Source organism: Pteropus medius, unplaced genomic scaffold, assembly GCF_902729225.1.
Source record: "Pteropus medius unplaced genomic scaffold, Ma_sr-lr_union100, whole genome shotgun sequence".
NCBI lineage: Eukaryota > Metazoa > Chordata > Mammalia > Chiroptera > Pteropodidae > Pteropus > Pteropus medius.
In genome coordinates, this window is record NW_024342467.1 from 19,745,609 (window position 1) to 19,817,697 (window position 72,089).

Consider the following 72,089-nt stretch of genomic DNA (forward strand, 5'->3'; position numbering starts at 1 on the left):
GTACGAAATGGCCTTTCTCTGAGGTCTTTCTTCTAACTTAATTATGCACACGATTTTGCATTTTAGCACATAATTATCTATGGTGGTTGTGACATTAAGTCATAATCTCTTAAATTATCTTAGTAAATGCTCTCATCTGTGGCACGTTTCAGTCACCACATCTCTGTGAATGCCTCCACGTGCACATCTGCACAAGCCACCTCTAATTCCAGGCGTGTGTCCCAACCTGCCTGCTGGACCCTCCACCTGGAGGTCACACCGCAAACTCAGCTCACTCAGACCTGGCTAATCAGCCTTATTCCACCCCGCACCTGCCCCTAACCCTCATCCCAGCCGGAGGCAGGAGATACCATTCCCGTTATAAATCTTCCAGGTAGCAGCTGGCTTAATGAGGTGACGACTTTTATTCATCGGAGCTTTCTCATAAGGAAATCAGTGAGGATGACTAAACCACTACGTTCCAAATGGCTTCCATCCACTGCTCTCCAAGAGGCACGAGCAGCACCCAGGAGAATGGCTCAGAGCACCCGGAGGGTCCAGACTCGGCCGTGACTTCTGACTGACGACTTGTGGAGTGGGAGAAAAAAGGAGGCAGGGGACCACAGCACGATGGGAAGGAAGAGAGGGTCGAACTGGGTTTTCTCTGAATGCAACTTGGTAAGAGGGCCACGAAGAACCCAGCCGTTTAACTTCATTACTTCTTGTCACTTCGTTGAGCCTGTTTTCTCAATAGTGAAACAGTAATAACATCTGTCAGAGCCTCAAAGATGTATCAATTGTTTAATTCTATGTTTAATAAATATTTCTAGAACATTAGCTGTAGGGTCAGTACTAAGGATATCACAATAACTGGATAGAGTCTCTGCCTTGGACCACCAGAGATGTGCCCAAGAAAACAAAGAGGCAATTACAATACAGCATAAGAAGTGTTACTGAGATATGCACAAAATGCAATCGTGCTCATACAGTGCGTAGCAAACTTCAGGATGCTGTACAAATATTGGTTTTATTGTCACCAGAGTACTGGGCACTCCCGATGCTATTCAGATCTCTTTAACCCTCGCTTCTCCCCGCGCGGCCCAGTAAATAAATGAGGCAGGACCGCCTCCCATGCCCACAGCCTCTTCTAAGTCAAATTGGTGCTGGAGCCTCTGCTGAAGGAGCAGGACTCAGGGACTGACACTCGCCCACTCCCAGGTGACCAACGACGGAACCAGGTTGGCACTAATCCAGGGCAGCCAGTCATATGCTGCCTTATGACATGTGGAATTATCTGGCAAGAAAATTTGTATTGAGTCAGTCAGATTTCTTCTCTTGGGAATTTGGACTGGGAAATACAATAAAATTCTAAGGAACTCTGAATACAGTATAGACTTGAGTAAATAACGGTATGCCAGCCGTTAATGGCTAGGGAAACTGGATGCAGGGTATATGGGAACTCTTTACAAATGTTTTCTGTAAATCTGAAACTGTTCTAAAATTAAAAGTTCATTTTTTTAAAAAAAGGTAAAGAAGTTAAAGAAAAAGTTAAAAAAAAAAACATGAAACCACTGAGGCTATTTTTATCTATATGTTTTAGTTTCAGACAGTAATGATTACAGATGAGGGCTGAAGAAAAGCATCTCCCATGAGCATCGCTACCTAAGGCATGAGGTGCTATCTCATTGTCAAAAACTGTGGTCTTATGGGTGGACTCTCTGAGAATTTGTCCTGAAGTAGAGGCTCTCAAAAATTAAAATGGCCTTTGCCTAAAAAAATAGTGGTCTGTGCCCAACTCTGCACAGAGTGAGAAGACAATGCTTACCTCCAAGAACCACCCCTCCTCTGGTGTCCCCCACAGCACCCTGGGGTCACCTCTGCACGTGGTTATTCTTATTCTCTGTATTTTTCTTTATATTGAAATATACCCAAATACTGTCAAGGTGATGCTTTTATAATTTCTTTTCCTAGTGAACTTTAAATTTTTAAATTATTTCAGATGACAAAAAAAATGTTTCAAAAATAGTACAAAGAAATCCTGTAAACCCATTGCCATTGGCCGGCTACCCCAAACGTTAACACTTTCCGGAGCCATGGTACCACTCGGAAGCTATGCTGTTAACTAAGCGGCAGACTATATTCAGATGTCACCACCGATTGTCCCACGAATGTCCTCCGGCCAGGATCCCACGTTACATTTAGTTGCCATGTCTCCAATCTGGGGCAGTTCCTCTGTCTTTTTTTTTCATGGTCTTAACATGTTTTGAAGAGTCAAAGTAAAAGTTAAGTCCATTGTGTTTACGACAATCTCCCCAAAAACGGTTTTATTAAAGGCAGCTCTTCAGTTGTCAGCGTGTTGGGGAAGGGCCCTGATTTGGGTGCTAAGCCGAGATGATTCTGTGACTTTGAGCAGGTCCCCGGAAGAGACAGGAAGGAGACTGAAAATGGTTCGGTAGGTCCAGGACTGGACCTCACCAGGTTTACACACAAACCATGTTTTTAAATCTCAGGTCTCCTGAGCATCGGACTGCAGCACCCTGCTCCTCGATGCCCAGAAACCTCACTCCATTTGCAGGCGCTTCTGAGATAGGGGTGCCCCGTCGTGGGTGTGTGCCCATGTCCACTCACCTGGACTTCATGGAACCAGGAGTTCAAGCCTGGACCGCCTGAGAGAAGCTCAGGCTGTCCCGACTGCACGTCCTGGAGCTGACTGGGGGCCACCGTCTTCACCCTGCCTTCAAGGACCAGAAGCCCAGGCCAGCATCCTGCCCTCCAGGGCCCAGAGCAAGAAAGATATGTGGTGTTACAGTGCCATCTAGTGCTGAGGATAATAAAGTGCAACAATACTGTCTGCCTCTCCGGTCATAGCTATGCGGAGGGGTGGAGAGGGGGTAATTACAGATAATTTAGCAGAGGTTGGCAACCTTGAGGAAGCAACATACCAAGATTTGATCGGCTTGCTCTCATTTTGTAGTGAAGCAAGCCAATGGTTTATTGGGAAGAGACATTGGAGTCAGATGACCAGGAGAGAATCTCTTCTCTCTTCTTATTCAATGTGACTTGTTCTCTCTGAATGTCCCTGAAACCTATTTTCCTCATAATGAAATGAGGCTAATAATAGCTCCATTAAAGGTTGTTATAATTTACCTGGATGAGCGCTGGTTCACATGAGGCCTCCAGTCAACACCTGTTCCCTCTCATGCTCCTCTCTAAACCCTGGGCACACAGAATTTCCACGACAACCTAGTAGAGGTATGATAACGTTTATCCAAAAAGTCAGGCAAGCTGTAAAGTCCAGAGGCCACACTGCATGGCTTAGAGCAGAGACGCTGGTGGGGTGTGGCCTCGTTTGAATACCAGCTCTGCCAGTTGCTGGTTTTTGCATCTGTAAAATAGAAACGGTAATAAAGATACCTACCTACCTCCTAGGGTTGTCATGAAGATCAAATCAATGCATACCTGCAAGGCACTTAGAACTGTGAGGATTTGCTGAGTTTGATCTATTATTAACAGCATTTCTTAATGATGCTGACCCCAAAAAGCAGCTGCTGGGGGTGGGTAAGCTCAGAGCCAGCATTTACATTTTCTTTATAAAAAGAAAATGCTACATTTCTTGCCCTTTTGAGTGCTTCTGCTCCATCCCTTGTTTCCCCCTAAACATCTTGGCAGCATCATGCACACACACACACACACACACGCACACATGTACTCTGTCTTCAATACTCGAGTCTGGTGCCTCTAGACTGTTAGCTTCTTGGACCATCACCAGGATGAGGCGGGGCCCGGGCAGCCTGTGTGAGCTTCATGCACAGCGCAAATGCCCCAGCGAGCTGCACATTCATGGTAAATTGACCCTTTTTCTTGTCGGTCCCTAAATCATGCAATATCACAACTATTAACATTTACATTGTATTAGGTATTAGAAGTGATCTGGGGATGATTTAAAGTACGAGGGGGGTGGATATAGGTGGGTTATGTGCAAATACTAGGCAGTTTTGTTGTAAGGGGCGTGAGCTCCCATGGATTTTGGTATCCGGGGCGGTGGGGGCAGTTAGAGGGTCTTGGAACCAAACCCCTGCGGATATGAAGGGACAACTGCACTTAAAGTATGTTGTTTTTAAGTCTCACGGAATTAGGTTTTGTTCTTTTTCCACGTTGACAATATGTCTTTAAATTGTAACATTTAGTCCGTTTATGCTTAATGTAGATATTGATGCATTTGGGTCTTTGTACTTTGTTTTCTACATGTTCCCATATGTTCTATGTTCCTTTTAGCTCCTTTTTTCGCCTTCTTTTGGATTTTTTTTTGAGTTTCGTATTCTTCTTCTTTTAACTTTTTAGTTTTCCATTCTTTTATTCTTTTAGAAAATTATAGAAATTGAAATATGCATCCTGCTTTATTAATTTCTAATATAAATTAGCGCCTCCACCATTTCCAGTTCTAAGACAATTCAAAGACCTCAGAATAATCAATTCCATTTGCCTCCATTCACACTTTTCTGCTTTTTGTCATGAATTTTAGTTCTTTGCACATGTAAGACCCCACAGAGCATACAAGTATTTTATGTCAATATTTTTTTAGATTTATATCCATGTTTACCCTTTCCGTTGCTTTCCGATTACTTTCTGCACCTCCAAGCTGTGACCTGTGATCATTTCCCTTTTGCTCATTGGTATTTTTCCTTTAGTACTTTTGGTACTATCCAATTGTGACAAATTATTTTCATGTGCCTGAAAATGAATTTTTGAAGGATATTTTTGCTGTATATAGTCTTCCAGGTTGGCTGGGTTTTTTTGTTTTTTTTTTGTTTAAGCTCTTTGAAAATATCACCTATTAGACCTTTAAAAATGACTGACATTTTCCTGACTACTTTTACAACGTGTCTGTTTTTCAGCAGTTTCACCGTGAGGTAATCAGGTGTGTTTTTTTTTTACCCTACTTGGAGGTCAGTAGCATTTCTTATACCTGTGGCTCAATGTTGTTTTTCTTCATCAGCTTTGGAAAAGTCTTAGCCATTCTCTCTTTAAATATTGTCTCCCCTGTCCTCCCCCAGCATCAGTCTAGCTACCTTCGGAAGTTTCCGTTCGCTAATTCTCTCTTAAACCGTGGCTATCGAGGCTATCCACTGATTTCTTAATTTCGGCTATATGATGTTTCAATTCTAGAATTTTTTTTCGTTTCTAGTTCTCTGCTGAAATTTCTCCATCTTGTCATTTAACTCCTTGAACATTTAAATCATAGCTATTGTAAGGTCTCTGTCAGATAATGCTAAACTTATCTGAATTCTCTGAGGGTCTGTTTCTACTCACTTTCTCATTTTTAGTCAAATCTTCTATTTTTGTACTACTTATTTTTTATTTACAGACTTTGAAAAATTGTGATTTGAGAAATTGCATAATGTTATCTTTCTTCAGAGATTTATTTTTGCTTCTGGCTGCCCACTAGCTTTGGGCAAGTTGCCTCAGTTAGAGACAGACGATCTGAAGCTGGGCTTCAGTCCCTGTGAGAGGCCTGTTTTCAGTTTTCTTTGACTCAGCACATAACCCTTCGGGTCCCAACAGAAAGTGTGGGGTATTTAGAGGTCACTGCTACGTGGTGCACCCTGACCCAATTTTTGTTCCAAGTCTTCCAGAACCTCTGCTCAGCTTCTCAGCCACCGCACTTGAATTAGCCAGGGTAAAGGCAGCACCGAATGTAGACCTCATCCCTCTGCAACATCGACCCTGCTTTCTTGACAGCTCTCCGACTTTTCTCGTTTTCTCAGCAGAAAAATTGGTGCAAACAAGTTCATCACCCAAGCGGAACTCTCCACGTGCCTTATTTGAATAGTTAACTTCAGAGTTCAAGTTCTGAAGTAAAACAGACTTGAGTTCAAGTCTCGATTCTGTCCCTTACTAACGCTGCGTGACTTTCAGTGAGCTGTTTAACCATTTTGAGTCTTAGCGTCCTCATCTGGAAAATGGAAGTAACAGTAGCACCTACCTTGACTTGTCTTAAGGATTTTTTAAAGCACAGGAATAGCACTCAGCACAGACCCAGGAATGCAGCAAATGTTCAAGCGTCAGTAATAACATTTTTAAAGCACTATGATAGTTTTATTAAGTATATAACACACAACGGCAGCCTCTCCACCTACGCATCCTCTGTGCGGAGTGCTTAACTGATAAAGACCCTAGACAGATGTTAATTTTTCCAACTCTCCCGTGGCTTTGGAACTCTGGGATGGAATGGCTGACTGTGCCACATGAAATAGTTTCTGCAGGCGCTGGGATGTCCATTTGGGAAAGCAGATCCGTTGGAGTGAGAGTCAGCATTTCGCAGCAAGATCAAGGAAGTAAGCTTTGGCAAAGAGGCTCATGAACCTGGTCCCCTAGACAAGGGCTTAGAGGCTTTATCCCCCGGGAGGAAATCCGCGGTGACCACCGAGGCTTGCTCTGGAGAAGGGGGCGGATCCTTTGCGGCTCCCCCCACACTGGGGCCGAGGCCTCATCATGGGAAAAGCTTTCCACTACCTAAGACTCCTGGACAGCAGAGAAGCTCCAGGTGCTCTGAAACGGACCCCTAATTATCCCAGACTCTCTTTGTAAGAAAAACCTTATTTCAAAGATTTTAATGAAAGGCTTGCTTGGCTCCACAATACTTAAGTTCAAGAAACATCATCATTTATCTGTTTTTAAATGTTTTAAATGTTTTTAAATGCTACTGTATTGTACACTTCAAAATCTGTTAAGAGGTAGATCTCATGTTAAATGTTCTGACAATAAAAAATCAAAAAATGTATATTTTTAAATGTTTAAACATTGAAGCATCCAAAATACTGCGTATGTACAAGATACAAGATGCAGTAAACATGCTTTGTGCCCACCACGCAGCCGGTTCCTCTCACTTTCCCAGGCTGCAATTAGAGTGTGAGTCAGCCAGCCACATCGGGGCTCCAGAGAAGTTTCGGGACACGAGGACGGCATGTCCCAGGGCCTGGGACAGTCTTGCAGACACAAGGACACCATCCCATACACAACACGGCTTGGGGTCCGATTTACGCCACTTACAGAAGCTGACATATAAAGCAGCATCCCTTAGCCTTCTCACAGGGATGTAAAAGCTGCCCGTGGTACTATACAGTGAGACTCCACATGCGGCCTTTTCTCCCTTCATTTAAAAAGCCAAGTTTCAATAGTGCTGTGGAGTCAGCGCCAGAGAAACTAGTTAGTATAATGATGGGTGATGGCGTCGAATTATGCAGCCCTGGGAAGTGTTCACGACCCGCAAACCCATTCTGGCTGCTGCTCGTCACGACTCGGCCTGGAGACCAGCGTCGGGGCTTCTGTGCTGCTCTCGCGCCATCTGGACGCCATCTCCGAGCTGCCACTGCCCTCTAGGCCCCAGGTGGCCCCAGTACGGGCTCAGTTCCCCCTTTAATCGTCCAAAACACAGCTGACACTGGTTGTAGTTTTTGGCAAAGACTTACCGAAAGTGAGACTAAGTGAGGAAAACTAACAACATAGGCAAAGTAAGAGTTTGAAATCAGGTGACACCCTCCAGCGTTCTTGGAACCCTTAGCCACACCCCTTCACAAAGGGGCCTATGACTAGCACCTTCCTCCTTAGGCCCAACCTGCAGTTAGGATGCTGAGACCTGCCCGTTCCCTCCAGACTGGTGTCCCAACAAATGCCACTGCCCTCTATGAATTCTGCGGCTCCAATTCTCCTCTCTCCAACTCCCAACAGAAGAGACAAGCTCTTAATTATCTCTGCCTTCTTATTCTACCCATCTGCTCTGTTTTAGGGTCTGACCTAGGAAGTATTTCTTCCAGTTTCAATAGTTCATTTATTTAGCTCCAAGGTCAAAACCCAGATCCTCCCTCTGTATGCTCTGAAACAAGCCATACCTAATCCTGGACCCAAACGGTACAAACATCTGCACATAGCTCTCCCTGTTGAAGTCATCAGTCAGTTCTTTTTCCTATTCTAAACAATACAGGGAATATCTTAAAAGCTAAATCTCACTTACGCATGATATCCTTTCAAACTTTCACTAATTCAAAGGGTATACATTTTTCCTTTTTTTAAAATTTTATTTATTTTTTTAGGCGAGGCAACCGTTGGTTGACCTCACAGATTACAAGGGCCTTGTCAGCTTACAATCCCTTTTTTATTTTTTACGCCTACAGCACCTGGTCTTCCTAGGTGGTCTCCCACCCAAGCACTAACCAGGCCCGGCCTTGCTTAGCTTCCGAGACCAGACGGGATCGGGCTTGTTCGGGGTGGCATGGCCGTAGACTGCACTTTTCCGATCACTCACTCAGCATTGAACTAACTGCTAGGCATTCTTCTAGGTCTGAGGACATAGCAATGAGCGTAAGTATACGCTCCAATCTCACAGCCCTCACATCTGGTGAGAGACAAATAAGGACATAAACAGAAACCACAAAGGTGTCCAGTACAAAGAGCAGTGAACCAGGGGACGCTTCTCTCGAGAGCTGGCCCTGTGCTGACATCTGATCCTTGATTAGCACGTGTTAGTGAGAAGGAAACCACAGTGTCCCAGGTGACTGGAAGACGAGCCTAGAGGGACGGACGGGGGAGCGGGGCAAGGGCCCGACCTTTCAGGACTTCGTAGGCCAAGTTAAGGAGTCTGATCTTTATTCCAGGAATAGGGTGACACTGAATGACTCTGCACACATTTTGAAAATTTGATAACTTGCTGGAGAATCTATATACTACTTTACATTCACCTATAGCTTTATCAACACTGAGTATTATCTTACCAACTTGTTAAGTTTTAACTTGTACACGTTACATTTTTTTGGTTTATTGCCCATATTTACATCTGTTATGGACTTATTTTTGTTGAAATCCTAACCCCCAATGTGCTAGTACTAGCAGGTGGGGTCTCTGGGAGGTGCTTATTTAGGGCATGAGGGCGGAGCCTTCATGACTAGGATTGGTGCCCTTGTTAAGAAGAGATGGGAGAGACTCTGCTTCAGCTGTCTGCTCCCTGCCATCTGAGGATAGACAAGGCGGCAGCCATCCGCGAACCGGAAAGCAGGCCTTTACCAGACACCAAATCTGCTGGCACCTTGATCTTGGGCTTCCCAGCCTCAGAACTGTGAGAAATAAATGATGCTGTCTAAGCCCCGAGTCTGCAGTACTTTTTGACAGCAGCCCACGCTAAGAGAGTGTCCTTGCCCATTTCCTAGTGGAGTGTTTTTAACAAAATTTTTAAAGACATTATCTTTTTAAAAATCTTCTTCTTACTCGTTTGCCTTTGAATTATGTCAGAACATTATACACATAGCAACCTTTTCTTTTAGTGATCTGCCACAAAGATATTTTCTCACCCCAATACTATAAGTAGTCACCTATATTTTCTATTAGTATTCCCATGGTTCAATGATTCATATTCAATCATGACGTCCTGACTGACATCTATAAACAGAAACCAAATTTTACTTTTCAAACGGTAAACCAGTTATCTCTTTCTGTCACATTTGTCATCATAAGGAAACAACTTAAGAGAATAATTCATGGCTATTTTCTTAATCTCCTATTTTATTGTTATATAACCATGTAACACTGTACCGGTACCACACACACTTGTGTAATATATTTCGCGTGAGATAAAGTTTTTCCGTGGTAAGTTCTCCCATCCTCATTTGTTCAATTTTAATTAGCTACCCTTTAAGAAACTTACTCCTTCCTTACGAAATATTGAATTGGCTTTCACAAGGATTTTGTAAAAACGGTTGAGGTTTCAGGCTACCTGTGAACTAGGAGTTATCCATCTGGAATGGAAGGAGGTGAAAATGACCTTGAAAACTTCACTGACACTTTCCGACAGCTACCGAAATTTTTATATATTTTTGTACATATTGGGTATATTACTGAAGAGTTTAAACAAATATCCCATAAGACAGTTTACCATAATTGACCTTTTATTTTAAAAAATTACAGGGGATGATTTCCAGTATATCTTATTTTATAAAAGTACTGCCTATATCAAACATTTTATATCGCTGTTAATTCCATTGAAGAGCTGCCGTTTTTTAAGGTACTAATTCCAATTGATGGGATACATGCCCTTAAAATAGAAAGTTTTCATTATTTATTCAAATTTCAAAACCAAGATTATTGAGAAGTTTATTGCTTTATGGTTGGGCAAGATACTACTAGTACATTTTAGGTAAATAATAATCTTTAATAAAAACTATGAGGTCATTCTGTTTAAAACTTTCAGGATAATTCACAGAAAATAGATATATGTATTCAAACTACACACTGAAGGGCTGGGCTATTAGTTATAGACACTTATGTGTGAAGCAGCTCTTTAAAGAAATGAGATGCACAAATAGGTCTGGTGTAATATGCATAATTGAAATTAATAAAACCTGCAAGACCAATATTGTTATACTATAATCTGTTAGGATCTCAAAAAAAACACACATTTAGTAATCCATTTGTGCTTAAAATATTCATATGCATGAAAAGCGAAAAGGAAAAAAACCTCTGTACATGATGAAAGAAAGTAATAAATTTTTTTGAAATTGCACTGTTATTTAAAACACTTTCCTAAAACCGGACCCTCCTTTGCAGCTGGCACAGTTTTTTTTCATGTCTAATTGGCAACCTGGGGAGGCCCCTCTGGTATTAATGAAGTAAAGAAGGTGGTGACAAAAGACCAAGCTGACGCCATTAATCCAGGCCTTTGAATTGCACTGGCATCTTCGCCTGCATCTTCTCCACTCTCATCTTCAAGCCCATCATCCATAAGGCGCTCCTTTCAAACAAAACAAGAAACACACTCCTAAGTCATTAAACAGCTGGCATCAACTCATGACAGAGAAAGGGGGACTGTGAGAACATGGTAAGAACGCAGCATGTAGATGGTCACTAGAAATCTTCGTCAAGTCCAAAGTTGGGAAATCCCTCAGAGTTCAAGCTCAAAGGGGTAACTGCCAATTTAATTCCGTGAAGTCCACCATGTGCATAATTTTCTTTCTAGGTTATTTTAAGGAAGAATAATGTCAGTCTTTCGCATTTGATTCTAATGTATGACTGACAGTATTATACTCTCAGAGCCTCTGGATGAAACCACACGATTTATGTTAACTTTGCTTCATGTGTCATTCTACAAACACTATGCAACACCCTGAAACTCGTTTATCATTTTGGTCTCATACAGTGCTGAGGACACATCTATATTTAAATTATACAAAAACCTCATTAGCATACCATCTCTTCAAGTTCTAGGTTGTTTGCATTCTGCCCTTCATTGACTTCGGCGTTATTGTTGGGAGCCTGCTGCTGACCTGCTTCTTGCCTAAAAGGAAACCATCCTGCTTGGTGTCTGTTTGGTAAAATAAAGAGAAAAGAAAACAGTTTTTATTTGTAAAACTATAAAATATTAGTGTCCTACAAGAGAAAAATGATTAGAACTATAATAAAAAGAGCAAATCTCCCTTTCAGCCAAAAATCACACCTTTCAAAGCAATGAGAACAAAAGAGAAATCAATTTAAGTCTAAATGTCTATTATGGGCTTAACTGGCTCTATGCTAGATATTTAGACATATCAGGAGTCATAAAACCTTTTCTGATATTTTTCAAAATGAATTAAACTAGATATTTGTTTGACTGCTGGGGAAACAGAGGGCAAGGTGAAGTTAGTCTACTTATGAAGAAAAAATCCATCCCATACATACAGGACTTACTATTGATCATTGTAATTAAAAAGAACATCTTTATGCAAGAGAGCATCGCAAAATTTCTCAAGTCCTGAGTAACCGACAGAGCGAGTCCAGCTGAATTAACAATTTTTATAAATGACGGTAAAGGAAAAATTTGTTTCTAGGCAATTCCGATAAACATTTTTACTCAACATAACCTGCTCTGCTCCAGTGCCAGACCCAAGAAGCCCACCTGCGGCAGACCATATGCCAGATTCTGTACCAAACGGTTTTAGTCACTAAAAGCACCGAAAGTGAATGGGCATCACTCACAGATAAACCAGCAGCATGGCTCCCATGACCATGATAAACCGACTGAAAGAAGAATAGAAGTAGACGATGCTGAGGAGAATGGCGGCTCGCGAGAACGTGTACACCCAGTCCAGCCAGTCGCGATGGAGGTCCTCCTCATTCAGCACTGGGCCTCCCTGCGCGTTCATCTGCACATTCTCATTCATCGGTCGATTTTCTTGGGCCACCAGGTTCGGAGCCGGGGGGGGCTCTTCCCCAGGAACATGTGCCACATTTAGAGGCTGTGAAGAAGCGGGCTGAGCTGGGCTGGCATTTGATGTGGCCTGAGCTGAAACTGCAGCTTGACTGAAACGGTCACCAAAGTAAGTATTAAAAAGAAAAAAGAAAAAAAAAAAAACTTGATCACGATGTTATACTTGTCAAAGCTTCCTGGGTAAGCCACATGTATTTCTCATAAACGCAACCCGGAATAGCCCGGCTCCCACGGCTCCTGGGGGAGAGGGGCCGGCGCCGGGCAGGGGACCCCGGGGAGGGCGCCCTCGGCCCCTAAGTCCCAGGTGGCGGGAGCGTTTGAAAGACAGGAACAGCCATGTTAATCACTTTTCTCTCTTTCACTAAATTACTTTATAAGGTAATGACCAAATCTCTTTTCAAACCTTTTCACTAATGGCCCTTTTTGTCATTCGACGTGGAATAAAAATCTCCACACCCACCACCTCTCCCTCAGAGCCAGGTTCTGAAAGATTTGCCTAAAAATGTACATTAATCATGACCCTATGTGAACACTGTCAGTGATCAGTTATTTGTATTAGTATTTTTAAATATTAACTAGATTCCAGACTACAATCTCTCAACCCCAACCCTGACTTCCGGGAACTCCATCTGGGGACACTGACCACAGGTCCTTGTCAACTTTGGAAGAACTGTGGTCCTGATGTTTACTTATAATTGTACTGCTCGAAAATGAGAATTTTCCTGTATAATGCTACCAGTAAAATGATAATATATCTGGAATTTGCTTAAAATTATCCAGCACGGGGGCGAAAGTTATAGACCAAGATTGTCATGAATTAATAAATGCTGAAGCTGGGTGACGAGTACACAGGGTTAATTTCACTATTCTATCTTGTTCTATGTTGAAATTCTTCTACAATAAAAAGTTTAAAATTCAAGATAGCAAAATAAAATCAAAGAGTACTTTTCCAGGCTACAAAGCCTATTTAAGCCCGTATGCTAATACCTTGTATTCTGTACAGGGCATTTCAGCTTCCAAAACGCCTCCAACCTCATGGATATTCTGATGCATAGGTGAGTTATTTCACTAAATGTGGGAATATGAGGCTCAGAAGTTAAAGGACATACATGTGATCATACGGATTTAGTAGCAAGCCAGGATGAGCCCCACTTACTCTGCACAGTTCTTGTCAGGTTATAAATGAGACAAGGGGTGTGAAACTTCTAGTAGCGTACTGAGCACAAAGCAGTTACTCGCACGGTAACTACTACCACAGCAGCAGGTCAGGTGCAACAGCGTACCTGGGGTTGTGCAAGGGAACAATAGGACATCAAGTTCACAAAGCAGGTTAGCTTTACGGGGAAGGTCTAGTGGGAGAGTAGGATATAGACTTCACACTGTAGGCAAGAGAGTTACAGATATTTGGCGGATGGGGAATGACTGACTCATAAGCAAGTTAACCTGGCAACAGTACGATGAAACACAATACGAGCCTAAACGGAGAAAAATCAATTGCAATAAAGTGGGTCTAAACGGAGAAAAGACCTGAGCAAAATAACTGGAAGTGAGATACAGGGGAAGGACAGCAGCTAGGAACAACTCACTCATCTCGGTGACTTGGGTTCAGAAATAACAAAAGCCACAAGCAAAACTGATTAAGGTTAAGAGCTTGGAAATGGTTGAGCAGAGACAGCATCACCGAGAGGAAGTCAGGAAGGAGAATGCACTTTATGAGGACGGCAGAATCAAATTTTACACATACTGAATTTAGATATATTGAAAGGCAAATTTCCTTATGGAAATCTTTCAAAACTTAAGATACAGGATGAAGAACCAGAGATGGAGAATTGGGCATCGTCCATGGAGAGCTACCAACTAAGGCCACGGCAGGAAGAAATCCCCGAGGACTGGCCCAGGGCAGAACCCTGTCTTCCCTACGGGACTGAGCGTCAGAGGCACGCAGAAGTACACAAATATGTCTACCTGAACAAGGAATGCTAACATTTAGAGAAAGAAAAAACTGGGTTATTGAAGGACACAACGTGAGTGATCGGAAAGATACAAAGAATGAAGAGGGTGACGGAATCCCAGAAACAAGGAGGGCAGAACATTCCAGAGAAGCTCGAAATGTCAAATGAACACACAGGAGGTCCAGAAAAGCGAAGGCAAGAAACTACTCAGGGCCAAGACTGTTCCATGCTGACCGAAAGCAAGGCTTGCTAGATGCGGACAGTGCAGAAAGCACGTCAGCCACCACGGAGCCTGACACCAGCGAGCCTCCCTCGCACACGACTCTCTCTAGACCCTTTTTCATTCACCTTCCAATCTCTTCATGTAGATGTGCTGCCCTCCGGTGAAACTTTCCTAAGTTCTCTCCTCTTAAATAGATAAAATTACATTAAAGAAAACATCTGAATACTGCTAAATATAAGGAGAGGAGAGAGGTGGAGAGCAGGCGTAGTCGACGTGAGATCTTTTTCCTTTGGCCAAACAATTTAAAATGCAGTTATCTGCTGAGATGTTGGCGAATTTCTTTTCATAATAATTTTTGAAAGCTCATGAAACACATCAGTAAATGAAATCCCCAAATCGACTTACGTAGGCTAAAAAAGCTAACGAAGCAAATAACAGTGAGTCAAAACACGAAGTCGAATGCACTTACTATTGCATGTAGTACTGGTGCGCATACATCTGCTGCCACCACAGCATCTGCAGCGGGCTGAGCGCGGGGTACGCCGGGAACGCGGCCGCGACGGCGTGCCCGGGGAGCTGGTTGTCTACATTTCTGCCACGAAGAGATCAAGAATCGCCTTTTAATGCTCTGGCAATTGAAAGCATTTCTCTAAATTTTCATCTCTGAACAGGTCATAGTTGACAAAATGTATTAAACCTTACTGAAAAGAAAAATGCCTATTTTCAACATTCTTCAAATTCCTTAGAAGATGACCCTGATCCCAAGTATATAGAACAACTAACATTTCAGCCCGGTTTTAATGGGAAAATAAAAAAAATCATCCACAGAAATGTGTGGCAAGCCTGAACATCTGCTATCGTCTTATTTCAGCACAAAAGGTCAAAAATATTTTCAGTACACTTTAAGTACATTCTCCTTAAGAGCCAAACACTAAAATAAACTTTATGGCAAAATATTTTGAGGAATGGGAGAACTAGCCAGATGACATTTTACATTAGTAATAAAATATTATTAAAAACATAGCACCTACCAACTGTAAAAAAATGAACATTATAAAAAAATGGTGAAATATTTTGAAAAGAATCAAGATTAGCAGAAAATATGTATACATGCATTCTTTTAAGTCTACGTGGTATGCAACATGACATTAGTTTCAGGTGTACAGTACAGTGATTCCGCATTTTCATACCTTACAATGTGATTACCCCACTAAGTCCAGTAACCTTCTGTCACTGTGCAAACTCACCACAGTGTCACTGACTACAGTTCCCGTCACCTTTTTCACCCATTCCCCTCCACCCTCCCCTCTGGCAACCATCAATGTGATCTGTTTCTGAGTCTGCATTTGTTGTTTGTTTATTCATTTGTTTTGTTTTGTTTTGTTTTTTAAGATTCCACAAATAAATGAAATCATACAGTATTTGTCTTTCTCCGTCTTACTTATTTCACTTAGCATAATACCCTCTAGGTCCATTCATGTTGTCACAAATGGCAAGATTTTATCCTAATTATTGCTGAGTAATATTCCATTTATATATGCATTCTGAAAGTAGGTTAAACTACTATTCAGTAAATGTGTGGAAGGCCACATTTATCTTCCCTATGCCTCAGTTTCCCCATCTCTAAAATTGGGCTAATAACAGAATCTTTCTCATAGGATTGAGTCTGTACTCAGTACGTTAGTTATGTTTATTTTTACTCTCCCCAACCCCTAACTCTGAACATGACTCCAAAGTGTGTAATGTGAGATTTACAAAAAAGGCACATACATCAAGACAGCTACAGAGATAAACATAAAAATGAATGGAGAACTTGTGAATTTTCTTTTTTTCATATTACTTAATTTTATCTTTAGCTGATATTAGTTTGGTCTACTGTGGGTGAGACAAGAATTAATAAATTCATGAAAACTACTTATATTCTAAAGACTGTTAACATGTAATTGGCAATAACTGATTATAGAAACCTACTTCAGAAGAGCTTGGGAGGCACCAACTCCCCGACACATTCCCCAAACTTTCCTCACCCGTGGGGGAGCGATGGGAGCCGCCATCCTCAGAGACCCTCTATCTCCTGAGCGCAGCCCGCCCCACTTCCCAAGCCTTAAAGAAAAGCAGAGAAGCCTCCATGCGAGTTCCCCCAGCTCTTAATAAACAAGTCCTGAATAAGAAGAGGAAAAGAACCTCAACCTGGCTATTCCTAAAAGGGTTATCAATCAGTGATCAAACCTGGAGAAAAAGCCACACCGCTGGAGCAGAGAACAACTGTAAAATATTTGTTTAAAGATCTCAGCCTTTCCACCTGTGAACTGATGCATCTGAGCCAATCTGAAAACTACCTAAATCAATTAACAACCATATGAATCTGTATCTAGAAGGACATTTAAATTTCTTAGTATTCCCAACTACAAAAAACCTAAACCCTTGAAAGCAGGGCTCTGCCAATCTACCACTGAGAAGAAATGTAACTCACACAGGCCCATTCCTCCAAATGTAAATGAGAAGACTGGACTTGGTCACTGTTTTTAAAAGGGAAGAAAAGGCCACTAACGATCACTTTGAAAAAAATTACTATAGCTTTCTACCTCACCCTACTGCAGCTGAGAACATATACTGCCAGAAAATATATTTAAAGAAACTCCCCTAGATGATTCCAATATGCTTCTTCCCTTTCTCTCCGATAAGTTAAAAACTACTGGACTATGTAACTGCTAAGACACATCCCAGGCCCAAGTTGGCATACTATGACTTTCAGTTGTGTTAATTATCCCTCAGACAAGACGTTATGCATTTGGTACTTCCCAAAGAAATAAAGGATTTATTTATATTAAATAACAAAGCTATTATTAAAATACATAGAAACATACTGAATTTCGTTAACCAATGTCACCATAAAAAATTAATTAATTAATTAGAAAAAATAAAGTACACAGTAACAGATCAATGAAACATATTATATAAGAACTTGACACATCCTAGGGGATGCAGCATTAAACAACACGATGGAGAATGATATCTGGTACTGGGAAAAGTGATTACCAAATTAAGAGGTACGGGGAAGGGAGTTCAAAGCTTCGCCTCATTCCAAATATTCAAATAAGTTCCAGTGGACTAAAATAAAGTATTAAGAGTTAAACCACAGAAAATCTAGAAGAAACTAGAATTTACCGAATCTGATTATTTTAATTTACCGAATCTTTGGAGGGAGGACGACTTTCCTAACTTAAAAGCAACAGAAGCACAGGAAGAGCAATCCACATAACTGACAACATGAAATTTAAAGGGACAGAGCTGAGAAAAAATCTCTGAAATAAACAGTAGTGAATATCTTTTCGACATAAAGAACTCACAGAAATAGAAATAATCATTAAGACAAATGCATATTAAAATAAAGACAGTTTTTTCCTGTCTAACAATATCCAGTACTGCCAAGGGATACAAATGAAACTGACTCTCCTATTGCTAGCAGGATAAACTGGAATAAGTCTTTAAAAATTTTACAAAATTAAATGCTTTTTTAAATGTTCACTTATACCCAACTGCCCAAGTAATTGTGCTTCTGAAAATTAGCTTAAAGAAATATGAAATATGGAAAAAATTTCACACCTCTGCCCTTTATACATACTTACCCCTCTTGGGAACCACATACTCAGCCTAACCCCATGCCAAGACTCCTTTCCCCTAATAACAGAGGGACTGGACACTGGGACAATAATTCACGATTAAAGAGAGAGTCGGAACCTTACCACGGCACTTGTCGCCATGCTGAAACTGCTGAAATCCCACACCCTGAAGGCAGTTGCCCTCTGAGCTATCTACTTTGACCCACTTCCACAGCAAGCCGTCAAGCCTAAATACAACCGGCAAAACTGTGAAACAGCGAATGCACAGGCTATTCATCCCAATACTACGTGTATCAGTAAAGACTGGAAATAACTCAAATATTCATCAAAGGGAGACTGGATGTCATGATTTAGACACTCAGTGCAGATGTAAAAAGGAACGACGTCCCTATACACTCCAGTGGAGTGATCTCCCGGATGTTCTGTTAAGTGATGTTTGGTTTAAAAGCAAAGTTTTTCTTTTAAAAGAAAAATATGTATAATATGCTACCTTCTGTTAGAAAGAAGATATTCTTATATGCATATACTATGTGTCCGTGTATGTGTGTGTACACACTTTCTTGAATTTTCACAAAGAAAAACAGTGAAGGATAAACCAAAAAATAATAAATATAATGGGGAGAGACCACTGTGGGAAATTACATAGAACAGAAAAGGCATAAAAAAAAAAAAAAAAAAAAACTGAAGAGGAGGATAAGGGATTTGATCAGAAGAGCCTTAAGAAACACCAACCAAATGCAGTATGTCAACCTCTCTGAACACTGATTTTGAACAGTGATTCAATCAAAACTATAAAAACGCATTTGAGATAATCACAGACAACTGAACACGAACTGAGTATTAGATAACATTAAAGAATTTTTAACTTTGTTGAGTGTTCTAATGGTATTGTGATTAAGATTTTTTATAGTCTTTATCATATCTGTTACAGATACATAGTATTTACAGATGAAATGATATGTCTAGGTTTGTTTAAAAAATACTCCAGCCCAAAAAAAAAGGAGTGAGGGGTGAACAGATAAAGAACGGGGAGTCTGTTAACAGTTATTGAAACTGGGTGTTAGGTAAATGGAAGTTTATTTTAATATTTTCTATACTCTGTGAATATTTAAAATTGTTTTAATTTAAAAAGTAATGAACAAAAATACTGACTGTTTAACCTATATATACATAGAGAGAGCTCTATAAACATAGAGAGAGCTCTATATATATCAATAGGGGACTGGTTCATTAAATTACAGCAATCTATGCAATGTGCATTTAATAAAGAATAGGACAGCTCTTATTTATTAACGGGACAATGCTAATATATTTAGCAAAACAATTAAACATAGGCCAGTGTGTATAGGAAGTATGCTACTACTTGTGTTAAATATACCCACCCAGTGTGCGTGCACACACGTACACACACACATGTTAAACACAGTTTATCCCTGGAATAATACACAGAAAACAATTCATTTAAACAAAACGGTACCGTTCACATGTATTACCTCTTATAACAACTAAAAACAGAAACTGCCTGTTCATTCTCCTGTGTCTCTGGCCAGACTCTGTTTCAAAGAACAGGGAATGGGCTGTACCTGTTATTATATCTCCAGCATTCAGCACAATAAATATCCTGAACAACTTCACATGAACACAAGAAAACACTGGAATAAAGTACTGATAAGGAGCAACTACGTAATAACTTGAAATTTTCACTTAATTAATATTTCAACATTAAATGAAAACATGTTGTTAATATGGTAAAAATTACAATTATATTAAAAACATTTGCAAAGAAAAGGATACTGGAAGGAAATATGAAATGTTAACAAACAGTTGTCTCTAGATGATTCGACAGGGGTAATTTTCCCCCTTCCTTTATTGTTTTTTTCCTAATCTCGTTAATATGCATATGTTGCTTTTATAATTCAAAAAAATTAAGTGGGGGGTTTTTTGCTTTTTGTTTTTGGCAAACAGAGCCAAAGATAATAGCAGAAACACAGGAAAAATGTAAGTGTTTTGAATGCATAATATGTCAGTCTCCATCTAAAATGTCATATTCTTTATGCAAAGACCACCAAGTAAGAGGCCAATCTCTCCCTCTGGCCTGAGGGAAGTCACAGTAAGGAAGCTGCTCATATGCATACGTGGGAGGAATCAAGTGACCACAGTCCTGGCAATCTTTTATTCCTTTTCAGATAGGCCAAACCAGTTACAACCATAGGATAAAAAGTAAACACGGAAAAGGGGAGCAGGGGAAGTTCATGGAAACACGTAGAAATGATGGATTACAACAGAGATTAAGACAAAACAAAGAACTTGAAATGCTGTTATTCACAAACACATGCTTGAGAGCTATCCCAAAAGATAACCATGGTATGTTTTTGGAGTTCAGAATGATAAGGGAGAGGAGATGAAAGGAACTAGAAACTTCAACAATCAAGAACAAATTCTTTCACAGAAAACCTGTCAAGTCAGCTTTATTTCCCCACCACCCACACAGTGATGCAGCCATTGTGTGCAATCACCACTCTGTTCCCAGAATGGGCTTTTTCAAGACTCTGCACTTGCTCTGTTCTCCCTGCTGAACTTCCCTTAAACTCAACTCCTACGTTGCCACCTACGAAGCCCTCCCCAGCTCCTGAAGCAGAGATAGTCACTTCCTCCTCCAGGCTCCCATGGTGTTTTCAAGACCGTGACAGCACATCAGTGTACGGTAATTTATCTGCCTATCTGACCTACTCCCATGAGGGCAAGTACATAATTCATTTTCCTGCCTTCAATGCCTAGCCTATAGCAAATTCTAAAGTAAATTTTCAGTGAATAAAGTCACAACATCCTTATACAAACAGATTAGCTTACTCAGTCACCAATACTGAAACTCTGACCAGTAGATCTGACTAGAGGGAAGAGGGAGACAAGTATCACTATTACAAATGAAGTCAAAATACAAATGGCAACCTAGAAAAAAATAATGAAACAAAAGACAGACAAAATGAGTCATTTCAACAAGACTGTTAAGAATACAAACTTTCAAGTCAGATACAGATTTGAATTCTAGTTCTGCCACTGGCCATTGAAGCAAGCTACATAATTTTTAAGCCTCCTTCTCCTCATCAGTAACATTAAGAAAATAATACTTAGACCACAAAGTTGGTGTAACTCTTAATCTATACAGAAATTCTGTATGATAAGTACTATTATCGTAAGCAAACAGAAGCAAAGTAGCGAAGAGTCTTGCCCAAGCTAGTCAGTGAACAGAGCCAAAACTCAAACCAAGGTAGGCTGGCTCCAGAATTTGTACAGCCACCCATCTACACTGCCCTCCTGATTTAAAACCACACATTATTTATCCAGTAATAGATTCCCAAAGTGAAGTTCAAATATCTTTAAAGAGTTTATTGCTCATCATTTTAACACTCACTTTTGACAAAATAAACACTATTTCAGATTTTTGTAAATTTTTTAATATACTGCTAAGAGGTGAATGTCTTTGCCTCTCACGTTTGTTGATTTCCTCAACAGTCTAGTTTAGAGAAACTATTAATCTTTTCCCAAGTATCTAAGGTCTTACTCTCCGGGCTTGCAATCTTATAAGCTTTGTTTTATTTATTACAAAATGAGAAAGTTAAAAACCTTGCTGTCCAGAGATAACCATTGTTAATATGTTGTTATACATTCTTCTATGTTTATTATATGCATAATACTCTCACATTCCACTACCACTACCAAATAAGTCACTCCACACAAATTGAGAGAACTGAACTATCTTACTCTGCAAAAAAGAGAGGAAAAGAATCACTGTCAGAAGATTAAAAGTATTTTAAGCTACTATTTATAATGTAAACCCTGAGAACATTGTTTTTTACCAATAACTAAATTTGGGTTTGTGGTAATCATTTTCTAAAAACAAAAATAATTTCACAGGTGCTTCATAAAGTCTACAATCAACTTCATCTAAACACTTACTTTTAGAGGAAAAGCTTCACATTCAAGAACTATGAGACAAATGCGTTTTCTTGTATTTTGCTATATACTCAGCTTTGTTTTTCTACATTGAGAACTGAATTAAGCTTGACATTCTGAGTAAAAGTACATGAATGTTTCTCCATCCTGTTAGCACGGCAATCGGTGGCTGCGCCTGGGTCATCCTGCTGACACCACCCTTCTGTACCTAACCATTTCCTTACTTCCAGCCTCGCCATGGTGGATCTGGAGCGTTGCCACACACTGCAGTCCTGCAGCATGATATGCAACACGAAACGGCTATCATTAACTATTACTCATGTTTCCTTTATTCCAAAAGTACTCTGCTTTCAGACATAAGCCAGGTCCAAACCGCACTCTCCAAGATCCCACCCTCTGAGCTGTCTGAAAGGTGTACTGTGGCTGCTGGGTGCATTTCCCTCGAGACTGCCTAACCTAAGAGGCCTACTGTACTTGCTAAATATAAGGAAGCCATAGCAAGCTTAAGTAAAGTCCTCTAATAAAGGCTCTGCATAATATGCGACAGTTAGCATATTTATAATACTTCACAGTTTTATTCTGTCTCAGTTGCTACCAGGCCTGGCAGATCAGAAGCACTTCTGGAATTTTTAGGAAACAGATTACCAGGCCCCATACTCTCTTCAAAGAACATCCGCTCACCCATCTGCTCCCCAGAATACTAACTTGGATAGATCTATAGTAAGGCAAAGTAAAAAAAAAGAAATGCTTTTAATTACCTAGATCCTTACTATTCAAAGTATGGTCTGAGCATCAGAAGCATCGGCATCTTCAGGGAGCTTGTCAGAAACACAGAATCTCAGGCCCCATCAGACCTAGTGAATCAGAGCTGGCATCTTAACCGGATCCCCAGGTGACTAGCGCAAACATTAAAAACGAAAAATACTGCCCTAGATAATTTCGATGTATGACCAGCTTTCAAAAGCACTGCTCTACTCGACCTTCTCATTCTCGAAATTCATAACCAGTTATATGAATAAACTTCAAATGTACTTTGATTACCGCACAGGGCTAGCATGAAAGTCACGAGTGACAGATCGTAAGTGGCCCGCAGCTACCACTCGCCCTTTCACTCACCCTTGCATTACATATGGGAACCGATGACTCTGTGCTGGGTCAGTTTGTGCCTGTGGAAGGGTGCGTTGCCTCAGTCCTTCTGAGGAAGAACTGGTAGCTAATGGTAAGGTTTCTTGACTGGGTGATGGAGTTGTTGATCCTGACTGATCTGAACTCTGCAAACAGAAATGGATATTTTTTTCAAGGAGATTTAATTCATTATAATTGTGAGATTACAGACACATTGCTAAAACTGTATTTATGAAATCCCTCTGCAAAGAGTGAATTTTTTTTGGAAATTAACTAATTTGAATCTTGTACCCAGATAAGTAGACCTTAATTATACAACAGTTCATTTCTCAACCAGAAAAGGCTAAGTAATGAAATAATTGTATATGAAATTAAAGCATACAAAATTATGGATTAAATTAACACACGCACAGCTCTTTCCACAGGCCTAAAACATAGGAAGTGCTCAATGATGGTACTAATTCCTGTGTCATTTAAACACTTACTATGTGTCAGGTACCGTATAACATGCTATTAGTAACACACTGGTTTGAAATAGTGAGGAACATGCTAGGAGTCAGAGGATCCAGAATCTGGTGTTACCTCTGACATGAACAAGGAACATAACCTTAAAATTTCACTTAACCTCTGAGTCTCACTTTCCTACAAAAAATAAGATAGAACTACATATTCGAGATTCCTTTCAATTCTAAACTTGTTAATTTATATAAACCACCAACAAATATTGTTTTTTTTTTAAAAAAATGAACAAGATGCCAATCAGGATTTTAAAATTCTCACACTCTGGCAATGCTGGGAACTCATAGATTCAGCAACCTGAAACAGCACAACCCCCTGAAGACCACCTTAACTTGCTGCTCTTTGGAAAGTTTGTCAAGTGTCTTGTGTAAATTTTAAAAACAATTACATTTTATATAAATTATAGTTCCTGCACTTTAAACAGCAAGGGACAGTATAATCTGAACACCCTCCAGGTGTGTTAACTTGTATTCTCCCTGGAGGCCTTCCCATGGACAGGACTTCCAGCTTGAATACCTCCCTAAATCCTGTGTGGGAAAGGACCCAGGGACTCTGGGCTTTGCGAAAGGAACAAAAGCTTTCTTCAAGGTGTTACTCCATACAAAACGGATACCAAATATGTTACTAGGGAGTCTGATTCTTACGGTAATAAACTGGGAAAGGTTCCTTTTGGGGCAAATTTCTCCTTAAAAGGACATGAGAAAGGTGGTTAAAACAAAGGCCTAGCCATTGGGTAGCACAGCCTAATTTCTCTAAAACTAATGATCTCTGATCTTATTAGGTAACTCTTTCATGACTAGATTTTTAAGACATTTTTCAATCTCACTGAAATTTCTCAGCCATAAAAAATTAAGGGGAATTCGACTTAATTTTCCTTTGAAACTTTTTAGATTTTCCTAAGATGCCTCAAAAAATCTAGATATACTAGTGATATGAAATCATGGCTGAAGAACCACAAGTGAGAGGATTCTTTCTAAACAAAAACTAGAGTAACATAACTGTCCAAAGACTAAATACAGAACTTTAGGGTGATGCCGATGTTGTCCCTTCTTATGCAAGGTAGGAAGCTTATCAAGACCCTTGGGTTCATAGACAAAACATACTGCAGTTTAATGTAAGCTAAATTCCCATGACTGTTATTAGAGAATACTTACCATGGAGGCCATACTAATTAAATATAGCAACTAGAGGATCTAGTTCTTCAAAAAGCAGTTAACTAGTATCTATTGGAAAATCCTTCAGCTAGCTATCACCTCTGCCACTCATCCCTCTCCTTAAAGTTTTGGTTAGATTCTTGACAAGAAGGGAAGTCTATTTAGCAGTAAAAAAAGTTCCCTGCCCAAGAAGTTTAAAGCAAGCTTCCACTCATCCAATTCTTTTGTCTCAACTCCTAAGGTACCATACAAAGCTTTTATGGGAAACTAAAAATAATTTCAACATAAAAGGATTTTGGACAGTGTCTTTAAAATGCGTAGAGTATGTCTAAGTTGAAAAGTTCAACTAGCAAGAAAAATTTCCAAAACAATTTTAGGTAAATGAAAAAAATAAGTAGGGAGAAATGAACACCAGAGTCGGAAAGAGCTGCGTAGGTAACTTCTCCTGTGGTTGGAATGTATGCCCAAATCCTGTTACTTAAAAAAAAAAAAAATTCCTGACCAAGCAATCTACTTCAAGAAGACTTAGCATACTTAAAATTTTAATAATTTAACCCACTTTGAATAAAAAGTACTATATTAAACACCTTAAATATTTCTGAAACTTTACCAGCTATAAGAGTTCATGTTATATAATAACCACATCATAAATCTGTTTTCTAAGTATTTCAGTAATTACACCCCTGAAAATTGGATCTATTACTGACCTACTCTACGGCAAATTATAACTCATGGGGAACAGGCTTCATGGGATAACACTGTATACTGGATCTCTAAAAACAAAGTTTAAATGCCTTACTCAAGCTGTTCAAAACACAATCTTACAACCTAAAAGCTCCAATTGTTCTGTTTTTCACTTAGTTTTCAGAGGCAAAAAAAGATAATCGGAAAACTTCAATGTTTACTCCTCCCAAAATGACTCACAGAATTGCTGCTGGATGCCAATGCTTCATGACCTTCTCTACCGCTGCTGGATTCTGGAGAACTGGGAGGAGTCCGAGAAGTACATACTAGATGAACCATATGATACTCATCTTGCTAAAATTAAAGAAGAGTACATTTAAAGGGTAGTATTGGAAAATGTACAGTTTAAAAAGTTAGTATCTAAGGTGAAATACTTAATTTTATTAGTAATGAACTGTCATTTGACGGTACATTTACCATTTAGAATTTGGGGCCCTTTTGAGTTTGATATTTTCTCCATGTTTGGTAAATGGCCTAAATACTCAGTAATTGTTATATGAAAAATGATTACTTTGTATACTAAGGAGTCTTGAAGCAAACACCGCTTCAAGTCAATGCGATTATTTCAATATAAAAACATCTAGCAACTTCATATCAGAACCGTAACTGTCACACTGAAGCTTAGAACTACTAACTACAAGTAGTGAAACTATTTCCATTACTTAAGACTTTGCAGCTATAATAAACACAACTTCGCCATAATCTCATTTGCCTTAATTTTATCAAGATGACACATCGCTTATTTTTTAAGTCAAAAACTGATTTTATCTACCACACTTATATTTATATAAGGCATATATTTGAACTATATTCTTTAATATTCTAAGTGTTTCCATAAACCTACAACTATGACTGAAGCAAAATAGTCTAATAACATAGAATTGGCATTTTAGTTTAGTGATTTCATGAATATATTTATACTTAGGCATGAAGCAAGTAAATAAGATGGTGAAAGGAAAGAGAATAAAGAACGGCAGAGAAGAACACAGGTAGCTCAGCAATTTTTAAAAAAGAAAAGAAAAAAACAGGTGATAAAGAAAAGAGAGCAGGAAGAAAAATAAAGATGCCCAGTTGTGAGAAAGAGAAACAAAGCTACTAAAGAAAGAATTTGTCAACTGCCTACCATAAATCTAAAATTGTGCTTAACTCTGAGGTGAATTCCAGAAAGAGCAAGAGTCGGCCCCTCTCTGAGAGAGGTTCATGACATCGTTAGAAGATCAGACTAGCACATGAGAGCACAGTTAGAGACATACGTCTTCTGCACAAAGCCGAGACGCACAAGCCACAACTGCTTTAGGAGTTTGGGGAAAGGCATTAATGGGGGGTTAGAATGCTAAGAAAAGGCATTCCCAGAGATGTGCCTAGCAGGCAGGTAGAAGGCACACCTGATTTACAATGTCCCCTGAGCTCGGAATACAGAACATTAAATAGCAACCAAGCATAAAATGCTTACTCTTAGTAACCTAATTTCAAAAGTCATATTCATCACAATTAATTCACAGTATTCATTCACCTTTGGGGACTGTTTCTGTAAAACATTTTATTACTAAACAGGTAAAGCTAATGGCAGCTTTTAATTGAAAAAAGGAGGGGTATATCGACCTTAACTAAAATGGTTCAAGGTCTATTCAAAGTTTAAACATATTATTCAAATGTTTTTATATAAGGAGCACAACAGTCTTTTGATTGGAGCATTTTTATTCTAAGTCTTCTGGTCAGAACCCATTTCTGGTAACAAAAACCATTTTAAAAGGACCCGTGTGTAGACTCTAGCTATCCTTCAGCTAAAATAATAATTCTCTATTCCGAAGAGCATATAAGCATAAAAGCGGGGGAAAATGAACAGGTGGAGCACAGGATTTTTAGGGTAGTGAAACTATTTTGTATGATACTATAATGGTGTATCTGTGTCATTATTATTTGTCCAAACCCACAGAATGTACAAGAGCGAACCCTGATGTAAACTACGAGCTTTAGGTGACAATGATGTGTCAACGTAGGTTCACCAGCTGTAACATATGCACCTCTCTGATATGTAATGTTGTTAGTGGGGGACACTGTGCATGTGTGGAGGCAGGAAATATATGTGAAATCTCTGTACCTTCCACACAATTTTGCTGTGAACCTAAAATGCACTAAAAAATAAAGTCTATTAAAAAGAAAGGGAAGAAGGGAATATCTGGTGTGAATACCACTATTTTTAAGAGAAAGAGGTTATTAAACCACTTTGGCAACCTGAAACTACATGATTAAAATGAAAATGACAGCAAGAAGTCATGCCAGCAAAGCTAAAATGTCAACTATCTAAACAGAAGGAGTATACCAGTATAAGATGTTTTAAAGTTTCCCACAGGTGATCATAAACATACAGGAGAGGATATAGATCTAATCAGATCAGGGATATCCAGAACAACATTAAGAATTAAGTTAACGATCTAAGGCAAAAAATAAAAGCTATCTATTCACTCCGGCTACATTCACAAACAAAAAACAGTACCTCAAACGCAGAAAAGTTCTAAAAACTATAAATTCCAAAAATGAACATGAGCTAAAAGCTGCCCTTTAAAAAACATTCAGGCTGACTGTCAAAAACCGATATTGAAATACATTTTAGCTTGAAGTGCCAGCATTCAAAGTTCTCTAACTGATAGGCCAGTCAAGCTTTCTTTTATTTCTTGCCCTAAAATTAAACTCCTAACCCAAGCAACTTGTATTAAAATGTCCTGCAGTTTGGTCAAAGGGGATATAAGAGAGGAGACTGTTATCAATGAAAACCCTTTACCACTACCTGAACACCTATACCACTGACAAATCGATAATGTTTTCTTATACAAGATGACAATTATCTGAACACAAATATATAATCCTATTTCAGGTTTAGCTTTCAGACATATACAAAACTGCTACCTAAACTAATCAGAATCTCTCATTACGTTCTTCACTTTCTGGTTCACGTTACCTGCTGGGCCACCCAAAAGGGTTCATTTTAAGAATCTAAAACTGAACTGGTGGAGATGGATAAAATTTCACACCATAGCTCGTCTCACTCTGTGTCTGGAATCGAGTCGTGTAGAGATCTGCTTACTTTTCTGAGAATGTCTTTCAGCTGCAGATGATCGGGAAGCAGTCTGCCCGAATACACCAATCTCTGATCCTTCGTCAACTAAGAAATGGGACAAAGAAAAGAATTCAACTTTTTCTAACCGTACAAAATGAAGGCCAGGAATAACATGCCTAAATATGAGTTAAGTAAACTCTCTTTAGGCACAAATAAACAGAAAACTGACATAATTTAAAAATATTATTTTTCCAAATTCCACTTAACACGTATGAGGTCGGCAAAGGGTAGCATATTTATTTTCTTTAAAAACAGAAAAAAAGTAAATTGGAAATTTGTCTTTTCAGCCACGATGCAATGCATGTGTGACTATTATTAAAACTCTTCAGGCTATCAATGAGAAGGTGGCTGGCCTTCTATTAATATGGGATAAAATTTCAAGCTCACCAGAGTTATTTTGCACCATTTTGTCAGTTTTTTTAATTAATGTAAGATTTAATTTAACGTAAGATTTAGTTTCTCCTTTATTAACATCATGCAGAACAAGTTATTGGCTTTAATTCAAGAGCCAGTTGGATTTAGTTACAGCTTTAGGTAACTATTCTAGTTTTTATTGTTCCTGCCACTCTCACAAATACCTTTGCACATTTTTCAAAATCACAAGACTAAAGAAAAATCGAGTCAAGTATAGAGATTCAGTTGCCATCTCTACATGCAACCAAAAGTAAGAACTACGTTGTGGTTATCTCTGCTCTGTTTTGCACTTATGATAAATCTGCTGAATGTTCCCATTGCTAGCATTAAAATATTTAAAATTAAAGCATTTATGTATAGTCCCCATAAGACCTCCTATTTCATAACTGAGAAACAGGCAAATGTTCCTTGAAGTCTGTTAAAACAATTAAATAGAAGCTATATCGACAACTGTTAATTAAGCCAAATTCAAGCAAAACTATAACAATTTTTATATAGACTATATATATATATATGCAGCATGGCTCATAAAAAATGGTCTTATATTAAAAACAATCATAATAGAAAATGTCATACTGTGGTTCAGGGGTCCTTAGGTACCAAAGATCAAGGGTTTTGGTTTAAATATCATTATGAGCTTGTGGAATTTTATGTTTTTCAATGCACTGCCATTTTTTTCTCAGACCTCAAACTGTATCATTTTTGGTCAGTAGGTGTCCCTTCGAGTTGGCTCCTATGTCATTTTGACATGACCTCTGTAGTCTCAAATAGCTCCCTTGCTTTCAGGCACAAAATGCCCCTGGTCTATTTGCCACATTTTCTGCCCACATTTATCAGCCATTGCTCTGGGGGCCTTGATTCCTTTTAATGGGAAATGGTATCTAAAAACCAAAATCTGGGATCTAAGAGTACTTGAGAACTTTACTATTACTTGTCATTATTTCTAAGATTCTTTATTAATACAGGTAGAAAATATGTGTTTTTGAAACTAATTTAAATGCTGCATTCGTACTGATATTTCCAGTTTAAATTAGTAGTGCAGTGGTTCTTATTTTTATCTTCTCTCATCTTAAAAGTCTTACTTGCTAATGACATTAACATATGCCATTAGCAAACTTACTTATATGTTTTATCCCACTATCTATAATCTCAAAATAATATCAACAGTACTGGATGAAGGTTAAGATTGCTTGTGGCTTTCTTCTGTCCTTACATATATCCCACTAAAAATACATAATTAAAATACTGTTTTGAAATTACTTGAGATAATTCCCCTTGTAGTTATGTTACCATCCTGACATTAAATTACTAAAATTATTGTGTTACTCTTTAGGTGTTACTTTCCTCTATTAAATTTTTTTAAATTATACAGCGACAGAGTAAAAATTATAAAACAAGGTACATTCAAAGAGGTTTTAGCTTCTGTCCGTGTTCCCTCCATAATTCTGAATTACCCTTCCATCATTTAACAACATAACAAACCTGAACATAAACACACAGTATTTCCCTTCTTTTCTCACATCAAAGGTCGTACACTATACTTACTCTTTCGTAGCTTGTTCTCTCACTTAATACCCTCTGGAGATTACGCCTTAGCAGTACTAAGACATCTTCCCCATTCTTCTGACAGGTGCATAATGCCCCATTATACAGAAGTACTACAGTTTATTAATGGATATTTGAGTATTTCTAGGCCTTTGTTATTACAGTGACCTTTCGTACTATTTATTTCGGTATTTCCTCAGAGTATCCTGCAACTTAGACATCACTAGTGATCTTGATAAAAACAATCTTGGTAGAGCAATAAGGTAAAAACTTAGTTGGAATGGATATTAGCGAAAAGGAGACAGTGACTATATACAATTTATAAGGAGTTTTGCACTAAGGACAAGGAAAGAAACAGCAATAGCTAGAAGGGAAGTGGAATTAAAAGAGGGTCTTGTTTGTTTTACTTCTATGTTTTTGTTTTACTAAGAATAGAGACTTAGTATGTTTGTATGCCAAAAGGAATAATCCAGTAGAAGGGGGAAAAAAACTGATGATAGAGGAGAGAAGAACAGAATTTCAAGAGCGATGTCCTTGAGTAGTTAAGAAGAAATGGACTTGTGTGGGGGAGCTGGACTTACAGATGAATATATTGGCACAGACAGATGAAGAATGCTAAGAAACTTGTATGAGATCCCACGACCACCACCCTGTCCTTCACTTTTCTTATCTGTAAATAGTATCTATTCCACAGAAATGAAAATGTCCTTACATATATCCCACTAAACTTCTCAGAATAGAGCACAACAGCTAGTAAACATTTCATGAGCCTTCGATGCTAATTTCTGATACCTACTCCGACATCATGCAATTTCATGAGGATCCAACGAGAGATTATGTGAAAGTACTGAAAAGTCTTAAGACTAACAGCAGACTATGTATGTTCATTATGCATAGAAATGTGATTAGGACATTGCTAAATAGGTTTGGTTAAAGCTGCGATGCCTATCACCTTTAATGACTAAAAAGAAAGCCCTAATCAATGTTAGAACTATTTTCAAGTCTCAGTTTAAAATGACAAAAATAACAAAAGGAAAGCTTTTAATTAATTTTACCTCCTCTACACAGAGAGTAAAACATTTTCATGTTGGTAAAAAAAAGAAGTCCATTTGCCTCCCATAGCTAATCAGAAGCAAATCCTATGGACTCTATTTCCAAAAGTCCCTCTGAGATCTGTCCATTTCTTTCCATCTCCACTGTCATTACCCTAATCTAAACCATCACCTCTTGCCTGAGCTTCCGCAACAGTTTCTTCGCTGGTCTTCACACTTCCATTCTACATCAGTAGCCAGAGTGATCTTTCAAAACTGTAAATCAATCCTGTCACTCTGATGGATTCCCACCACACTGGATTTAATTCTAATTCCCTACCACAGCCAGATGGTCCCAGTGGACCTGGTTCCTGTCCCCTCTGCCGGTATTCTTTCCTCCTCACTCACTAGCCAAAGTGGCATTCACTTAGACCTCTGCATAAGCCAAGTTCTTTCCCAGCTCCAACACCCTACCTGCAGTATTCTCTCCCAGCTCTTGTATGGCGAGCTCTTAATCATCTTTTAGGTCTTAGTTTTAAAATCTCCTCCTCAGAGAGGTCTTCCTTGATTTACGAACTTGGAGCATTCTCTTTCACATATCCTGTTGGTCTCCTCCATAACCAAACCACAATCTGTGATTATGTTCACATGCTTGTTTCCGTAAGTGGAACACGAGTGCCAAGAACAAAAGGTCCACATCTGTCTAGTTCATCACTGTTCCCAGAGCCAAGCACAGTGCCTGACAGAGTAGAGTGTAAACGCCAATGGATTAAATGAAGTATTATGAGTCCAAAATGTTACGAAAATTTGGAAAACGGCTCATCTGAAGTTCACTGTATCAGTTATTTTGCATGTGATCATTAAGAATGAAAATGAAATATTTAGTCTATGAATCATATCACAATACTAACTTAAAACACTTGCTGGTGTTAAATTCATCTGGTTCATTTCTACATATGGTACCAATATTAGCGGATTACTGTGAAGGAGCAATCATGTGTTAGTGTCGTAGTATTAACTTTTCTCTAAATTAGTAGTCAACCTCAAATAAACTTTTATCTTTCAATGGAATGGGAAAATCAATTTTCAAAAAAGCAGAATACAATAATGTAACAAAATAACACGGTACCCCCCCCCCGCAAAAAAATACATGAAACAAAAACAAGTTTGGACAAAGATATGGAGAAGTTGGAACCTTTATACGTTACTGGTAGGAATGTAAAATGGAAAAGTCTTTGTAGAAAAGTTTGGCTGTTCCTTGGAAAGTTGAACATAGAGTTACCATATGACTCAGTATAAACTCAATTCCATTCCTAGGTATACACCAAAGAGAAGTGAAAACATATGTTCGAGAATGTTCATAGGCGCATTATTCATAATTCCAAAAAGTGGAAATAACCAAATGTCTTATCACTTGATTAATGGACAAACGTGATAACTGCATGCCACCGGATATTATTCAGCCATAAAAAGTAATGAAGAATTGATGCATGTTATAACATGGATGAACCTTGCGAACATTATACTAAGTAAAAGGAGCCAGACACAAAAGGCCAGTTATACTATATTTCCATTGGCATGAAATTTCCAAAATAGGCAAATCCATAGAGACAAAAAGTAGATTTGTGGTTACCACAGACAAGGGGAATAGAGAATGAGTGCTTGTGGGTATGGGGTTTCACTCTGGGGCAATAAAAATGTTCCGGCATTCAACAGGGGTAATTACTGCACAACTCTGTGAACTACTGAAATCTACTGAGTTGTTAAAGTACAAATTTTATAGTATGTGAATTACATCTCAATAAAGAAATTGTTGCTTTAAATTAAATATTCAAATGCCTTCAGATAAGTAGAAGTTTTAAAAGGAAAAGGAATTCTTTAATTTTACTGTGGTTGAAAACAGAAAAAAAATTTTTCATGTGCGCAAATTAGATAAGAATAATTAAAAATGTTTCTATGTCACTAAAAAATTTGCCTCTTCGGTTTATACATCAATGAATTTAATTTAAATATCTGGAAATTAAATATTTAATAATCAACTAAATTTTCAACTAGTTATTTTGGATTATAAGTACTAGTTTTTTTGGATTATAATTATTAGGGAAAGTATAGATTTTGAGATATCTATTCAAGCTAGATTTAACTTGTAAAAGTGACACAATTTTAATTTATCCATACCTGCTAGCAACGGTATCTTTTACCTTGCTTGAAAATCCATTTCTGTATTAGTTAGGGTAAGTAATGCTAGTTGCTCCAACAAACCCCAAGATCTTAGTAGCTTAACACAATAAAAGTTCATTTTTCTCTTCAAAAAAAAAAAAAATTACATGAACACACAATGTAAAAATATATATATATATATGCCTTACTGTTAAAGTGTACAGCTGAAATATTGGATTTCGTTAACCAATGTCACCATAAAAAAATTCATTAATTTTAAAAATAACAATAAAAATAATAATAATAAATTGTCAAGATATTTTTTGGCAAAAAAAGTTACACGGCATCCTTTAAATACAAGAATTGAGAAGACTCAGGATTGGTAAAGCTAAAATAAAATACAAATTAAATTGTCAGTTAAAAGTTCCTACTGTTAAAATTAACATATAAATATACTTGACCATGTCCGAGAACTCTGCAACCATTCTTCCCTTTGCTCACACCCAACAAATCCTACCAGGTATGCTACTTCCACACCCCCACTATTCCATCCTAGACAAAGCCTGGTGATGTCCGGCAGAGCAGAGGCAGCTAACTCACCAAGCTGGGGACATCCTGACGGTGCAGAGTAGCCCAGAGACAGAACCCTACCACTCCAAATGAACAGCCGGTTAACCAGCTGGCCCCCAAATTCTGCTACCCACTAAACAGACATCTTAAAAACCAAAGTGAAGAAAGCTCACCTGCTGGTATAATGTGCAAAATAAATCTGAAACTGGGGAAAGATATTTTTATTTTTAAAAGGTTTCCATATATTATCTAAAATGGCTGACTTTTCAACATTTAATCGGATATCAAAAACATAAAATGCTATGCATCCCTACAGCATTTAAAATATTCACGAGTCTAACAGATGAGTTTTACAAAGCCAACACTACTTCATATTTTTAGAAGTTATGGAGTAGGTAACAAAAGATTAGATTTTTTTATGTGAAGGCCTAAATAGGCCTCTCATAATTATATATGGCTTAAAAAATCATGTTCTTAGTATATTCAACTTCAGTGTAAACCAATAACTCAGTAAAAGCAATCTTCAACTCATATGTTAGTTCAAAGACCTATAACCCAAGTCCTTTGAAAGTAGCGACTATTAACATTTCTGTACTTACAGAGTTGTCACCAGTGTCAAATAGCTTTAAAGAGCTGGTTCTAAAGAGGTACTTTCTGCAAGAAATGAATTCTGTGAATTTTACTGGAACATATCTCGCACTCCCACTAATTCACCAACCTAAAGCCCCAGGATTCAGAAACACTGTAAATGGAAGCGCAGAATACTCAAATGCCTCTATCCCTTATCTCCTTGCAACAACAGTGAGCAAAAGCAGCATACAGAGCATAAGGAAGAATTTCCCCTAGAACTTCAAAGGAGCATTTCCCGCTTAGCTGTTTCCACTCACAGGCCATTCACAAATCAGATATATGTACAACAGAGAATGCCAAAATACATGACTGCTATGGTTCACATGAACAAGCAGGGATATGAAGATAAGGCAAGGCAAAGTACTCTGAGGCCTCAAGATATTATGTTTCCCTATAATTTATATCTTCCCTATAATTTATCAAAATAACAGAAATAACCACACACTGAGCTGATATGCATTAGAACAGTATTAAGGCTATGCTATCCATCTGTAGCCTTTAGATGACACACCACCTAAACATAGACACCTTTTTTTATAGTTCTTTTAATCTGCAAGTAAACAACTGAGATGGCCAAGTTCCTCAAGGCCTCTCTTAATCTTTTTTAGATATAACCATCATATATAATGTTGATTGTAATGGTTAAGAGCTGAGGCTTGCAAGTCTGACAAATTCCAATTCTACTATATAGTGTTCTATGAACTTATTAATAAAACTAACATCATAAGATGTCTATGAGGAATAAATGTGATAATACATATAAAGTGCTTAGTAGAATGCCTGGTACACATAGCAACCACTCAGTAAATGGCAGTGTAAAATATAAGTTAATATAAATAGTTAAATAATAGTTAAAAATTATTTAGTTGTGTAAATATAATAGTTAAAAACAGTTGAGACTATCCAATCAGTACTTATTATGTAAAGGAGAGAAATTTAAAGTAAAAGTTCTGGTAAAAGCTTATTTTAAAAAAGCATTGAAGCATGATTAAATAAAACATTACCTTCAAAGTACTGTTATTTTCCAAAAAAAAAAGCATTAGGAAAAGGCTACAAAGAGTTAAATAAATTTTCATCAGCATTCATTCAAAACTTTCATCAACCTTCACACTCAATTTAATAATATCCTCTATTCAAAAAGAGTTTTAAAAATTTGAACTATACTACTGTGAGATGAAACTCTCTTAAATATAAGTACTAAAATGTTGTAAGACAGTAGTCTTATAAAACATTTTTTTTAATGTGTATGAATCAACAGTTCTGAGGTGGTTAAGCAAGCAAGTTTTTAAAATGATCTGCTGAATAAGGTAAAGGGTAATTACAAAAATGAGAGACATAAGCCTCAAATTATATTACACAAGCTATTTCTACTGATAATGAAAGTTAAGACATCCATCTGAACTTTCGACAATTAGGTTACAGAATGTTATATTTTCAGAACAGAACTTATACGACTGATTCTATTCCTATTTCTTTAATTCTAACAGAATCTCAAAGCAAAGGAACAATTTGAAAAAGCAGCATGAACTCCCTAACTGAGCAAGAGAACTGGACGCAATGAGTAATGAAATTGCCTGCTTTGGTTTAACAGTATCAGGCACCAGGACAGAGAAAATCTACCCAGAACTGAGGGCTACGGTCAAGGCATTTGACCTCAACACTGACAAATGGGGAGCCAAGACATACAAGCTCCAGAAGGTATGCATTCAAAACTGAATTCAGGGTGAGCCAGGTCCATCTTAGTTAATATCTGTGTATGAAAACAGTAAGAAAAAATTGGATTTAGAGATTCTTATTTTTTAAGTTTTCTCTAGTCCATTAAATTCAACCTTTTTTTTTTTTATATTTACATCTCTAGTAAATAGGTCTAAACTAAATCAAAGTCTGAGACTACTCAAGTAAAAGTGGTCTTCATAAGTAGCTTCACTCCCTAGCAGCAATTACTGAAAGTTCAGAACTATTTCAAACTACAGGCCAATTTCGGGATCTGAAAATCGAAAGTCATGAAGTGATGGCAAATGTCATATTAGCATATGATTCACAATTCTCTACATACACTATCAGCATGAAGTGGTGCACTTCCCAATTTCTAAACCAAGTCCTCAACCAACAATACCATTCGAAGTTAAACAAAACCCCCCAAAGAGCTCAATTCTGAGGTTTGTAATGATGACTGTAAACTTCTACAAAAATATGGCACTGCTTTACTTCCTAAGTGGAAATCAACTTCCCTTTCGTAGCCCATTATGAATCTATATATAATCTTTTTACATAATACATATTATTAAATCGCTATATTAAAAAGCATTGAGAATCACCAATGCAATGTTAGCTCTGAGAGAATAGTTTTTAAAAAAAAAAAGAAAAAAGAAGCTCTTATCTTGTCTGCTTAAAACTTATCAACTCTAAGAAAAATGTCCCGGCGAACCTTTTCTTAAAGCAGCTACACATTCCTTACTCCTGGACTCGAGTTGCCCATCCCTTCCCTGGGCTCCTACAGCACTCAGTACGTCCCTCTTGTACGACACTAGTCTATTCCTATATTAGTTATTTATTTAATGTCTATGTCCCCACCCTCCCCTCGCCCACCCCTCTCCCCCCCCTCCGCCCGCCCGCTAGGCCTGAGCTTAAGAGCAAAGGACTCTTACCACCACCTTCATGCTTAGCATACAGATATTCAAATGCCAGGTCAATAAAATCCTAATTCAATAAAAAAATGAAGCCCAAGAAAGTGTGCTTGGCAGGGGACATATTTGTTGTGGGTTTACTGAAGGAGGGGGAGTTAAATTTAAAATATTCATCTAGAGAGTCTCTGTGATTAAGTCACCGTCTGACCATAAAGCCAGAATCTTAAGGTTTTACACACTGCTGTAGAATCCCATTAACAGTATGCAGACATGTGACCGATCCTTGTAGAGATACTAAAAGGACAACTTCAAATTCCATTCTTCTCCCTCCAGTAGGTCCCATTTATTTTCCTAGAAGCCACTGCCCACAGGAACCAAGGCCCTCCATCCAGCCCTGAACCATCAGACCCAATTAAGAGCAGTGCTAACCAGAGCCATCAAGTTGCCTACTTCTTACCGGGGGACAAGCACTTCTGCAAGGCACTGGGAAGATGTGCACGGAATTGGGCCTGTGACCTCTGTTCAACAATGAAACAGCACCTGAGATGCTGTGGCCCTAAGAACCTAAATTCCCTTATAATGTATTGTTAGTAGTGTAATATAGCTTCTACTGCACAATGTTCTCTGTTCTACATAACAACCTTACAAAGAAAACTTTTAGGACTCTAACTCCTATATCGAGGATTACTATGGCCTTGAGGTATCATTAGTGTCTGTTCAACAACTGCGATACTTCAAATCAATTCTCGCATGATAAATGAGTTAGAATGTAAGAAAACTTCACAAAGTTTTCAGTGAAGTTCTGTGAAAATAAATACGTGCTCCACCCCCAAGTCATCCACTGTCATTAACAGAGAAATAAACTTCGGTTATTACAATTCACATGGAGAAGACTTGCTGGAGGAGAAAAGTCAAGTTTGCCACAAGGTTAGGTAATTAACAGGCTGCATATTATTTGCACAGCCTCCCAAAGCATCTCATGTGCACAAGAAGCAGGCGGGTTGGAGGGAGTGGGGTGTAAAGAAGTTTGCAACATATCTGGCTCGGGCACCTGACTGCTCCACATGGGCAACGACAGCCCTCTACTAGAGATCAGTTTCATACTGCTCTCTCAGATACTTTTTTAAAAAGAGAGTTTTAGAAGTGATAACTTTTGGTCTATCACAGTGTAAACAAAGTCTCTCCTGGCTTAATCATATTATAAAGATCATTGCATAAGTACATACTTGAGCATATATACTTAGATACGTACTTAGGAATGGAGTTTGGGCTATGTTATGAACAGTACTATGGGAAGGCTATGACTTTAAATTCGAACTATTCTGAAAAGCTATTTTGCCAGTTGGAAAATGTGCAAAATGAATCATATGCAATAGGAAATCTTTTGTAAAGGAGAAATTTTTAAAACAAATTGTCATCCTCTGTGTAAATTTTAACTTTCGAACAAAAGGTTCAAATAAATGACAGTTCCAGCTAGTTTGTTTCAAGTACTTAAACACTTCAGCGTTATTTGTTCCTACTAAAAATATTTCTCACAAGGTCCTGACAAATACAGCTATGCCAACTAAGAATTGTTTTTCAAAGCCTCCTGTTTTTGCAATAACTGCCACATTCCTGTAGTTATTCTAGTAAGTCTAAACTCTCTAAACTTAATACTGTAACACTGAAACAGTGCCAATTCATCAATATCTTAATACAAATCAAATGCCTTCTTACTATATGCATAAAACAAGTGTTAAGTAAAGCTTAGAAAGCATAGCTGCCTTCCAAAAGATCCTTGCTGCCGGCTTAAATTTGCCTAACGCCAAAAATATTTCCCACCCAAAATCTACCCTCTTCGTTAAACAAAAGGTTTAGTAATCACTGAGCACTGCTTACTCAGAAATGAAAATTTTATACAATGGAGAATGTGAAAGTTTCACTTTCATATACTCTATATAACATTACTTTTCTAAATTATTTTGATACTTCTTAACAATGATGTCCTTTTAAATCTAACCCTGGGGACAGATGGAGCTTTACTTTTTATATTTTATTTCTGCAATATTCAGATGTGATTTAGAATGGAAAACACTGCCACCGATTTACGAATGGCCACATGAAAGGAATAAAAAGACGCACCAAATGGTGGGTGGTGCAAGGGCTGTTCTCTTCCAAATTAGAGAAACTTCTCTGTGTCCTCTACAGGAGAAAAGTGGAGGGAGAAGCAGAAGGAAATCTAAAACTTACAACTGTTTGCTTCTTAAAACATATATAATAGTCTTGAACAGACTCAGTTCCAAGAAAAAAAAAAAGCTCTTCAACAGTGAGCACATTCTGGGCCAGGTATTGAAAATCAAAAGGAATTTTAGCCTAAAGAGTAATAGGAGCTTTCTTACATTTTTTTTTTTTTGTCATCCCATATTAAGTTGGTGACTTTGAGTCCAAGGAAAATTGTTTTTTATGCCTGCCAATTCTTATGTCCCTTGATATTTCTGTGTACTCTTACTAATTAACCGAACCTCATCTGGATTCAGACGCTCAAGAGACACGCATAACCTCGGAACTCAAAATACTTCGCAGTCTACCAAGAGAGACCTATTTGATTCAAGAGGGGAGGGGATGAGCAAGAAGTTGAGTACAGGGCACGAAAAGCTGCAGGCCAGGGCAGCTGCGCCCAGCTTTTTAGACACTTACTGGTTTGCTAGGGTACACGTTAGACAGATGCATTTTTAGTTTCCCCACGGTCCAGTTCAAGAAGCAGCTAATAGTCTGGTCACTGTATTTCTGATTCGGTGCTTTAATGATGAGGGTCACAGGAATCTCCATCCCACTTTGGTCCATGGTGCCCCCAAAGTCGAAGAGAGTCGAGAAGCAGCAGTTAAGCCCAAATGAGCCGAGGTGGTTACTCCCGGCCCGAGTGGGATGGGGACGGATGCGAGTGAGTTCTTAATATTCCGTATCCAAGTCAGTCACAAGTGCATCGGGCGATACAAAGGCCATTGCCGGTACCAGGGATGATGGACAGCGGCGGCGGTGGCGGCGGCGGGGTCTGGGGGCCCGGCCGTGGGTGCAGAGTTCCCCGCCAGGTCCGCTCCGCCGGGCTCCACCGGAGTCCGGACTGCGGACGGAGGCCGGGAGAGAGAGAGAGAAATCGATGAGAAGGTTGGAAAAGAGGGGTGAGGGCGCGACGGCCCGAGCCACCGCCCCGCCCCCGCCGCGACCCCCAAGCTGAAACGCAACAAGGCCCCTACGCGACGGCCCCGCCACGCGGGCTGGCGAGGGGGCCCGGGCCGCTCAGGGTGGCCGGCCGGGGCAGCGGTACCTGAGAGAAGGCCGCGGGGCACGCCACCGCCGCCCTCCGCGCCGGGGTAGGGCCGCCGGCAGCACAGTCCGGCCGGGCGTCCTCCGCGGCGGCCGCTCCCTTCCTGCTGCGGTGGCGGCCACGGCCCGCCCCGGGTCTCGCGAGGAGGCGCGGTGGCAGCGGGCAAAGCCGGCCGGAGGGCGCGGTCCGCGGTCTGCCGGACCCCGCGAGCAGGGCAGGGCCGCGCGGCGCAGGGCCAGGCGCGGCCCGGGCGGCGGCAGGTGGCAGGAGGGCGGGGACTAGGGCCGAGGCGCGGCCGCGAGCGCGCTGGTTTTGTTGTTGTTTTAAGGGCTGGAGCCCTTAAAAGCGGAAGACACAGGGCGGAAGTGCGTCACGCGCGGCTCGCCCGGACGCGCGGCCCTCCCGCTCCCGCCGCCGCTGTCGGCGCGGGGTTCCCCCAGGGCGTCTGGGGCGGAGTTCCTGGCCTCCCCGAGGCGCTCGGGCGCGTGGGAACCCGCCTGGCCTGCCCTTCGCTGGCCCCGACCCCCAACCGCACTCGGGCCTCCCCACCGGCGTAGCGGGCGCCAGCGTATGCTGCTTTGACCGCGCCCTGAAGATTTGGGAAGTGTTCCTTTGTCCCAAGAGTTGTCTGCAAGAGTCAGCATCCTTCCTGATGCTGAATCGAACTTCTCAAAATTTCTTCTGTCGAAGCTTTGACGGAGGAGAAACCGTGCGGTGCACTGCATAAAGAGCAAAGACTTTAAGATTAACCTGAAGTCTACCTCTACGTGTGACCCCGGCTAAACTTTCTGAGCCTCAGTTTACTTCTCCGAATGGAGTGGGTGATGCCTACCTAACTGCATGCTGAGGAGCAAAATGAGCTCTGTGTGTGGAAACCAGTTCATACAGTTCTGGCGTGTGGCAATCTTTCAAATAAATGTTAATTTCTATTTCTTTCCTCTTGCCTTCGCGAAAGTTGACAGGTGTTTCCTGAGCACCTACTGTGTGTTGAATACAGTGGAAAAGGAATAGAGATGGCAGTGTTATTTTTCCGTTTTACAGCTTAGCTATAGAAACGCAAAGGTTAAGACCACTGCCCAAGGCTGACTTACTCTCCATTTTCTGCACGAGTTTAGGAGTCAGTACAGTAGGTTAAAATTTGTTAGATGTGCATTTTCAGAGCTCCGGGCTTCCACGTAAAGGAGAACGCAAGCGGATAACATAGGGGACTTTGGGAAGCTGGTCTCTTTCCCTCAGCTTCAGAGGTGTTAGTGAAGGGTTAGCTACCACTAGGTGAGTGACAAGGGGAAATTCTTCCCCTTGACAACTCATTCAGCAGGATCCCTTACACCTTTTCCTCCTCTAGCTCATTCTTTGTGGTAGGACACCCACATCTTAGTCATACCCTTTCAATGCACTTTTGAAATAAGAGTGAAGTCCACTTTATTTCTTGTGATGGAGTAAGGAAAGCTGGCTGAGGCTTTCTGTAGCAGAAGTCTCCTGGACTTTTTCTGCCTAGTATCGTCATAATAGAACCTTAATTCTAGCTAAAAACATTTCTTTTTAGACTTCCTTACAACTAGGGGCAGCCATTTGACACAGTTCTAGCCAATAAGAGGAAAGCTGGAGTTGCTACTGGGGCTTCCAGAAAAGCTTTCAGATGGACATTTTCTGCAGATCAGGACTCCTCCTTGCCCTAAGGCGTCTCTCTCTCTCTGGAGGAATGTGATGCTGAAGGTGCAGCAGCCATAGCTCAGCCATGAAGCAACAACAGAGCGAAGAACATTCCAAGGAGAGCAGAGCAGAACAATTAAAAGAGGCCAAATCCTTTAAGGCATCATCTGCCACCGGGTAAGTCCTACATTGTCAGCTGGAAGACTTCTTTTTTGTCAATTCCTGTTTAAGCCACCAACCAAACGTGCAGCTCTTGTCACTTATGCTTGTGACTCAAACTTTCAGGAATCCTTTAGAGAAATGTGATTATCTCAATTGGCACTGTAAAATGTACATTATTAATGAGATAAACATTAATAATATTATTAAGACAATGTGCATTTCACTGTGATAAGCACTATTTAAAGCAAAGTCCATCAAAGGTTCACGAGCATGGACAAAAACATTTAAAAAATGTAATGAACATTCAAAAGATTGAAACAAATGGATATAAAGATGATATGGTATCTGATAAAAATGGCTTTTTTATTTAAAACCAGAATTAAGTACCTAGAAATACTTTTGATGCTGTTGAACTTGGCCACGATAAAAATAGTATGTAAATATCCCATTTTTGTTAAATTATGTATAATGTGTATAGAACAATGTATGAAACCAGAACACTGGTAGTATATAAGTTGGACTTGTGGGTGGGAAAAGTAGATAGCACTGAGTGGGTACAAGAGAGCCGTTGCTCAGAGGCTGCTATGAGCCTTGAGCTACCTACCTAAATCGTTCTAGGTGTTGCATATAAGAAATGGAACTATGAAAGATCACTTTCACATCTCAATTACCATTTGTTATTAAAGACAGCCTCTAATGAATTGTTTAAGAGTACAATGCTAATGGGTAAGAAAATGACGTGATTATTAACACTAAATCTACTTTAAAAATATTAACTATTCAGTACATGTAATCTTAGTGGCTAGTTCAGTAATTCAGGGTGATCTGTCTCTGGGGTAGCTTTCTTCATTAACAAAATAAATTTAAAGAAAATTATTTATAAGTAATAAAAAAATTTACAGTATTTGTGGGATGTTTATTTACTTCCAATTATTTTAATCTTGGGTTGGAAGGACAGCTAGAAAAGTGTATGTTGACTCATTCTCTGAGATTCCAGTTTCTTTTAAAATTTTAAAGAAAATGCTTGTTACTGAGTTTTTCTTACTGAAATTTGGACTACCTCTCAGAAAGATAAAATACTTTATTGATGTTGAATAATACAGTTTGCAGCATTTGGGGGGGTTTGTTTTTGTTTTCTTTTCCTTTTTTTTTTTTTTTTTTGATAATTTGGGAGGAAAGACTTTAGTCAAGTGATGATCTTGCAGTTGCAAATTTCAAAGATGATGTTGGCCATCTGGCTTCTGATTCCTTCTATTTCTGCTTACACCAAACTCGTCTTTTCCTTTTTTAAAAAGATGCTGTGCCACAAATCAGCTAATCAAATATTAATCAAGTTTATTGTTTAAAAACAAATGAAATCCTTCACTTGAAGCCTAGGAAAATTAGCTCGTTTCAACATTGCACTCTCAAAATCTTAATTGGTCCCAGATGTTTGATTATAAACCATATCGTAGAAAATGGAAGGAAGAAAACCACACATGCATTAAATGGCAAAAGGGCGATTTGAGTGATGTGTCATCAAATGAATTCTCAGAACAACCCTGAGAGGTAGTGAGGATAATGAAGCTTGGAAGTGCGAAGTGTCTTGCCCAAAGTCACACAGCTAGTGACTTCCAAACAGAGTTCTGAGTCATCTATAATACATGCTCTTCCCTCAACACTGAACTTTCATATTTAAAGATATTCTTGGATAACAAGACACATTTGGGGCGAAAAGGCTTTCAGAAATAACACCTAAGAGTCATCTAGGTAAGCTCTCCAAGTACTGCCAGATCATTCTTACCATATCTCTGAAGGGGAATCAGCCAATTTTGGCTTAAACTCTTCCAAGGAGAGGGATTGCCATCGTTTTTACTACAGCATGTCCTGTTGTTAAACAGCTATGGTTATCGTAAGTGAATTATAATCTGTGTTTCTATAATTTCTCATCAAGACACTTTTCTCCTCTTGATCAATCCAAAATAAAACTTATTCCATATGCCAGCCCTTCAAATGAGTAACTATTAAATGCTCTCTCTCTACATTGTCTCCAGACTAAACAAACAACCCCAGACCCTTCAACCGTCCTCAAAAGTAGTTTCCAGATCACTTGGAATACTGACTCACCTTTGCACACACTATTTTGCATATCCCTTATTAATTATGGTAACCATAATGAGCATTTATACATGGTGAGATTTCTTTAGAATAGTTTTCATGAGGACACAGCTGTTATGTCTATTAATTTCTATATTAATAGAAATCTTCATAAGCTGGTTTAGTGATCGGATTTCCTGCGTTTCAGAAGCTACATGTCTAGTTGGTAGTTAGAGTGAGCATTTGGCTAACATGGAAGTCTCTTAGATCTCTGATGATTCAATCAAGTGGCTGATAATGCTTAAAGAAAACTGCAGCTGAATAGCGACACTGACTCCTTTAAGTGACCAGAGAAGTGGGGAAAGGGGACAAATCCCTTATATTTTTTACCCTTTAGAGAATTTGACCTAAACGTGTGTATCACTTATCTATTGCTGCCCCCTCCCAAAAAAAAAAATTTCCCCAAACTGTGGATCAGAATATTGGAAGCAGCCTTAGCTGGTGGTTCCGGTTTGAGTTTCTCATGAAATTGCCGTCAAGGTTTCAGACGGCATTCAGTTACCTGAAGGATGATTGGAACTGGAGGATCTGCTTTTAAGGGGGCTCACCCATAAGGCTGGCCATTTGGGCTGGTTATTGGTGTGAAGTCTCGGTTTCTCTCCATGCGGGTCTCTCCACGGCACTGCTTGAGTTTCTCACAACATGGCAGCTGGATTCCCCCAGAGTGAGGGACCCAAGAGACCAAGGCGAAAGCAGCAATGCCATTCATGACTCGGACTTGGAAATCATACTTAGTTACCTACATCCTGCTCTGCTGGTCACAAAGACCAGCCCTGAGCCAATGTGGGATAAGAGAACATAGAAGCATGAGTCCCAGGAGGCAAGGACCATCGGTCTCACATTGGAGGCCAGCTACCATCATGTACCTTACCGCAGCATAGCAGGTCGTAATAGATGCCCTGCTCCTTCTATACACAATGACCCAAGTCCAAATCTCAATAACGGTCTTGCAGCTGTTTTACAACTGTTTGTCCTTCCTCTTGCATTCAGCCTCTCTCTTCCAGAGATCTTTCACCAATTTCCTCCTTGCCAAAAAAGAACTATCTAACACGATTGGCCATATTTCTCAAATGTTTATCTGTGCTGCTAAAAGCAAACATAGTTTTGTGGAGTTTGGGGATCTCTACTTTCAAATGAAGTTAAGAATAATCGCTAACTTGAACCCGGAGAACAGTCATTGACCTAACCCAGGGGTTCTTAATCTGTGTTCAGAGATTTACTCTAAATCGTCTACAAGACTGCACGTATGTACACATGTGCATTCATCTAGAGAGAGAATCCACGGCTTTTATCATCTCTTTGAAGGGGCCATTTGTAACATTTTTCAGAGTCTCAATAAAATCCAGTTCTCACTGTGTTTTTTCAGTTAAAAGAAATGGGTTATTGAGCCACATTATTTCCCCAAGTGTCCAAAAACTCTTCATTGCCTGCTTTGTGATGATAGGGATAAATTCTGTAAATATTTCTCCTTTTCCAGTTGTCTTGTAATTAAGCTTTGTCGTGGAGGGCACTGGAGGAAGAAGAGATTTCTCTACCTGAGCAGTGCCGTGTGCTCCTTTATGCCAGCTCTTACGGCGCATGTGGCTTCTGCAGCTCCCATTTCTAGCAGTGCCCCAGTGGCCAGCAATGTGGAGCACCTTCCACAAATAACTTCTCCAGGAACCCCCTCAAGTGGCTTCACAGTGGAGGACCACCAGTACAACACCTGCCATGAACAGCTTCCCCTCACACCCCTTAGGCAGCTTGGCACCCTTAGTAAACTTCTCTGATGTCAAATGAGCCACAGTCACTAGACTTCTTCAATAAAAGTCTAATCTCAGCCCTAATGGCAATAGAGGATCCCTGTATCTGATTTTCCTATACTCTTTAGAATTCTCTTTGCTCTTTACTACTAGCCATCTTCTTATCACTTCTTATCCTATGAGGCATGTGAGCAGTGCTTGGCCAGGCCTTTTAGCTGAACTCCTCCCCAGAGAGAAATGAGATGAGGACATTACAATTAACCAAAATATCATCTGTGGTTGATTGTGATGACATGCCAACTGAAACAAGGGATTGCCCAAGCAGTCGCTGCACTTGACCCTTATGGCAGTTAAGATGTCTATAAGGACAATGGAGAAAGAGTCTTCTGAGTGCACTTTAGCACTTTCAGAAAGAAAATGATGAGCTCGTGTCTTTCGACTGTCAGCTCAAGTCGCAGTCTAAGAACAGAATGCTTCCACAACAGCTGTGAAAGAATCATTTAGTTCTTGCAGACTCAAGGGTAATGTTGGAAATCAAACATAAAATTTTATTTTAAGGATTTCTGAATTATGTCAATAGTTGGATTCACAGTCACATCAAATTTTCCTATGAAAGTTAGGGTATTGAATAGGAAAGAATGAGATCCTGAAAATTTGAAAGAAGACATTTGGTTGGACCCAGATGAAGTGGACAATCTTGAAACTCCAAGTCACTCTAAGCCTTCTCTATTAGTGGAAGTAGCTGACTCTCTGGATGCTAGCCTTCCTTTGCTTAAAAACACATAGCCTCACCTGGGGAATCTCCCTTAAAAAGGGGTCTCTGTTCTCTTCAGGACCCACCAGAACCACCACCAGTTGCCATTAGACCTAGAACAAGGGTTAAATGTCAGCATTTTCACAGGGACAAGGACATACTATGACCCAAGAAGAACTAGCTTACATACCAAAGTAATTGCAAGTAATATTCTGCTAATATTAATCAGCAGAAATTGGGAACAGGAGTAGAAGTACATTCTAAGAGCGTTAGACAGAGGAGGGTGAAATATGACACTAGATTGGGCCAAATCAATTAATATGAGTGCACTTACTAGAGGTTCCAGATCTAATGGTCAGTTCATGAAGCCAGAGGTGGTTCTCACCATTTATTGATCGATTGACTAAAACCTGGACTGGAAATGTAGGACTCGACCTACATTTAGTACAGCTAAGATATCAGAGCTTTCCCGGCATGATGTGGATAAAGGAATCCAAGGGTCCAGGTGAACATGGATGTTAAACCATGTCATGAATTACCTGCGCACGCGCGCGCGCACACACACATACACACACACGCTTCGACATTCCGTGAGGAGGCACAGAGGACTTTCACTTCACTACGGCACTGAGAAGTATACTAGTGAGAGGAGACACTGACATCCTTGTAAAGCTCTGTGCTGGCTCTCGTCTGCAGGCCAGTATGCCGCTGACATGGACTGCCCGGTTACAGCGCCAGTTGGGAGTCAGCACCCTGAACGGATGGGAATCTGTTTTATAGGATGCAGCATAGCGTTGAATCTGAGACCATTATTTGCAGAGAGGCATGTGGATCCTTAGCCTGACCGCAGAAACACTTAACTGTCCACCATTTAAGTTAACGATATTTGTGCTAGACACTAGTATAGAGGACACAAAGAATAGAAAGATGTACTTACCTTCGATGAGTTTGCAGTTTAGTAAGAGAAAATGAGACAAGCACGTAAGTGACTATAAACTGTAACCCAGGCAGTTTATGTCTCAGCTACAAGCAGAGGAGGAAAGTGAGGGAAAGTGTGCGGTCAGCCATGTCAAAATGGGCCGTGGGAAATTTGCAAAAGGCAAACAATAATTTGACAGGATTCTTCCTTTCCTCAGCCTCTTCCGAGTTTTCCTCACATTTCCCTCAGATTACATGTTCATTAAAACCCCAGCCACTGCCTTTCCTCCAGCCCAGCTGACACGCTCAGTTCAGCCACTAGAGAGAGGCCCGGCCGTGCCTCGGAGACGAAGTGGGCCTCACACTGAAGGCATGCGTGCCTACCACATCAATGCCTGTTTTTCACTGTGGTGTTCTCCAAGACGGCCTCCTCCCTCGTCCCACTCTCCACCGTTGCTCCCGTTTCAGTTCTAGTGACTCTCACAGTTTCTTTATGTTCATGATGTCTTCCTAATGAATTATGCTAAGATTCTGAGGCTAGACTTGGGACCAGCAGAATCGTTGACTGGTTTGACTGGGAAGGGTAAGGAAAGAAGGCATGACAGCTAAGACAGGTACTTCGAATACTGGACACTAGAAACCCATTTCATTCATTCATTCACTCATGCATTCATTCAAAGCATTTTGCACTCCAAAGATTTTGTACTTTTTAACATCTTGGAAAACATTTCCCAAAACATATATTAAAATTTTTAAATGGTTACATAACAGGTCGAGAGAAAAGGCCACAGTTCTTGAGAAAAATCTTGGCTGAGCTCACATTTTTTTCCCCTTCTTAGTTTCTTTCTTTGTGTATGACTCTTCGTGGCTCCCTAGGGTTTGTAAACTGGGTTGAGTCTTTGAAAGAGCAAGCTAGCTTTCACTAAGAAAACTGGTGAAATGTCAGGCTTGAGCAAGTCATAGCACAGCGTCTTGATTACAGTCTCTGGAATACTCACTCTCAAAGAATGCAGGATTTTATCTCCCTAAAGGGGTGTGTGTTTCACAGCATCGATATTGCCCAGTGCAAAATGCTCAGTTCTGGGGCAAGAATCTGTGACTAAGATCACTCCAAAATGAAGACAAAGCAACTTAAGAGTAGTAGAGCGCCTATGATACAAATGTGGAGTGTGCTACATGCTTTTATATTGTGATCTCTTTGAATCTTTTCAAGATAAACCCTAAGCCCCCACTTTAAACTCACTCTACCCATCTTTTCAAGATAAACCCTAAGCCCCCACTTTAAACTCACTCTACCCATCTTTTGGTGTTTTCTTAATGCTTCCAAGTGAAATCTATTGCAGTTATCATGTTATAATTATCTCTTGATAACTGTCTCCCTCACTAGACTGTAAGCTCCCCAAAGCTAGACATTATGCCTTAACCATATTTTTATCCCTATAGCCCAGCACAATCCCTGCTGTATAACAACAACAAATATTATCGACTCAATGATAACACTCATTTTCAAGAGAAGGGAGGTGAGCTACAGAGAAGTTAAATGTGTCCAAGGACATTGAGTTAATAATTGATAGAGCTGTTGATCAAAAGCCCACAGATTTTAAAGCATTTCCTATTTGTTTCTACTTAACGCCACTTCTGGCTCTGTTTCTGTAGGGTGGTTGTATTCCCCCCATGTCCTCTTTCGGGTGTGCAATTATAGACAGCTGACTGTCTGGGAGAACTACAGGATAAAATCTGGCCCACGTGGAGGTGATATACCACGAGGTCAGCAAACAGACTACAGAATCAAACAGACTACAGAATCATCCCAGGGCAGAGTTCAGAAGGGATGGGGGGATGGCGCTCTTCAGACATCTGCTAGGAATCTCAGGTAGCTGAAAGTGGAATCCTCGATTAACTAGAGACTTTTGCTTATTACTTACCCAGAAAAACAGCCGCAGGAATTTCAGCATGGTACCTGGTTCTTATCTCATAACTTTTCCCCTGTCATGTAATGGTTGGCCACACCACAGGCATTTTTCTCCTCAGTCAAACTCAGCGTTTTAATCTATTATGTCTTATTATACGTACAACTGGAATCTCCTGTAGTTATTATATGTTTATCGCTTTTTATTTTGTGTCCATGAAAGTCATTCTTTGGCTAACGGAACCATTTTTTATTCATTCTCACCCCAAATTGCAGCTTATACAATATCACTTCAGGAAGGGACGATATTGAGGCACCCTTTATAAACCATCTATATTTGTGTGGATGCCAAAAAACCTACGAAAGTAAATAAGCTTAAAAAAGGAGAAGAAAGCTCAGCAGAAACTGGTACTTTTTTCAGATTCACATGAGGTGACCTTTGCTCCTCACCATATGTATCGGTTCTTTAGTTTTTTCAAAATCCCTGTAAAAACTTCCATTCTCATTTTGACTTGTTATCAACAGGAACCATTTTTAGATTGCTATTTCATAGGATTTTTTATCAGCTATTATTTTCTTTTATTTTACACTTATTTTTTAATGATAGTCTAATTTTCATAACCTCCTTGTCCTAAGTTAGCAACCGTCATTATTTTTTATAATGTCTTCTCATTTTTATAATAAATTCATAAAGTTTTATAATATAAATATGTAAAGTTTTATAATGTAAAAATAGTATGCACACACAATTTTAGAAACTTCTTTTTTCACTTAGAAGTGTTTTTGCACATTCTTTTTATTTCTATTTAATTACTTTTTTGTTTCTACATAGTCATATTTATCAGTGCTGGAGTTTCAAAATATAATACTATATCAACATAACACAATTTTATTTGTTTCTCAAGTGTTAAATATACGAGTTCGCAGTTTTTTGCTTTTAAAAATAATGCTCCTATAAACATCTTAGTATACTTAACCCTATTCTTGAAACATATTCCTGAGAGAATGATTACTAAGTCAAAGAATCTGAATATTTCATCACTCTTGATATACATTGGCCATTATATTTTTAAACCAATTGAAAATAAGTTTAAAATGAAAGTAAGAATTTGGCATTATTTTAACTTGTTTTAGTCCAGCTGTTAATATAAAATATCGAGTCATCAAATATTTTGAAATTTGCTGAAAATGTCATTTTGTTCATTTGGTTACATATGATAGATAGTAAGCTATCAAAAACACATGGCCGAATTCAGTTCTTTTTCCATTTTTTGCTCATTTCCCAATGATATATTGGTGTCATTCCTCAGTGGACTTTCTCCATAGTAGGAAAACCAGCCACTGGAGATCTAAAGCCTATACATTTAAGTCTTAAGGAGTTTTTTATATCATATCTCATTCAAGGGTCCTGATTATCCTTGCTTGGCTCTGATGACTGCTCTCAACCAATCATTATGTCCATGAAGATATACCAGATCTGATTGGACCATCCTGGTCACATGCTGCCCCCTGCAGGTGGAGGGCAAGGCACCGAGACTAACAGTCTTACAAGGAGCCGTGGAGAGAGGGGATTTTCTTAAAAGGGCTATTGGCAGACAAAAACAACATATTCATTATGTGCATTTTCTATATTGTTTATAAATTTCTTCACATTTATTTATAAATGCAAATGTAGACTTGACCCAATTTAAGATTGTGAAGTAGGAAGTTTTACTTTCTTGCTCTATTATCTCTCCTTTTCAGCATCCTTCTTCCTCCTTTCTCCCAGACCTACTCACCACTGCCTTGTGACCTAATGTTCTCTCGAACTTGTTTCCTATCAAAACTACTCAGCAGGACTTGAAAAGAATCTGAAAAATCAAATTAAGACCCAGGATTCAAATCACTACCCTTCCTAGAGTTTCGTTAGTTTTTAATTGGGGACGATCATAAAGGAATGAAAAAGGTAGAATTTGCAGGGTAGGCAAGACATCTGAGCACCTTCAGATACCTGCCTTCTATAGGAATTCACTTTTCCCCCTTTAGATTGCTAGTTTTATCTTTGGTGAAAAGAATATGAGAGATGGCTGAGACCCAGGATCTTGAACACTTGAATCCTGTCCATTTAGCCAGATCCCTAGAGAATATACACATGCAGAAGTCAAGCCTCGCCAGTCTATGTTCTTTGTTACCATGAGGTTTTTGCCCACACTCCACTGTTGAACAAAGCAGAAGTGGTTAACAGCTCTGGAGCCAGACCACCCTGTGCCCAACTGTAGCTGTGTCACTTATTACCTGTCTGGACTTGGGCAAGTGACTTAATCTCCTGGAGCGTTAGTACCTTTGACTATAAAATGTTGGTAGTAATTTCTACCTCATGGAGCGCTGTGAGGATCAAAAGAGATAATGCATGCAGACTCAGTTCAGTGCCTGGCGCATAGTAAGCCCTCAATAAATGAGAGTTGCTTGATGATAATTATGAGGAAGAGAAGGATATAGAGACGGAGGAAGAGGACTTAAAAAGCCAAATCACTCAGGAACCTTTTCACTTTGCTACAGGAAAGTCTTGAAATAAGCGGTGTTCAAAAATGTTTGTCCCTATACTTCCAAAATAATTTTTACAACTGTGAAAACCCTCATGCATATTTAAGTTCACATCTAATGTTTTTCAACATGAGTTGAAACAGTTGCAAAAGGATATTATTCCTGGCATTTTACAAATAGTGGCATTTTTTAAATAAAACTGTTACATCACTTTTAGCTACCCGGTTGTCATGCTCTTAGTTAATGCTCAGGGTGGGCTCATGAAAGTCGATGACAAGACATCAAATAATTATTCATTGTGCCTGTATTTCTCTTACTTGGAAGCAACTTGTGGAATCTACTGTACTCAGAAAGGGAAACTGAAAATTTGTAAATTTCAATATACCTTTGTCATTACCACTTGCTCAAAATGTATTTTCATTAAAATCTCGGAGCTACAGATTTCACTCATTTATTTCATGACACGTATCTGTTATTTCAATTAATTACCAAAGTTAATCCTTATTGTCAAGCCAATCAGAGCTACCAGGCTATTTTTTTTTCCATAGGAAAAATATTAACTTTCTTTTTCATCGCTATGTATGGACTGATGAAGGGAAATGAATTCTAAGCGTATGAGATATATGTGTGTGTGTGTGTATGTGTATATATATACATTCACATATATTATATAGCTTATACATCGCACACACATAGTTTGGAGATCCAGGCTGCATACCAATAAAAGCAGGCTGTGCCGCCTTTGGTTCATGGGCCCCTTTCCTCTTAAAGCCACATCAAAGCCCAGTACTGCACAGCCTGACACTGAGAAGCAATCAGCCCAAGGAAAAGGACAAGACACTGAGAAAACATTTGTGAACGACAGCCCATTCCTTCACTAATGAGATCTTTAGGCTGAATCCACTTGTGTTAACTCTGACTTGGTGGGTGAGATTTCCCTTATGTCACTAGAGGCCCCGCATGCCTACTACTGTGTGAAATATCACATACACAGCGAACTGAAATTCAAAACAATTATATTTTCAAATACTGGATAGGAATTAAAGGTACGATTTTAGCACTGCCAGTGTGTCAACGTGACATTCTGTGTAATTGTGTAATTTGATTTTTAACTGCGTTCATGGACCAGCAGATTGCAGTTACTTAATGGTCATTCCCTCAGATGGACACCTGATAACTGCTTGCAGGAGTGTAAATAAATACCACATTTCTGGGGGCAGGGGGACAATTTGATAACATCTATCAAAATCTTACAAGGGGACTGTAATTGAGAAGGGATGAGACTGTATTCTGGGGGACCAGTGATGGTCTGGTGATGACTTCAGTGGTGGATACACTTGTTTATAACTGTTCGCTAAAATAAGTTGAATGTACTTTTCTACGTAAGTTGAATGTACTTTTCTCTTTGTTATATTTCACAATTAAAAACTGTGGTAAAATATACCTACTCTGTTATTCACTTTACATAGGTCTTCCTAAGTTAAAAAAAGATGTAGGAATGGTTTTAGATCATTGTTTATAATAGCAAAATATGAAAACTAAAAATCCAGTATAAAGGGTTTGGTTATATAAAGCATAATATAGTCATAATTAGAATACTATACAGCTTTTTAAAAATTATGCATAGACAAATATATACTGAGGTAGAAGTTGCTCATGACACAAAATAAAAACAAAGTGCAAAAATTATGTTCAGTAAAATATCTCTTTTCACTTAAAAATTATATAATTTATATATAAAAATAATTTCTGAAAATACATAAGCCAAAGTATTAATAGTGGAATTGTGGAGGATTTTATCTCTTTTGTTTATCTACATTTTCCAATCTTTCTAAATGAATTTGTTTTACTATTTCCATAAGGAAAAAAGTTATTTTTAATTTTTAAAAGCTCATTGATCCATTGATTCAGCAGTAAGCTTTATTGACATATTCTTAGTTTGAGCCTTTTTTTATTTTTAAGATAAAATATACATTTTACAAGGACAACCAGTTCCCTTCATAAGCCCTCAAGTTTTAAATATTAATGTATTATGTTTGTTGACAATTTGGGTAAAGTCAAAGATATTTTCAGGCTTTAAGTTAATTTCATGTTTTAAGTTTTAGTCTCTGTAAAGAACCTTTTCTAAAATCAAAATTGGTACTGAAAAAAGGAATCCACTTTCATGTTTAAAAAAACTAAAATTAAAAAAAAAACTAATTCAGGCAGGGTCGAACGGTATTTTTCTTTCATTTTTAAAAGTTGCTTTCTCACGCATTCTTCAATCTTTTACATGAAGACCTAATTTGAGAATGATATTTAAGTTACAGATCTCATATTTACTATTACGTTATTTTCTTCTTACAGGTACTTAGTGTCATAGTTTCGAGAGGAAATACAATCGTTTATAAAACAGGAAACACGAAACGCACCATGAAAGGCAGTGTCGCTGCGGTTAACCACATTAGCCACTGGGTGGCTCCACTGCTTCACGCCACTCTTTCTGATGATGGAAGTTTCCATGAAAACAAGAGATGAGCAAGGCTTTATTTACAGAATGCTTAATTGGGAACTGATGTAGCATTTACTTTCTGAAATTTAAAAGCAATTCTGCTCATGAATGCAATATTTTCTTGTCTTCTTTGACAACTAGGCATTTGATTTGCCAAGGAGAGAAAGGGGAAAGCTTTATTTTTTTCCCCTAACATCTCATCATTTCCTATTCCAATGTTTTAATCAGAACCAAAAAAAAAATCTTCATTTGCGACATCTTGCTATTTTATTAACCATCGTTTTCAGAGTCCTAAAATAACTCAAGTAAAAACAACAAAAAAGTTACCACCGGACAAGAATATAGTATGTTCTCCTTTAGGAAAGGTAGAAAGCTATGTCGCTGTTAGCTTCTACCTCTGAGAGATGTCACTGTGTTCCGAAGGGCTAGTGAGCAGAAGAAAGAGTCAGGACTAAGCCCCAAAACGTAGAATTAACCTCTGGATAAGAGATCTTTAAGGCTAATTCTCCCTGGGATTACAGCTCTACATCTTGGACCTGATCATATTTTAGAAACTTGACCTCGATTTATATTTCTGGACGCCATTATATTTCCATATTGTATGTTTATGATAAACTTTTGTGCCATTCTGCTTTCTTTTAGTGTAATTTTTTTAATCCAAACCTATCACTTTCTTCTGTGTTCTTGGTTCCTTTAGTAATTTTTATCTATCCTCATTTTTATCTTCTTCTTTTTTGTCATTGTGACTTTTCATTTGCTAGATTAAGTATATAATTTTTGAATGAGAGTCATTGTTTTAAAAATTCTGCCCTTGCCCTGAATCATTCCATCAGAGGAAAGGAATTCCAGAAATCTAACATAAATGGTTCAGAGTTTGAGGTGGCCCTAAATGGAAATATAATTACATCCTTGAGCTAGTAATCACTGTTATTTAATAAATTGGCTATATAATGTAAAATAGCTGATTTACTTATCTGCTTGGGGAAGCTGATGAATGGTGAAATCAGATGAAAAACATTTTAATTCAAACAGCAGTGAAATTAGAGAGAGAACATATTTTTGATTCTACAAACTATAAATAGAGTAACCAAAAGCAGAACTTGATGTAGATGACAGAACTCCAAGAGAGAAAGTAGAATTTAAATATCAAGTTCACCTTATCAGGAAAAAAAATACAGTCATGAGTTAGAATATGCCTTTTTAAACATTTTCAAATAGGTGAGGAAGAAATGATGTGTGATCTTGGATCCCAGGCTTGGGAATGATTTAATACCATGTGATTCACAGAGTTCTCTGAGAAAGAGCGAGGAGTAAAGAATTGGACTGTGGATCGAGGAGAAAGGTTAATCTCAGCTATCATCTTAGAGAAGGTAAATCCACAAAAAAAAAAACGAAAAGTCCAGGCAGGTCATCTATTTCTAGGGTAGGTCAAACCCCTTTTCCAACTATCACATATGTCAATAGTGCTATCTCCCCTGTCAGAAACAAAGATATTTCCATGGAGTGGGATTCCAATGGCAGCAGCCACGCCCACCACTGAAGCTTCATCATCTCCCAAGGTTTCTGAGATTAGATTGTGTTTTTTTGAATGAGACTCTGCAGTGGCTGGACCTCTTGGGATACCAGTTTATATTTAGGTTACATTTGAATTATATTCGAGTCTTGAATGGGGCTAAGTCGAAAATATTTTCCATCCATAAATAGACTTGGGTCCATAAAGATTTAGATCAAAATGTATTTAAATATTCTCAAATGTCTAATGTTGTTGTGCAAATATGCAGTCTCCTCTTGCTGCAACTCGAATCCACTGTTCTTTCTTTTTATTTTAATCATAAAGAGCTTCCAGAATACAAAACACTATAAAGAATCCTATAATGAGCTTCCAGGCACCCATCATCCAGCCAAGTCAAATTTTAACATCTTCCTTGTTTGCCTGAGTACTTTATTCAGAATTTTTTTTTAATTAAAAAATTAAAACAGTTCAGGTACAGATGAAATCCCTTGTGCTATCTCTCCCCATCCCACTCCCCGTCATCCTTCCCAAGAAGTAGTCACGACCGTGAATTTGGTGTTCACCATCTCACGCATGTCTTTATAATTCGACAACAAATGCATGTATTCTTAAATAAAATATGTATAAATAAATGTTGTAACCTTTGATAAAAATAGTACTCACGTGTATAGCTTTCTGCATAGCTTTTTTTTAACTTAACACTGTATTTTTTAAGACTTCTCTTTTTTGTTGCATTCACCATCGATCTTCATTTGTTTTCATTTAGAACTGCAGCTCAGTTTTTCCCTGCTTTGGCTTATTCATTGGGGAGTTTGGTCACACAAAGGTTAGCTGTCTAGTGGTAAGAATGAGGAATTGCAGACAATTTTTAGAAACATAACCATGATTTTAATTCCATCTGTTTACCATGGAGAAACTGAGCGAGAAAAAAGATATATGTTCAGACTTTCTCAACAAGTTTTTAAAGATGACCTGAGCTATTAAAGTAATTCCCTTAAACGTTTTTCTATGTGTCATGAAGACCAATAAACACAGCACCGAGTTGTAAGGCTGAAAAAAAAATGCAGAGAGTTCTTGTCCTGCAGTTAGTGGCTTGCAGTGTAGTCCTGACTCTGCTGTCTTTGGCAATTTATTTAACTTCTCTGGCCTCTCATTTTTTTTTTTTTCATCTATAAAACGATGAAATCAGTTGGACCAGATCCTCTTAGTGCTAATTTTCAATGATCTGTGAAATATTTAAATAAAAATTATAAAGGCTGAACATTTATTTTGTCATATGCTTTAGTAGTAACTCATTTTCTGTAAGAAATAAATTTTTATGACAACATTTGGATAAGGAAAGTGCATAATGTATGAATATCCATTTTTTAGAACAGAATATGTCTATTTAGATTACTATGTAGGTGTGCAGTGAGAGTTTTGCCTTCATTGCGCACGTTGTTCACACTTACTTACTTCTGAGTCCTTAGTGACAGTCCCCTGTCCCAGTTAGGACATTGCTCTTATGGGGAAATAAGGTCCACTTATTTCATTATTACATTAGGAGGATGGTCATCCATTTCATCCTGCAGATTCATACAACTCACGTTTTCAGCACATTGTAAGGACTGTGGATGCAGGTGTATATATGGTATTAGAACCTGCGTTGTTTGGCAGTTTTAGTTACTAATCCTGAGCCCTTCAAATACAAGGAGAGGGCTCTTCTACCAAAGCTGCAACCTGCAAAGCTAAGCAGGGTTGGGCCTGGTTAATACTTGGATGGGAGACCACCTTGGAATACCAGGTGCTGTAGGCATTAAAAAAAAAAGAAAGAAAGAAAGAAAAGAAAAGAAGCTGTAACCTGCAGAATCCTCCCTCAATCTTTTATTGGAAAAATTAAATCAGTCATTTTAGAGGAGTTTTGAATTTTTAACTGCAGATATAAATATCTATCCGTCTAGAAAACAACTGAGGGTAATCGAAAATGTAATCTTCCTTATAACATTGGAAGCTTTATAGTAACACAAAGATGCTCCCTCTTCTACCTTCTCATCCTCCCGCTGCTACCGACTCCTGTCTACAATTTCAAAAGAGACAACAGTAAATACTTTAAACCATCATTTACCCTTGAAGTAAATTTAAAAGTGTGATCAGGGATGAAAACAACACAGGTGCTAAAGCTGTGAAAATAAATCTTGATGATTGCCCAGGCACATAATAACTCTTTCTCCAACACTCTGCTTTAAAAATGTCATGGATTATTATGATGATTTGTCGTTGAACGACCTATGTTCCCCTCTTTTTTAGTGGATGAACAATCCTAATTTATCGCTATGGGAAGTTGCCTTATTTTGTCTTATTACAGAAAGAAATCTACCATTGTGGAAAACCATCCTCCTAACATAATCTTTTAGTCCATTGTTTCTCAAGATTTTTATACTCATAGACACCAAGTACATAACCATTTGGGAATATGATAAAATTATGTCAAAAACTCACATTAAGACTATAGGATTCCTTTACTGCTCTACAAAACAAGTTTACCCCCATAGACTTTGCAAATTATATTTAAGGAAGTAGTGAACGTCCTTTCTTAATTTTACTCTCATTAATTCTTCTAGGATATTTATTCATTAAATAGGCTGGGTTGTTAAACTACATCCATTGAGCGTGTGAGGCATGTTGCTGGTCGAATGGCAGGGATTTCATAATTAACTCTCTTAATGTTCACAATCTCGTTTTCACATCCCCATCCCCAGCCCCAAATAAAGTCTTTCATTTCACTCCTACTCATTCTTATTCCTATAATAACTCCACTTAGATTCTCTCATCCCATCTCTTTTCCCATAGCCCTTTCCCCACCATAAGTTCCATTTTCCCACTTACATGTCGTCTCATCTGCTCTGATCTGTAGGCGTCTTGTGCCTTGACCCCTAAGCAAGTGAACAGAAGCAACACTATCGACCTGTCCAAAAAGTGCTGCAATTGTGGAGGGTAGAGAAGCAGGTGGTAAAGACAGCATCCAAGTGAATCTGGGCCAGGCCTGGGGACCTGCTGAGTCGGCCCTTGCTCAGAGGCAGTAACGAGAAGGCAAGGTGAAGCAGGAGGCATCACCACTACCGGAAGTTCCTAGAGGAGGAAGGAGAAGGTGCTCCCCCCGAGGCAGGAAGACGGAAAGAACTCTCAAAGAAAGAGGAGAAAGCCAAGATTGGTATCTCAGGAAGGTCAAGTGCCAGTGCCATGTCCAAAAGGCCAGAGAAAGGACCAAGGTCAGGGTGGTAGGGCCAAGAATTCACCTTGTGGTTTAGCCCTATTGGTATGCGGGTGCATGCAAGTGCCAGCAACTGGGTCGAGAGCTGCCAAGACAGGCAGAGAGCAAGAGTACTGGAGGAAATGTGACAGCAGAAGTAGACACCACGGGAGTGGTGGAGGCGTGGGTTCGACAGCGAAACTGGCAGAGGCTGCTGGGCCTGATCTGGCACCCAGAATGGCAGAGAGCCTGGCACAGAGGAATGTCAGCTGCTGGGCAGAACAGACCGGATTGGCCAGTACCACAACTGAGGCCGTGTTGGGCTTTGACTCAGGGAGGTGGAGGCAATTATGAGAAAGCAGATGTCGTGGGTCAGCCAAGGAGGTGAGTGGTCAGGATGAACAGAGGCAGGCCAGGTAGCCAATATCGTGGGTCCAACGTTCTGGCTGCGATCAAATAACCAAATTGAAATGTAAGTCAAATTAAGCCAAGGTCAATTTTAATTCTTTGCTTGGCTGGTGATACAGCATCATTAACTGTATCAATAATGCCCATACCAAACCTATTCTGAAGTGGGAGAAATTGTATCTCTTATTATTGGTCTGGATATGTTTAACCAAAAGGAAAAGATGAAGGCAAAACCCAGCAACTATTTTTGTAAACCGATGATCATTATTGAAGAAACTTATCTGACAGAGTTGAGATTCACATAACTTTATGTAGAGACTTCATTTTCAAAGAGTTACTTTCTAATTAGTCACATTTTCATCATCCACAAAAGTGTACATTTAATTTGGTAAAATTAACTACCAATTGAATACTAAGATAATCTTTTTCAAAAAAATCAAAAAGATTATTTATGTACATGTATATGTCAAGACTGAAAATTAAATATAGTTCAAAGTCTGGCTGAGAACAAACAATGGGGAATATTCATAAGTCAGAACTGATAATTCCGTCGTGAAGTTAACTTGTTAGTGTAAATAAGATTGTTAACATATAAAAAAAAAAAGATAATCCTGTTTCAGCTGTAGCAATAGATCGTAAATCTCATGTCCGATCAAATTTTTGCCACAAGATACTAATGATTTTACTGAAAGCAGAAGATATTTAGGATGGGACTGGAGGTGAAAACACAACCCTAGTTGGTTAAAATGTTTATTGCACTTCCTTATTATGATACCAGCAAATATTCAGTCTTTCAGTTGATCTGTGATATATTCAACAGTATCACAGGGACGTAATTTTTCTATCTATCCGTCCCAACAACAGAGCCAAGTGTTGGAGTTACTGCTGCCTGTGAGATCTGACAGCTGCCTTGGGAATCTCGTCCAAACAGCCAGTTAACTTCTACTTGGTCATATCTGGTCTTTCCCACCCTCAAACATACACAAAAGATTTTTGTCATTCTTGGCATTGGGCGGTAGAAGTAGCAAGACATTGCCAGCAGGACTCTGAAGGCAGAATGTCCCTCCACCTGTTTTATGCTGTACGACAGACTTCCCAGGGCGAGGCGGTGTGGAGGGCCATTTCCTTGAATGGCAGCTGAATGCGCCAGCAGGATCGTTGGCAGGGAGGCTGGGTGCTGAAGCTGGGCACTCGGGAGAGCTACACGAGAGCCTGAATGGAAAATTAAGAAGTACCAGATTCTCTCTGTTCTTACACCAGCCAAGGTCAGATTTCTAAGCTCCTATTTATTTGAATCTTGCCCCCAAAAGTGCTATGACAATAAACGTAATAAAAATTCCCTTTTTTTTCCCTTTTAGAAAATCGTGTTACTGCTTTGTTATGTTCTTGCTTGAGATTTTTTTTTTACCCCCATCCTAAAACAACAACTTCATTCCACAAATCAAGCAACATCCTGGTGGCGAGGTCCATCTTGGCAGACAAGTGATTTATTTTGTGTCCCAAAGGGACAGCTTGTTAGGTGGGTATACCAGCTTGCTTGTTGAACATTTCTTATGTGATGTCATATTAACAAAAAGTGGGGACTCAAGTCTGGCTTCATCCTTCGTGGCAGCCAAAAATCTCATCGCTCGGCAGGACACAGAGACAGGGAGAACCCAGGCAGGCATAGCTGGCATAGTCAAGCCCTCATTAGCAGTGAGGAGGGATAGCATAGCAGAGACCGAGGAGAAGTCATAGGCTTTTGTTAATTTTGTGCCATCTGCCTGGTGCCCTCTGGGACATAGTCTTCAATCCTTAGAAGCTTAGCAGTGTAGGAAAGTAACGGCCATCGTCAGAGGAGGCTGGGGAGAATTCCTCCAGCCAGTTTCAGTTTTATGGGAAGCTTAAAAGTAATTGTCTGTTTACTCAAAATAAAACCTCAAGGATGACTTTCAGTTAAGAAAAAAAAATCTTGACTTTTTGGTTTCCTCTTGGGAAGATAAATTGTTATTGAACAAATGGGCCTGCTTATAAACAAAATCTTTCAAAACGGGGATTCTGTGGGAGAAATCATATTAAAAGGGGTTTTCAGTGGGAAATGGATTAAAACACACTGTCCTAGAGAAAATTGTTTAAGGGATGTAAATCATTTTCATATCAAATCATTCAAATCCTTTTCATAAAAAATTTACAAACAGTGGCCAACTTCCCATTATACTCCAGATCTAATTCAGTCAAAGCAATGAAGATTTGAAAAGATGGTTGGAGGAGCAGGAGCAGCCGTGAGAAATTCCAGAGCGGCTGCAGTCTGCAGGACTTCCGTCTCAGAGTGTCTCAGGCCCCAGACACCGCCTCACTAGCCAGAGCTGCCGGGAGAGATGGTGCAGACTCAGGAGAAGCAGATTTTGCTCGAGTCAGGGAGGCTTCTCATAGACTTGTGGATTCTTCCAAGAGATTTCAGCAAAGCAGAGGCAAAGCATGCACCCAGACTTCCACGGATTCGAGAAATGTGGACAGCAACACTGACGATTAACCTGGCTCTCATTTCATCGGTAAGAACAAGATCCATTGTTTCAACTGACACAAAAGTGCATTCGTTGATTAAATCATCAGGCATTGCTCATAGCCCTATCATATAGCAGGCCCTGTGCTAAGTGCTGCGGACATGAAGCTAAATGAGGCTCAAGGTGCCACAATCGAGATTGTCGAAAACTGACATAGGTGGCTCATTCTGAATTTCTTGGCCAATAAGCCAGCTGGGACCTGGGTTCCTCACCTCCTCCCCGCTTGAGGGGTTGCGCCCAAACTTCAAAGGAACCAGTTCCTCCCTTCCATAAACCAAGGTCCTTGGGTGCTGGACGGCTGGCTCTGCCAGGTAATTCCTGTAAAGATCTGGTACCTCACCCAGACTAGATGGTACCAAGAAGTCTGATTAAGCTCTCATCAATTAGGTTGTTCTCGCCGCTGCCCTGTAAGAAGCAGAGTGGCAAGGGGACAAGTTCCCTTTCCCGGAATTGGCCACCCACGGCATGTCTAGTGGAGGACCTTGGCCCATCTCATCTCTTTCCCTGTTCATTCTTACTTTGTAAATTTCCCCCAATGAAGCCTATGAGATTTCATGGAATTCACCGCCAGCCCTACCGCATGACAGGTGCTGAGCACGGGAGAATCCAGCTGACCTGACAGAGCTTCTCAGCCTCTGTGATACCATGGGGCACAGTGCTGAACCTGGCTGTGACGAAAAGCATTTAATTTTCAGTTCTGGTGGGATCTAGCCAGCGGAGGGAATGGGGCACGCTTCCGGAAGTCTGCAGCCCTTCCTTGCTGAGGGGTGCAGAGGCGGTGCCATGGCATTGCGGGGCTCCTTCTCCAGCAGCTCGGTGCCTATCTTAAACCTCCCTCAACCATAGATAGTGGAGATGTTTGTTGCATTTGTTCATTCGTTTAGTCGATCAGAGCTGTTTTGAAACTTAAGAAAGGTAATAGCCTCGAAGAAGTATGAAGCTCTATCTAACTAATATTATTTGAATAGCGAAGCTTTTTTTTACCTTTTATAGGTTTTATTTTTATCAGTTCCATTTGTTTGTTTTGAAGCTGAGAATTTCTTCTCCAGATGAAGGCTTATTACGAAGCCCAAACTATAAAATACATAAACGGAGACCTGCTCCGACTGGTGAGGCAGAGGCAGGAACTGCAAGGAGCACAAGTCAAAAACTCTGGAAGAAATGCCAAAAGGGTGGGGGAGCTTGGGACTTCCTTAAAAACATAAATCCCAGCTGTTACGTCGCTTGACTGTGGCGGTGAATCCACAAACCTACACATGTGATGAAACTGCATGGGGCAAAATATACACATAGGCAAGCAGGTGCAAGCAAACCTGGTGACATCAGAAAGATCGGGGGATTGTATCAACGCCAAGGTTCTGGCTGAGATAGGACATTCTAGCCTTGCAAGGTGACGCAACGGGGGGAAACTGGGTGCAGAAGACGCAGGATCTCTCTGTATTATTTCTTCCAACTGCATGTGACCCTACAATCATCTTAGAATAAAAAGTCTCATTAAAAAAATTAATACATCCACAGCATGAATTTCTTATTCTGCCATCTTCCTCCTCTCGGAAACCTACCGTCATCATCAAGGACCCGCATTCTCTCCATCTTTCTACCCTGCCGTCCATGGCATGTTAATATCGTCCTCAGGCAAGCTCTGTTAGCAAGATGGCTGCTATCATGCTTTATTCCACATGCAGATGCAAAAATTACTTTTCCCAAAAACGTTTGCAGGTCTTTCTGCCACTCTTTGCACCCGCTTATTTTTATTGACCATACTCGAGTCACAAGCACCTCCCTACGTGGATTACTGGCCACAGGGGTGGAACTGCCATTATCCCCAGATGGAGTCCCTGGGATGGGAGTAGTTATATCTGAAAAAAATCAGTGTTCCTCCAGTGAGTAAGAGCCAGAGACACACACCAGGCAATGCGTAGGCAACCCATCACCTAGGAGCCATAGTAATGTGGGATGAGAGTTGTCCTAGAAAGTTTTCAGGCATTTCCTTCAACAGTACAGCCACCAGTTCGCCCAGAAAGTTTTGAGGCAAGCTTAGAAGGTGACAAAGATGGCAGAGGCACAAGAGCACCCAGAAGTGGAAGGAACATACTTTGACAGCCAGTTCCTGATTTCATACCATGGAGGACAATGGGTCCAGCTTCCCACGCAGCTCTGGCAAACTCAGAACTAGGAGGGGAGCAAGGGGAAGAGGCCGCCATAGCAGAAACCCAGAGAATCGACCTCCTCCCAGAAGCCTGCAAGGCTCTCCTTATTGTGAAACAGCCTGCACCGGGTTTAAAGGTGAGCATACGTTTTGCTTTGTCTTGTTTTGCTTGCATGAATGAGGGTTGAGTTAAAGTGAAGTAATACATGCGATTTTTAAAAATAAAAATCTTTTAAAGGCAAGGAAATGCAATAGGTGACTTTCAGATTATTTATTTCCTGGTCATCAAAGATTTTTTTTTCTTTATTTACTCCAAATTGCTGACCTACAAGCATCGCACCCAATGCAGTATTTGTCATTGACTCTTTGCTTAATTGTTGCATAGGCTAAACCTCCTTGGTACTGGAGGCAGGGTTTAGGGATCTGAAGACCAGACCGGGCACAAGGAAAGCTTCTTGCCTGCTGGAGTTGGTGCCAGGAGGAGGAGAGTCTGGGAGGGACCAGGAATCAGAGTGTGTAATGGAAGGTGTGACCGTATTTGCTGTGGGTGGAGGGGAACAAGCTATGGTACAAATGAGGGACTTTTACTGCATCCCCACTGCAGTGTGAATCTCAAGGAGGCAGGGACTCTAACATCTTCCCCGAAGCCTCTCACATGGTATGTGCTCAATAAATATCAAATTAATTAATTTTAATTAAAAATTTCCTGCTCTACTGCCAAATTATAAAAACCTAGAAGGGCATATTGTTGCTGGACCATAGCCTCAAGAAGGAAGGAAGGGAGCTGAAGATATGTCTCCCAGCCATTCTCTGTGTCTGCCATACTCCCCACATGCATGGTCCTCTGTCAGGACCTACGCCCACGGCCACGGGACCTCGCAGAGCCCCAGCCCAGGGACAGCAGGTGGTGGGCAAAATGGGCTCCCTCAGGTCAGGGAATGCCTTCTCCATCCCTGTGCTTGAGTAAGTGGTGGGGGGACTAGGGACCCAATGGAAATCTTACTGCTAAAATTAGGCCTGAGTATTACATCTCCAAACCTGGAGGGCCTGCTGTCTCACAGGCCAAAGGTTGTCTGGACAGTGGGAGCTGTGTGAACTCATTAAGGAGCTCATCTAAATTTCGAAAGGATGGAGAAGACGGTTGCTCCTCTCCCGTGGAGGAACTGTGCAAATGACCTTGACAAACAGCCCCTTCAAAACCTACAGAACCAACATTTTTACGAATTCTTTTCTCTCGTGTGTCTATTTCCTCCTTTCTCTTCTATGTCTTTTCTCCTTTTCCCTTTCTTTCTACTTCTTCTTGTCTCTCCCTCTTTCTTAACTCTTCTTCCTCTTCCCTTGTAAAGGTGATACTTTGGAGCTGAAAGTGCGTGTTAATATTCATTGAAAGCAATTGTTTCTTTATCATAGGGTCCTCTGACCCTTCATAGAAAATGATTCTTCTATATTAAGGTGACTTTCATAATAATGGCCTGAAGATTAAAGGATCATGATACATGTACATTAGTCCATTAAAAGAGGGGAAAATCACTTAAAGACTAACATTTAAGCATTTTAGCCTCTATTATTTTAAAATTAGAGTTCAACTTGATGCCATTTGTATTGGAATTCTTAAAATTACAACCATCGTCTATGTTTTACAGGCTTTCTTTATCTATATAGACATTTCCTGTTCTGTTTTCTATTTACCCTGAGACCCATAACAACTTACTTATTATTGATTTGAAGTTTTATTGGGGAGGGGAAGGAGAGAGAAGCCTTTTTAAAGTAATGCGAATTGGCCCTAACCTAGGGTGGCATGTTTACTTACGCCTGACTGAGTTTACCCTAGAGTATAAGTGTCTTCCCATTTAATTAATTTAAAATTAGTTTCTCAAATACGTTTTTCAGAACTCAATGTGCCACACCGTGACAACATCACCTGTTCTCAAAACCAAATCCACGAACATGCAGTTAGCAATGTCAGCTCACCTTTATACCGGATAAGAAGTCACCAAGTTCTAGTGCTCCAGTTTTCTGAGCAGAAATTTGGATTAAAAAGCTTTAAATCCTTAAAAAGAAATAGAGCTTTTAAAATACAATTAATTACAAGTTATATAGAGAGAGAAACTTAGAAATAGAGGAAGTTTTCACTTTATGTTGAACTTAGATGTGCACGCATTTTAAGAGCTAGATTGTGGTAACAACTCCATATTATTTCTCGAAATTTGATAATATAAAAATCTATATCTAATAAAATAATAATAATAGTGAGGGATTGTTTCCTTGCAGGAAACTTTAAAAAAAAAAAAAAAAAGGCATGGCAAAGCTCTGATAATTATAGGACATGTTTAAAGTTGTTAGCTGTCGCATTAAGACTCGGGCTACTTGATGAGAGACAGCATGGTTGTTAAGAGCATGATGCTGTTGTTCACATTCCAGTGTCGCCATTGACTAGCTCCATGACTGCGGGCAAATTACTCAACCAACTTGGGAAAAATGGGGAGAACAACAATGCCTCCTGTTATGGTTTGAATGTTTGTGTTATGCAAAATTCATATGTTGAAGTCCTAAACCCCCAGCGTGGCTGTATTTAGACACAGGGCCTTTAAGGAAGTAATTAAGGTTAAATGAGGTCCTAAGTGTGGGGCCTGATCTGATAAGATTAGTATCCTTGTCGGAGGAGACATCGAGAGCTTGCTCCCTTTCTCTCTGTACCTGAGCACAGAGGAAAGGCCTTACAAACGCACAGTGAGCAGGAGACCGTTGGCCACCCAAGAGGAGAGTGCTCACCAGATGCCAGCCCTGCTGCCGGCACCTTGGGCCAGTCTCAGAACTGTGAGAAAGTAAATGTCTGTTGTTTAAACCACCAGTCTTCACTAGGTACTGAGGAGAATCTGATGACCTGATTGGCAATAAATCTAGGATTTTTAACAGAAGTGGGGTGGGGGCAGGGGTAGAGAGAAATGATGCATCAGATAAGAGCAGAGATTCTGGAATCTGGCTATGCGTGTTGAATCCCAACTCTGCCATGTCCTTGAGCGAGTCATGTAATCTCTCGAAGTTTCAGTTTCCTCATTAGTAAAACAAGCGAGTAGTAGATTTGACCTCATAGGAGGATTATGTGAGAGAATTCTCAAGTGTAAATGAAATAGTGCCAGGCTTACTAAAAAGTCAATTTCCCCCCACTTTGTTGAGATAGAATTGACATAGAGTATTGCATAAGTTTGAAGTGTACAGTATAATGACTTGCTATAAGTATATATTGCAAAATGTTTATCATAGGGGTAGCTCAACATCCATCACCTGACATAGTAACCATCGTGAGTGTGTGTGTGGAGAGAACTTTTGAAATCTACTCTCTTAACAACTTTCAAATATACAATACAGTGCTGTTAACTACAGTCACCACTCTGTACATGACATCCCCAGAACTCATTCATCTTATAACTGAGAATTTGTGCCCCGTGACCAGCTTCCCCCATTGGTGACCAGCAACCACCAATCTAGTTTCTAGTTCTATGAGTCTGGTTTTCAGATTCCACATATATGTGAGCTCACACACTATATTTATCTTCCTCTGTCTAAATTTCTTCACTTAGCATAATATTCTCAAAAAAATCGATTTAAAAAAAAAAATGTGAACTTCTAAAAGAGAATGGTTTATACTTAAAAAAAAAAAAAATCCCCAAAGCCCTTAAGAAGAAGAGGACACAGTGAATACTAAGTGAAAGAATGACAGACACTTCAAAAAGTCAGCGTCCCAGCCTGACCCATTCTCCGCGTTGCAAGTCTCACCAGGAAACAGCCCAGGCTCTATCTTGAGGCGAAGCTGGGCCTCACACAGGCGAGAGCATTGCTAGCCCACAGGCCTTGCTCTGAAACCGCAGCTCCTCCCCCAGCCCTGCATGAGAGCTGGGGAGGAAGTCTCGTTTAGTTTCCATGATATGCGGGTTCTCACCTAAGCAGTTTTTGTCAATGTTTTTGGCATAAATGTGCAGATATATTCAGTCTTTTTGTGGGGAAGACATTGTGATATAGGCTATTTCTCTTCACGATCTACTTAAAACTAGGTATTTCGATTATCGAGTGAATTAAAACTAGTAAGTACTAATTTTAGACTGTCAGCATCAGCACAACTACCGTCCCCACAGACACGAGAGTGTCTGCCTCTATTGATAGGGTTGGGAACTTTTGTGACTTGGAGCGTAGCCCTGGGCGCAGTGGCTGGATGGCTGAGAACCAGGAAGGCGTGAGGGATGGGACCGAGTCTCTTCTCTCCTAGCTATTTGGACTTGGTTTTAAGCCCCAGTGGTTAGATGGGTGAGGGCCAGAAAGTAGGGAAACTATTCACCAGAAGTCTTTGTGAGTCTCATCGTTGCTTCAGATCCCAGGTGACAAAGTACAGCCCAGAGCTGGGAGAAAGGGGCCATTTTCCTTGCTCACTCTCGAAATCCCACTCTGCTGGGACAACCTGAAGCCTGCTGAGCTTGGAAGCCCGAGGAGTGGCTGTGGACTTGGCTCCATCGGCTCAGCTTTCATGATGGCCGTGACAGCACTGACGCTTTCCAAGTGGCCCTGCAGGAAGCAGACCCTGAGGAGCCAGAGCTGGAGAGAGAGAACCAGGTGTACCTGTGTGGTTACAGCAGTGGGCTGGTAAGCACGATTGACACATCCTGTCCGGGACGCCTGAAATAGCTGGAGGACACTGAGGTCGAGCTAAGATCCTGTTGTTACCTTTGTAATTTGGACATCAAAAGAAAAGGCAACCCGACTTTACTGTCTGGGAGACCTGGACATGCTGTAACGAAACTGCCGTTGCAATTAATGGGCCACTTTATGCATAACCTAATTTCCCAGAATAATTGGTGGCTTACGTTAAAATGAGACTGGTGACTTATAATAAAAGAAGAAGAGTATAGCCAGTGCCAAATGTCTATGAACTGGAAAGACTGAGACGCAGGCAAAAAAAAAAAAAAAATTTGAATTAGGTTAAGCACAAAGAAAAATACAGAACTTGGGAAGAATGAAACTTCGTGCGTAGCTTTTTACATGTTTCAGCAATTTTCTTCAAGAAGAGCTTAGGAGTGGAAATGTGGATGGGAGATGAATGGAGGACTTGTCTTGGGCATTTGCATGCTACTCTATTTAAGACTGAGGAAAATGTCAGTTGTTCCCATCAAAGGATGAGGGATTGATGGACGTGGGTAACTTCGGTACCACTGCTGACCCCAGGGTGTCTTTAGCTTTTGGGCCACTTCCAAACTATTCTTGTCAACTAGCACAGGACACATGGCATTGGCTTCCTCTCTCCCTGGTGAGAGCCACCTGGGATACAGACAATGGGTCCCACAGTGAGGGAGGCAGGGCTGCAGCACTTCCACAGAATCTGCACGCTTGCGGGCGACCGGAAGTGGAACCCACCATGGGTTCTGAGCAGAAGCACCTCCCAGCAAACTCAGAGAACAGGAGCCAGGGAGGCAGTGGCAGCCCAGCCTGACCGTCCCATACTCTGTCTATTTCTCTCCCGCAACTAAGCTTTATCTGCTCAGCCTTTGGTTCTCAGCTGGTAAGTTACCTCCTCAGAGAAGCCTTCCCTGACTAGGGTAGGCCTTTCGTTGCACTTTTCAAGTCTTCGTAATAATTATAATTAGTTAATATTGATATAAACTGCATATTTATATTGATATAAACTGCATATTTATACTACTGCAGATAATATGAGCCAGGATCATGCCCACATTGTTCAGAGAGACCCTCAGCGTCTGGCATATAGTAAATAAAAAATATTTGTTGGATGAATAAATGTTAGTGACAGCTGCAGACCTTTCCCTACAGGCTCCAGCTAAATTACCGGGTATTTTGCTTCATTCGTCATACTCCTGTTATTAATATTTTTAATTATTAATTTTTTAATATTATATAAGCAACATGCGAACATATAATCATTGTAAAACAAATTCAAACAGCACATATACATACATATGAAAGTCATGGGCTTATACATGTAAATTATACCACAATAAAGCTATTTTTAAAAAGGTACAGCACATACATTCAGAGTATTTAATCGGAGTCCAATCAGACAGCAGAAGCCACGCTAGATGTTGCAGAGGGAGTTTAATGTGGGTGACAAAACAGTTGAGAAGCCAGAGAACCGCAGGTTTGTCCCTCAACCCTCGGGCTAGGGGGACAAAGTGAAGAAAGCAGTGTTACGTAGTCCTGGTGCTGGGGCCACCTGGAATGATCTGGAACCATGGCTGCACTTCCAGGCTAAAGCTGGAACCATGCAGAAAGGGTCGCATAGCAGAGGCCGGAAACGTGGGCAAGATGCTGCCAGTCAGCATCAGAAGCAGAGAGGAGTGGGGCGAGAACCTGGCTGCTCCTCTTCTCTCTTTCTCCATCACTGGCTCCCTTCGTCTGGGTCTGTAAGGGCATCTAGGAAAATAGTTCCCAGGGATGCAAGCCCGGGACTGAGTATGGTGCAGAATAGATCTGAGCTCAAACAGACAAAAAAACCAGCATGTGCAGTTTAAAATAAAATACATAAGTAGCATCAGGGTATATTCAGCGTTCTAAATTTACTGCATCATTTTTATAGGAACAAAATCTAGTTAAAATGGCCATTGAGAGCAGGCTTGATTCGCAGAGTCGGGAGCACAGCAGTAGAGCACAGATGTAGACAGCAGAAGGCAAGTGCATTGCAGGAGAAATGCACTCCCAGCAAAAGGAAAGACGTGTCACAAAATATTAGCTTGATGGACTCGTGTGGATGCAGGCCTGGTTTCGGGGTAACTGGGCCTGACCTGCTCTGCAGAGGGTGGAAGAGAGCGGACCTCCGGGCTGATGGTTGCCCATGAGTAAGCTCAAAGAGTCAGAGACCTGAAAGCTTGAAGGGAACTGAGGTCTCCCATTGCAGCTCATGACCTGTGCCAAAGGAGGAACCAAAACGCAGACAATTGAAGTGATGGGGCCCAGCAGCCCAAAGGACAGAAGCCTATTTTCTGTTTTTTCTCGTTTCATGGGGCATAGCGAGGGAGGTGTTAGGGGACAGCTGAGCACCAATGCCTCCTCTTCAG

At 39.8% G+C, this 72,089-nt stretch overlaps 1 protein-coding gene, 1 long non-coding RNA gene and 1 pseudogene across 4 annotated transcripts in view; all 3 read right to left on the bottom strand.

Moving 5' to 3' along the window:
- Window positions 1-8,141: 8,141 nt before the first annotated feature.
- On the bottom strand, window positions 8,142-8,260 carry LOC120602507 (uncharacterized; annotated as a pseudogene).
- A 1,636-nt stretch (window positions 8,261-9,896) lies between these two features.
- Window positions 9,897-41,127, bottom strand: HERPUD2 (HERPUD family member 2). Of its 3 annotated transcripts, XM_039862739.1 has the most exons (9): window positions 40,902-41,124; window positions 40,274-40,697; window positions 28,588-28,665; window positions 25,683-25,796; window positions 23,077-23,231; window positions 14,853-14,975; window positions 11,977-12,300; window positions 11,212-11,326; window positions 9,897-10,756 (listed from the first exon to the last, which is right to left on the bottom strand). In XM_039862739.1, the coding sequence occupies exons 2-9, from the start codon at window positions 40,418-40,420 to the stop codon at window positions 10,595-10,597; spliced, it is 1,218 nt and encodes a 405-aa protein (XP_039718673.1). In that variant the 5' UTR covers window positions 40,421-40,697; window positions 40,902-41,124; the 3' UTR covers window positions 9,897-10,594. The 3 variants fall into 3 exon arrangements, with proteins under 3 accessions (XP_039718673.1, XP_039718674.1, XP_039718675.1); XM_039862740.1 differs by lacking the exon at window positions 28,588-28,665 and having other exon boundaries at window positions 40,902-41,127; XM_039862741.1 differs by lacking the exons at window positions 28,588-28,665; window positions 40,274-40,697; window positions 40,902-41,124 and adding an exon at window positions 28,462-28,572.
- Window positions 41,128-71,111: 29,984 nt separating this feature from the next.
- LOC120602448 (uncharacterized) overlaps window positions 71,112-72,089 on the bottom strand; it is a 3,786-nt gene continuing 2,808 nt past the window's right edge. Inside the window, exon 2 of the long non-coding RNA XR_005652768.1 lies at window positions 71,112-71,448. This is a non-coding gene — a long non-coding RNA (uncharacterized LOC120602448). The remainder of the gene's footprint in view (window positions 71,449-72,089) is intronic.

What these genes read in the sequence shown, in the direction of transcription:
- HERPUD2 (XM_039862739.1), bottom strand. Translation starts at nt 40,420, where the DNA reads ATGGACCAAAGTGGGATGGAGATTCCTGTGACCCTCATCATTAAAGCA. An exon ending in GCCATGCTGCTGGTTTATCT is followed by an intron (nt 11,327 to 11,976) that starts GTGAGTGATGCC and finishes TTTACCAAACAG; the next exon opens with ACACCAAGCAGGATGGTTTC. An exon ending in ACCTAGAACTTGAAGAGATG is followed by an intron (nt 10,757 to 11,211) that starts GTATGCTAATGA and finishes TTTGTTTGAAAG; the next exon opens with GAGCGCCTTATGGATGATGG.